Below are 72,089 nucleotides of genomic sequence, written 5' to 3'. Positions count from 1 at the left end.
TTAGACACGTTAACTAACATTTATAGCGATAAAATTAATATACATATTATCAGCCCCGAACAACTACAAAAAGAATTAAACATTATATCTGGTCAACTTACGAGCGACCTTACCCTACCAACTGACAACACACAAACAAACCTCCAAAACATTTACAAAGTATTAAAAGTGAAAGCAAGAATGACTGACCAATACATGATATTTGAGATTCGCATCCCATTAACAACACGTGACCGTTATGATATTTACAACATTATTCCGGTCCCGCATAGTTCAGACGGAAATATGATATCTGTTGTCCCCATAGAAAAATACGTAGCGATGAACCTTCAGAAAGATGCATACATTCCACTACAAGAAAAAGATCTCGAACTTTGTATCATACGAGATCAGTTTGCGTACATGTGCCCCCTTAAGGTACCTATATATAAAATGAACATGGATCAAGATTTATGCATAAAGGACGAAAATAAGAATTTACAATGCAAAACAAGCATAGCCGCGTGCCAGAACAAGTGGACTAGTCTATCAAAAGCAAATCATTATTTATATTTCTGTTGCGACCAGTGTCAGTTTCGAACAATATGTACGGATCGAGTTACAGCACAAACATTGACACGCTCTAACATTATTTACAACAGATAACTTTGCAATTCATACGCACATGAACATGCAAAGCAACGCAAATTTAAAGTATAGTATACCTACACCAGAAATCGACCCAATAAACCATATAATAAACATCACTATCGAAAAATTCGAAAACAGCAGCTTAAACTTCAAGGAAAGAAAAGAAGATAAAAATATAGAAGAAAAAATAAAAGCGCTAAAGGAAAGTAAACTCCCAGACGAGAACGACTATTCCATGCATAATATACACCACTACACTGCCATTTATTGCCTTTGGATCATAATAACAATTATGGCAATTGCGTTAGTTTGCCGGAAAAAACGTTGCCAATGGAGACCTCAAAGAACTCCAGAATTCACAACCGACTCAGAGGAACCAACAGCAGCAAGCAACATCTCCGTGAGACGCCGGGTGAACCTGCCGCCGCCGCCGCCGCCGCCCCGAGCGAGCGCGAGCGCAGCCTCCACGCCGTACAACACACGTCACACCAGCACCGGTGACATCCGTAACGATAACAAGTGTAGTGTTAGTGCGCAATATCGAGCAAAAAGTGTGAGTGAAGGAGAAATAAACAGTGCGCGAGTGAAAGTGATTACAAGTCCTAAACACGAGATGAGTGAATCAACACACATAGACCGGGGAAGCTCTCCAATTTTAAGAAAAACATCGTTTAGTGAATAGTATTAAGATGATTGTTTAATCACCTTGTATCATTCTCTTACTCATCTCATCTCATCGTTTGCCCCCCGCAAGATGTTCGGTGCAATGCACCTTCAACACGTTCCGAGCCTCGTGCGGCACGTGTGCCCAGTCAGCAATTTACTCTATGTTAGCCAATTTTCATTTACCTAAAATTAGTGCACTTTTGAGAACCGTCGTGGCCGGGTGCATTCGATAACATAACATAACATTCATATAACATTTTAATATTTTAAATAAACAGAATAATCTCTACTCTTCTCCGGACTTTTCATCAACCAACGCGAAACCCGCTCTTCTACAGTATGTGTGAGTGGTACTTAAAAATAGTGTAAAATAGTAAATTTATCTACATTAAGGGGATTAACGTTACAATGAGAAGTTGAATGTATGTTGTAATACGTCAATTTTAATATTAAATGTTCGCGAAGCATAATTGAAAGTATATAAATGCCTGTACGGCTCCACAAAAAAAATAAGACCGGTAATTTGCAGATTAACGCCATCTAACGCAGCCTGAGCTTCGGGTAACCTAGGCGAGCCACCTTAATAGCGTCGTTCACCGTTGTATCAACATCGAATTACCTAGCAACAAATTGTTTGTAATAACTGTCTCTGATTGGTGGATAACGCGAATAACGCGATAGACAAAAAAAGAATGTGTTTCAGATGCAGAAAAATTTGACAGGTATCGCAAATTAGTATAGAACTTTTATGAAGTTCTATTTTTGAAAATTTTTCAGTTAACTAAAAGTGAAGTGTAATGAAATATTAAGGGCCACTTGCACCAACGAAAATGGAAGGTTAACCCGAGGGTTAACCTATATAAAAATATGGAATTTGACGGATGACAGGCCACTAACCCTGAGTTAAGTATTTGGTGCAAGTGGGCCTAAGTGTCAAAGACTATCCGACACTGAAAAGTCAGTGATGACGAAGGTTCGGAAATAATGTAGGCGACACCGATTAACTTTTAACAATTTTAATCAAACTTTAGCGATTAAATTACAATGACAATTATACAGATCGGTGCGCGCGCGCCTATGCCGAGTGCCGTTGGAGGAATGGTGGCGCGGTGCGCGGCGTGGAGACAGCCGGCGGGGGCGGCGCGCGGGGAGAGCTGGAGGCGGGGGAACCGGTCCGCGAGTCGTGGTAGGGCGTTAACAGTCAGCACGTATAGTTTAGTCTATGGTGTCCTAATTGACAGATTAAAGTCGACGAGTAGAAAATAGTACATTACGATACAAGTGCTTAAAAAAGGAAGTTCGACAAGAGTGGCGATAAATTAAAACACGACCGGAGTGTTTAAATCGACACGAGTTACGAATTTCCTTTTCGCACGTGTATCGTACGACGTTTTTCAGTCCAGATGAGCATCCGAAGTTTCGACCTGGCATATAATGAACCACTTCTCGCACTAGTGCGTAATAATAACACCATCTGTACTGAAAAGGATATTTTAACCTCTGCCTACGCGTATTTTTACTTTGAACCAAGGATAATTTATATAGGATTTACAATCTTCATACTAAGAATCGTACCTAATTTTTTTTAGCGCCACCTATTAAATACTATCATAACTACATTGATTTTTTTCTCAATGTGTAATTTTCCGCACTAGTGCAAGAAGTGGTTAATTAGGTATATGTCAGGTCGAAACTGCGGAGGGCCATCTGTACTGAAAAAACGTCGTGCGATACACGTGCGAAAAGGAAATTCGTAACTCGCGTCGATTTAAAACACTCCCTTCAGTCGTGTTTTAATATATCGCCACTCGTTTTGGACTTCCTTTTTTCGCACTTGTATCGTAATGTACTGTTTAGTGATTGTTCTCTAGAAAATGCCCATCCCATAACAACTTCGCCATAATTACAATACTCCCAATTTTATATGTCAGCGACATTTTTCCACAGCAAAGGGTTGCGTTTAGGTTTTTAAAACTGTCATTAATCATAGCAGGAAGCAAAAGGACCATTGTCCATTAGGTTCGCAATACATTTATCATAAGCGATTTTGTTGAAAAACAAACAATGGTACCGGAAACGATTTGTTTCTGCACAAGTCATTTGTTCAAGAATGTATGAAGGTAAATATTTTTTGTTAAAAAGTCTAAATCAAAAAAATAACTTTTTCTGTCTAAAAGCCGAAAAACGTCAAATCTCAGGCCAGACATCGAAGTAGCTACCCAAAGTTATGCTACGAGTAAACCTATTAGGGATGACGACTACATAAAAAAATGGCATTCTGCTTAGTCCGTCAGTTAGATCGTCCAAAAATACTAAACACGTCGTTTTCACTTTTTCTAATTAATAAAAAAATACAAAGATATAGAGCATCAAAGTTCCGGAGTGGGGCTTGTGACGTCACTTCTAAATAAAAATTGTACCTAGGCGTGACGTCACGCGAAACTTCAACGCACTGTTCCGTCGTCATTTTTCGTGTATGAGAAAAAAGAAAAATATGTGTCCAAAATTCTTTGATAATCTAACTGACGGAATAATTAGTTTTTTTTTGTCGTCTCGCCTACTTTTACTACCTAGTTCAGTTAATTTTCCAGATAGGTATATCAAATGTAATTCCAGCAACAGATCTCGTTACCACTAATGCAGTGCACCAACCTAATCAAATTCTAATTAACTTGATATATAATGTACCTAAATAGCTTAAATCCCCATAGCATACTATGTTCAGGGTACCTACCCAACACCACAATTGTAAGCGTATCGTAGCTCGCTTTCCCTCGCGCTCTTGTGTACAACGCGACAGAATCAGACTGCGTTTATATCGTGACGTGGCTCGTAGCGGCAACGGTTTGTCTAGGCCGTAGCGGCAACGGCAGTTTAACACATATGATTAAATGCTGTTCCTGTTTTAGGTCTACCGCAAACCACCTTTGTAGTGGTTATTTTAACCACAATAATCAACATTTTGAAAACATCCCCGACATAGTGGACAGATTTTCATGAAACATGGCTAAAAACACTCCCCTACTAATTCAGTTTTCGAACAATAAAAAAACTTAATCAAAATCGGTTCATCCATTCGGGAACAATGATGCCACAGACGGACAGACACGTCAAACTTGTAACAGCCCGTCGTTTTTACGTCGGGGGTTAAAAACAATTTAACTCAAAAAAAAAACATTCAGTCGAATTGAGAACCTCCTCCTTTTTTCAAGTCGGTTAAAAATGAGTATTAAATTAAAACCAAAGAAAAAACAGTAAATAACAAAGAAAGCTAAAGAGTATGAAAATGCTGTATTTCCCGACTTTATCACAGCCATATTTTGTAGGCTTTGCATAATTTTAATGCCGCAATTACAGATTGTTGAAAAACTGCAAAACTTTGTTGGAAATGCTGTTTTACCAAGTACCGTTCATCTAATTGCTTGTCAAATGGACGCCAGTACCTATTTACCTTTTTAAAACTTTTTCCCCTCACTAGCTCGGAAACACGTGTTTTGTCCTTTAATACCAGCGGGTAAAAACGCATTTTATGGATAAAATGCGTTTTTACCTAGTGCACTAGTGGACTAGTGGGTAAAGTTATTTGACCTTGAATAAAGTCAAATTAACTGCTTTAAAATTGATAAAAGTAGGTGAATCTAGTAATAAAGATGAGTTACCACCTGTGAAACTACTGGAAGCAGTGATAAACGCATTTCTTGCGCTGTAGTTTCCTCGCTATGGTGAGGGAAAAAGTTTTGTGTTACACTCGGGTGCAAATGTATTTTACTTCTCGTGTGTTAAACAACTCGCAAGTTCAGGATTCTATTCTCGAACCACTCACTTGCTCGTTGCGTTTCACTTGCTCGTTTTTCAATTCCACACTCGGCGTTAAAATACAATTTTGCCCCCGTGTATAACAAATAACTATTTTTTTTATAATGATCATTATTGACTTAACAGGCGTTTAAGGTGCCTAGCCAACTTCATAATCACTTTCGCTCATAACGTCATCTCTATAGTTCTTCCGCAAGCACAGCAGAACCAACCAGCTACGACAACGGTAATATGAGCAATTCAAAGTCATCATCACAGTAAAAGGGAGTGTACAAGTTTCTAATGGGTTGGCAACGCGTATGTCACACTCCTTGAGTTGCAGGCGTCCATAGGTTACGGTGACCGCCTGCCATCAGGCGGACCGTATGCTTGTTTGCCACCGACGTAGTATTAAAAAAAATCATTTAAATGTCAAAACATAACTATGCACTCTTGTCGATAAAATGCAAGTTACTAATCCATTTCGAACAATCAAAAGAGCCTTTACCAGTTAGTGTGGTGAAAAATAAAATGCAACCCAACCCGCATACACACACACACACACACACACATACAAACGTGGAAACGATTTCCTAATCTAGCTTTCATAAGCAGCTGCTTGTTTCTGAGTGCAACAAAGGATAATCAGAGTCCGAACCGAGACCGACAAACGTACTGGCGAATGCTCCTGCAAACACAATCAAGCCTGTTTTGGCCCTGTGAGGACACAGTTGCAGAAAAAAGGCAATATACTCGTACAGTATGTGAATTAACGAAAACCTTAATGTTAACTGAAACCCTTAATGTTAAGATGATACAGGAGGGGTCAATTCTCCATACGCTCGCGACTATTTCCTCCCTGGTTTTTGAAGATATAGGTTTACTTTTATCTGTGTCGGACCGTTTTGATTTTTTTGATATTCTTATTTTTAAAGACGCTAGAGCCAATCAAACATTTCCAAAAACGGCCTTATTGATTATGGCGCAAAAAGAGGTGTGGTATTCAAAATTGGTAACAATTAACGAAAAAAACTAAACGGTCCAACACAGATCTGCCGTCCTATCACTAAAACCGCTCGAAGCTGCATATTACCAGTTTTCATTTGGGCAAAATATTCTAAATTAAGAAAGAATTCTCCATCGACTGGTCTTGGAATCATATTTTTATCATTTTTAGTTACCGAGATACAGAGCCGACATACCTCGCTAAGTGCACTATTTTATAACCCTTTTCAATAGTATAAAACCGCAAACCCACATTTGTCTTCTATAACTTATATTAAAGCACTTAGCTGTTGTTTATCTTTATATTCTTATTCCACGATACATAACTAAAACAACGTTACTTGACACAAGCTTCATAAATTCCTATTAAAGCCGTTAAATTCCGTTATTACATTTTATAACATTCACTTTTTTAAATAAAATACTACGCTTAAACATGGCTAAAGTTCTTTAACCGTGTATTTAAAGACTTTCATAGTAATTTCTGTTACAAATACATCATTAAAACTTAGTTACTGCGCTTAACGGTGAATTTGTTAATAAAAAATATTCATTATGCGACACTGAAACAGGACAAACCAGCAAAGTTACGCTAAAACCCCGCTAGTTGTAAAAGTATACCCTCCAAAGTTATTGCGCCAGTCCGACAGTCTGCCGAGCGGCGCGCGCGCAGAAGGTTGTGTGAAGGCTGTAGTGACCGATGAATGAACATTTTCTCCTTAAAATGTTAAGAAACTGAAAGTAAGTGTTGAATATCTTTCATTTAAAGTCAAGCTGATTTAATATGCACACTTTATAATCAAAAATAAAACTAATAAATATTATTTCTTTTAGGCTTGCTACGAACTCCAGAATACAAACGATAATAGAGATCTGCGAATAAAATGAATACCGAAAAACCGACCACGAGTCATCACACCAGCAGTAAGTTTAATAAATGTAGAACAGAAAGGAATTGCTAAACTCGATCATACCAAGGAACATTCTATCGCTGTGTATTGTTTCAATAAATTTTCAGTTGATACTTCATAATTATTCGCCTAACTTAGCCACGTCGAACTTTTCTGCTTTAATTTGCAATCCTGACGAAAATACATCAATTTTAAAATTTCCTTTTACTGCTGACTGTAACAAGAAACTGACGTTGAATTAAGCGTCATTCTGAAATACATATTAGGACTCTGCGCTCAAATTCCAAAACCTTTGCTGACGATCATCGAATTCGGGTTTATACTTCGTTGTAACAGACTCGATCAAAGTTTATTTCTTTAATCATTCGTAAAATGCTTCTCGTTCCGACATAAGTCAAGAAGATTTTTGACCATTCCGTCGTAGACACATTGAAACTACAAGTGATGACTCAGAAGAAGAAGAACTGTATACCTAGCATGTAAAATTGCAATATAATTATGTATTATCAAAAATAAAGCTTTAATTTAGTTATCCGCTCAAAGTCATACAAACAGAGAAACAGACCTAAATTCAACCTAGTTTATACCATTTTAAGCAATGATGCACCAGATTTACCAGAAATTGTTAAAAAAGAATCCCTATACATATTGATTCCAGTTTAGTGAAAAAAAAAAAGATGTATGATATTATATTCTGCTGTACCAATTAATTCAGACCCTTAAAATCCAGAAGTTTTACATACAGAAAAGGAGGACAGACCTACACATATGTACATATAACCATTATCGATGTAGAACCATCGTCGATATAGAGCACTACGTGACGCTAGTCATATCAATATTAATAATATTCTTCCATCAAATAACTCCAACTGGCGAAAACCAAACGCTCCAAGAAAGAAAGCATACATTTAAAAAAAACGAAATCAAGTGGAAAGAGTGTAGATTATTATGTCAAACAATCTTAAAATGCATACCTATTGGATTTTTGAAGTACAAAATAAATATAGATTGCTATTTTCACTTGCGTGGCAAATAATAAATAAAATCCGTGTTTATTTTCGTAAAATCGGCCAATGTTAACCGTTTTTAACCATAATTATATAGTTTGGTAATAAAGACATTATTTAAATAGTGTGTTATAATATTTAAATTGTGTAATAAAAATAACTTTGTATATCCAAGAGCGACACCTTTCGCCGTGTCAGTATAGCGAATTGATATATTTTTTGAAATGTAAAGAACGAATTTTATGGTTACATATTAATGTTATGTTAGTTTTCACTACTCTTAGAATATTATGTAAGGTTTAAGTATGTTAATTTGTAACATAACTTATAACGAGGTTTGATTATGCACGCAAATAAATGATTATAATATCATACAGTTGTCTTTTATTCATTTCACATTGAATTGCTCTTGAAACTTAGTGCAGGTACTGCAGGTAAACGAGGTTCTGCTAAAATGATAAACTCCTTTTAAAAGAATAACAATGCTAAAACCTAGTAATCGTCACTGGTTTGTCATATAGCGGGCTTATAGATTAGGAATGCATACAAATTACTTCGATATTAGTAGTCATTGCATAGCTTAAAACGTCTAGAGCATTATTTTTAGGGTATATACGATAGTATAAAATTGTTTAGTGTCTTTGCGGTTATTAAGCTATGTTTTTATATAATTATACAATGCTCAGTTACGATTACTATAAACACGTAAATTTACTTTGCCGTTATTAATCTATGTTTTATGCATCATTCAATTCTAAACAACGGCTAAAGTATAATTAACCGTGTTTTAAGAGTAAAATCATACATATTTTAGGAATGATTTGCATAACTTAAACACAAAATGGCGAATTTCTAATAAATTTAATAATATTTTATTAAATTGATTTCAAATACTGTTATCGTGAATTTAGTTTTAATTTTAGAATAAAAGAAATCGTCACATTTCCTAGAGATATGGATTTTTATGTTTTTTGCCCATATCTCAAAACTATCATTTGTGGGTTTTAGTGATAGGACGGCAGAGATAATTTCATTGTTATTCAGATTCTCAAATTTCATTACGATTGATTAAGTTTTGAAGGAGGACACAGTCGAGAGCGGAACCTCGATTTTAAAAAATTTTTCGCAATATCTTTTTAACTGAGTTGTTCTGAATGGATATATTTTTTTTTCGATAAATCTAGTTAATAACACTAGTATATTTAACTAAAATTCCCAAATTGAAAGGGAGGGCTCCTGTCCATTTTAGCATTTTCGCTCCTGTAGCGTCTTAATGTACAGGTCATACTGATCAACGTTTACTATTATTACTAGAACTCTCAAACGCAATTCTTTCTTACATACAGTCGAGTCATAAATTTGTGTAATTTTTTTTCACCTTATTGCAACGAGTTCAAATGCTAAAGATAGGTATACGAATTTATAAACGCTGCCTACATTCAAGCTATCCAACGAACGGCCCCCGGGTACAGCGTGGGCCGTGGCCACTGTCTCAAATGCTTTGCAAAATTAGGCTTTTCTGGATGGTAAGGTTGTGTCTGTACTGTATTGACAATTTGACACCATATGCTCCTTGTACTATCAGCTGCAAAAGTGCATGGAAAATTTATCAATGAATTCATTCATAATTTCTCCACGCACTTTTGCAGTTGATAGTAGCTGGTAGTGTATAGCGCGGGCGGTCCGTTTGTTTCACATACACTTTATTAAGACGATACGGTAGGGGTCAATTCTCCATACAAACGCTCTCGACTATTTCGTCCCTGGTTTTTGAAGATAGAGCAATGATTTTTTCAACACAGATTGTTATTATTTTTATCTGTGTCGGACCGTTTTGATTTTTTGACGTGAAACGTTAGGTGAACGTCTTTAAAAACCCGTAGTAGAGTGACCGGACCGAAAACCAGGTGTAACGAAAAGTGTTATGGCGCGGTGGCTTATATCTCTGTAACTATATAACTATATTTTTTACAAAAATTTGGTGCTAGTTCATATTTGAGGACATCGTATGCAAAAATTAAAGCATAAAACTGTCAAAAATTACTTAAAACACTAAGATTAACTAATAAGGATTAAAATAAATATACATTATCCGTAGCAAAACTTATTCATCTTACGAAATAATGCATTAGAAACTATGGCGGCGGCAACGGCTGGCAATGTACTGAAACTTGTTGGCAATCGTGACTCTTTCGATTCGTTTGAGGCAATCATATGCTAAAATTAAAACATAAAACCGTCAAAAATTACTAAAAATACTAAGATTAACTAATAAAGATTACAATAAATATACATTTTCTATAGTAAAACATATTCATCTCCTCAAATATGCATTAGAATGTATAGCGCCGCCGTCGCATATAACATACCGAAGCTATCTTGTCTCTTCCGATTCGTTTAAGGCCATCGTATGCAAAAATTTAAGCGTATAACTGTAAAAAATTACTTAAAATACTAAGACTAACTAATAAGGATTACAATAAACATACATTTTCTATAGTAAAACATATTCATCTTCTCAAATATACATTAAAAGAATGTATGGCACCGGCGGCCGCATATAACATACCGAAGCAATCTTGTTTCTTTCGATTCGTTTAAGGCCATCGTATGCAAAATTTCAAACATTAAAGTGTAATACTTTTATTATGAAGATCAAGCAATAATGATTAATTGTAGTTCAAATTCAGTAAAGTAACATATTAATATTCTCAAATAATGCATCAGAATCTGTAGCGGTGCGGCAACAGTAAATGGAACCGACGGCGGTTGCTTGAGAATTTGGTCTTTTTAATGTTCATTCATTCATTCAAATAGCTACACACTTACAGTTAGACGACCTGCTAAGCCGCGGTCCTGGGTTCGAATCCCCGTGAGGGTATTTAATTGCATGACGAACCCAGATATTTGTTCCTGAGTCATGGAAATTCTCTCTCTAGTTTCGGGCTAGGTTGATCTATGTAAGGTGTCGTCCAATATTTATTTATTTATTGATATATTATGTACAGTACTTTTTTTGGTGGTGCGCAAGCCCCGCAGTGTTTTCACGCGAGGCCGCAGGCCGAGCTACAAATAGATAGTGCTCCCACGCAGAATACTTTTCGCCGCTTCGCTTTTAATTAGCTACTTCTCTGAATGTGTACCTACTACCTACCTTATTGCTACTTCTCTGAATGTGTACCTACCGTTTACCTCACCTTAATTTCACCACTTTGAAGTACAACTGTAATAATGTATCAACCTACTATTTAGAATAAGTACTTATTATGTAATTAAGTAAACAAACTTTCACTGTTAAACGTAAGCATGTCGTGTTTGCCTGTAATTGGGTGAATACCGAAGCAAGTTATTTTATTTTCCATTTAAATATGTAAGATTATGTATTACACCTGTTGGCGAACCTTAAATAAAATAATAAAAAATAATAAAATAATCTATCGTGTATTTCAAACTGTACCTAGGTCTAGTACTATACATGCACTTAAATAATACCTATCTGAAGCTAGTTTAAATAAACCTCATATTCATAAAAATGGAGTTTTCGTTTATTTTATGTACGAGTAAGTTACCGCCATTCAATGCAGTCATAATTATTGTTGTAATAAAATAGCTAAGTTTCAGTGAACTTTAAGATACAAGATAATTTTGTTACTGCACATTTTAACATTATTTTTTCCGCTTGTGTTGTTGATGGGTTAACCCGTGAGGTGACGACTTGACGAGCCATGAATTTCACAAACCCTTTTCCTCCCGTGTGTGTGGTAGCAGTCGACTATGGGATTTGGGATCAATTGTGATTTGGGCGACGAGCCTTACAGACTTATACAGGGTGGCTCATTCAAATCGGTCAGTATGGGAAAGTCTAAAACTATAAGACATACTAAGATCTGTTCTTAGGAACCGTGTCATCGATTTTAATAAAAAGAAAATCTGCTCACAACTCATACATTTGAAAAAAAAACTGTACCCAGCCGGGGAATCGAACCCAATTGTTTCAAAAAAAAAAAAAAAAAAACGTTAAAATTAAAATCATGTTTCATAGAGACATTTACTGCTTAAGGTAGGTCTTAACAATCGATATTTGGATAGAAAAAAAAAAACATTTTTTTCCAAACAACTAGGTTCAATTCCCCAGCTGGGTATTTCAGTTTTTTTTTCCTTCAAATGTTTTAAAATGCAGTTTTTATTTTATTAAAATCGATGACATGGTTCCCAAGAACAGATCTTCGTATATCTTATAGTTTCAGTCTTTCCCAGCCACCCTGTATACAGATTTATTTACACAATTTTGCGTATCTCAGGAAAATTCCAGGACAGAAATAAACTAGAAATATAAAAATGTCCATTTATTGTTTCCACACATAACAGCAAGTTACATCAAATAGTCGCAAGTCGCACATTTATTAAAGCATTGAACCAAATTGCTAAGTAGACGCTACAGGAGGTGTCAATTTTCCATACAAACGCTCTCGACTATTTTGGTCATATATGCCTCATAGGTTTTTGAAGCTCAAAGCAATGATTTTTTCAACATAGATTATTATTATTTTTATCTGTGTCGACCGTTTAGATTTTATTGATATTTTGATTTTTAGAGCCCATATAAAATATTCAAAAACGGCGTTTTTCATTGTGGCGGAAAAAAATGTGTGATATTGATAAAAGTTTTGGAGGAGGAAACGGGCGAGAGCAGCTCCTCGATTTTAAAGATTTGTTCGCAATATCTTTTAAATTTTTTTCGAAAAATCAAGTTAATAACACGAGTATATTTAACTACAATTCCCAAATTAAAATTAGGGCTCCATTCCATTTTAGAACTGTCGCTCCTGTAGCGTCTTATTTTAAAAACATTTAATAGTAATAGTTACCTAGTTACATTTAACATTGGCAGACAAGTAAAATGGGGTTTTATGTCATATAACATTATTATAAAACTGAAGTAAATCATTGATAAAATGAGTGAAATCAGATCAAGTAAGTACTTTTTTAAGTATAATTATTTTTTTATATTAACAAACATTATTCAAAAATAACAAATAAAAAAATGAATAAACTAAAATGAAATAAAAAACTAATCTTACCTAAAATATATCTTAAAACATTTATTTAATTGTTAATAATTGAAAAAAAAATTAACTACTTATTGTATACCTAAACATTAAACATTACAGAGTAAAACAGATCACTTAATTAGGTACAAAACATTTGACTTAATTATTCAATTAAAAACATTGAATTTACTACTTCTTGAATGAACATTTAATAACGTATTATATATATTCTTTGATGGAAAAGTAAAAGTGGTTCTATGTCATGAAACATTATTATAAAATTTAAGTAAATTATTGACAGAATAATGAATTAATTGGGTACAAAACATTTATTTGTTCTTACTTAATTTTTTTTTTCATTTTTTTAAACATATAAATTGAAAACATCGAATTTACTTCTTCTTGTATAAACATTTAAACATGTCACATAACATTACAAAACTGAAGTAGGTACTTTATTGATATATTAAGCGACAGAGTAATACAGGGTGAAATACACCCATCTTAAAGGCCGGCAACGCACCTCCAACACCTCTGGTGTTTCGGGTGTCCATGGGTGGCGGTGATCGCTTACCATCAGGCGACCTGTCTGCTCGTTTGCCTCCTATCCCATAAAAAAAAGGACCGCTCCAACTTTTCATAGTGACTTTCGAGGTCACAATGAACAGCCTTGTATCATGGGGCCAATGCTGAAATCGCAAAAAAATGCCTGTTTCATACAGAGTGGGGCCTGTAACAAAAGCAAAAAATTAAACTGTAAGCTATTCTCCTTATACTGATCAACATTTGTTCAGCAACTTTTAAAAATAACTTGTATTTTGATTTTTATTACCATTGAAAGTTTTTTCTAAGAGGTAATGTATTGCAAATTCTGTTAAGTCTAAAGTGTGACAGACAACGTCAATGACAACAATAATGGCGTACATTGAAGCTAATATTTTTTTTGTATGAAAAATAAAAAAATTAAAGACTTCATAATTTTTAAAAGTCACTGAACAAATGTTGGTCAGTTTAAGGAGTATAGCCTACAGTTTAATTTTTTGCTTTTGTTACAGGCCCCACCCTGTATATTTCCACTGTCATGATGCCGCTCATTTCTATGGAATAAACAATTTCTTTTTCGCGATTTCAGCATTACCTACTCCCATAGTAAAACTTGTTCATTATGACCTCAAAAGTCACTATACAAAGTTTGAACGGTCGTTTTTATTTTACCCGGTATACTCATAATTCAATATTAAATAGGTAAATTTAAAACATCGAATTTACTACTTTTTGTATAAATTATACCGAACAGATAACACACAGAGCGACAGTTACACACAGAGCGACTGTCCTAAAGACCAATAAATAACAATTAATAAGCATTTAAATTTTATACAAGCCGATATATTATTATTTAAAAGAGAAATTTAATTCGAAAAATTGGCGCCTTGGTATATTTTTTTGTGTAAATCGCATTAAAATTGACTGTAAAGAACATTTTTTTCTTTGATTCAATATAACGTAAGCTCATACGATAATTAATTAGATTTAAGTCACTGTTTCTAAAGTTTCTTTGTTTCTAAAGTAGTCAAGAAAGCGTATTTTTGGCTGATTCAGTCAAAAATAATCTTTATTGTAGGTATGTTTTTTTTTTAAATATAAAATGTATATGGTAATGGATCAATGTCCGCGAGACATCGCCTTTGATTACTAAAGAGACCTATGTGATAGCGACATATTTTGCCACACAGCTGACAAAGGAAGCTTGCAACCAATTTCGACGTTTCGCTATGGTGTCTTCTTTCCCTTTTGTCAACAAGTGCCGCAAACCAGGTCTCATCATGAGTTCTGAAATTTAGTGCTAGGTAAAATTGTGTCGATTAATTTCAAAAGTGGGTAAATCCATTCTGCTATAAGGTTGATTATCTTTCGGATCATATATTATTATATTTTTTACATAATCAACCTTATATCAGAATGGATTTACCCACTTTTGAAGTTAAGCGACACAATTATTCTATTTCATGTAAACACTTGGAACAAATCGTTCGAGCAAACACTTATGTACAGACTATTATTCTATCTACTACTAGATTGCATCAATCAAAGCGAAGCCGCCAAATTGTAAACTGGCATGAGCCGTTAGACTTATATTGACCGGGATATAGACCGTGATTACTCTTTTAATTTTAATTGAGCTCCCGATATTTGGACGTAGACAACATACATGAATCGGACAAATCTCGCGCTCTGATTGGTCAATTTTACATTTGCACACGAACATGCGCGCGCACACACACACACACACACACACACACACACACACACACACACACACACACACACACACACACACACACACACACACACACACACACACACACACACACACACGCCTGCGCCCGTGTGCACTCTTGTTTGTTCGAGAGCGGACAATAATTTACATTCTTCTTTAATAATGGTGCAAAATGTAAGTATCATTATGCATAAATTTTATTGATTTCATATTATTAGTCCATTTCGGTTGTATTGGTACAAATATACAAGGTATTGTAAGCATAATAAATTTAATTTTAGTCATTTAAATAATAGTCTGCATGAAGTTTAACTTCCAAAATAATGCAAGTAGATAGCTCATTATGAAATAGAAAGTATTTATTTCAACCGGGTAAAGAAGAACAAAACTACGCAGGAAACGGATTATATCGTGTATAATGAATTTACAAGTTGACCGTGAACTCTGTAAAGAGTTCGGAACTTCGGGATGAGTTGTAAATTCATTATAAGTACGCGATATAATCCGTTTCCATAGTTTTATTACATGAAATTATCTATTACTATCGCGGTAACCGAAGACAACATTAAAGAAGAACTGAACAGTTTACATATTTGCAACTTATTTTTAAATATTTTAAAATTATTTCTAAAGTTACAGTTATTAAATCATACGTTTTTAAACTAACGTGCTCTATCTTATATGGAATAGATATGTTATATAAATATATATTATCAATAATATATACATATTTGACTAGCTTGGTCTTGTATCTTACTCCTCCTCTCGCTTCTTCCACTCAATATAATATTTATATATATATTTTTTTTTTCGTTTTTTTTTCCATTTAATATTTATTTATAAATAATACTTACAATATATATTGTTTAATAATATACATATGTATACAATTTATATTAATATTAGAAACTATAGCGTGGGTGATAAACTAGATAAGTACAATTTTTAAATATAGAAATACAAAAAAAAAACATAATATTAGCAGTCTTAGATATTACATATATTTCTTTTTATCAAATTTCACATCAACCAGCCGCTTGTTTTGAATATCACATTCATTTACACATTATATCTACCTCCATTTAAAATAATATGCTAACAGAGATTGACATATATAACGTCGTTGCTACGGCAACATAACTCGACGTTGAATAGTGATTGCTCACTTCATTGTCTGTCGGAGGCGAATCAGACGCTTCGTGACTAATTTTATTCGAGCAACGTAGCATTTCTGGTGATAATTCTCGTAACAGATTTTTATATTCAACTGTATCAACTTCATCATCAAATTCATCATTCTCATAATCATTTGTTGTCTGGTTTTTCGGTATATTCTTCTTCTCGCCAATTGCCATGTTGGATTTATCGTCCATGATGCAAGTTACGCTTTCGAGAGCTGCTTTTAAGCGTTTGCTTCGAGTTTCGTTGTTGAGGCCGAAAATCCAGCGGAGGCTGCAGTCGCAAGTCAGTTTGTTACCTGGGGACAAAATGTATACTTATAACTGACGTTTTGGAAACATAAACTACTGGAAATCTGTCACAGTTTCGTTTTCTTTCCGCCCCTTATTTGCCAAGAGTGGCACTGAAACTTGAGAAGTTTCATGTGCTCTGCTTACCCCTTCATGGGATACAGGCGTGATAGTATGTATGTATGTATGTAAACTACTGGAAATTACTCTCAGAACCTCAGGTTGTGTACCTGCTATTATAAAGCTTTTGAAAAATACTTATGATTGAAGGAATAGGCCACCGATAAAGATAACAATGTATAGAAATAGCTCTTTCTATATATTCCATGTCTGCCAATCTATTGTTGTCGCTTGAGAAGAAAAAATGTATAATAGTACATTACGATACAAGTGCGTAAAAAGGAAGTTCGAATCGAGTGGCGATAAATTAAAACACGACCGAAGGGAGTGTTTTAAATCGACACGAGTTACGAATTTCCTTTTCGCGCGTGTATCGTACGACGTTTTTCAGTACAGATGGCCCTCCGAAGTTTCGACCTGGCATATAATGAACCACTTCTCGCACTAGTGCGTAAAAAAAGCACCATCTGTAGGTACTGAAAATGTATTTATGTAAGTTAAGAATAACGTCGTACGATACACGTGCGAAAAGGAAATTCGTAACTCGTGTCGATATAACACTCCCTTCGGTCGTGTTTTAATTTGTCGCCACTCGTTTCGAACTTCCTTTTTTACGCACTTGTATCGTAATGTACTATTTCAGTACAGGTGTGTTTTTCCCGAACTCGTTCGTAAAGTACCACATTTCTTGCCAGATCAAAACTACAAAAGGGCCATATGTACTGAAAAATGTCGTACGATAGGTACAGGTGCGAAGTAGGAATTCCTAACTCCAGTCGATTTCACGATTGAAGGGAGTGTTTTAACTTACCGCCACTCGTTTCAAATTTCCTGTTTTCCGCACTTGTACAGAATATAATAGAATAAACTTTTAATCGTGAATATAGGCAAGACAAAATACACATAATAACAACAATGTAGTAGTAAGTATACACATAATATACGATAACAGTACCTATCATATGATTATTTTACAAATGTACATAGAATCCTAAAAAAAGTATTTATTATTCATATTTTTTCATGAATAACTATCGCGGAAACCGAAGACAATATTATGCATTTATATTTGTATGTCTTTCGTTTATCTCGGGACCATGATGGGGTCCCGGACATTTGGAAGGCGTGCGTGGGGCTGAAGCCAACAGCGCAGAGGCCCTTTAAGACAATTTAATCTAAAAGGTGATGTGACACCAACCGACGTTTATCCCTGTATTATGCATTTATTATTATTGTAGATTCCTAAGTGAGGAAGGGCATCATCAACAACCAATCAGCTCATCAAGAAACTATTACGTTTCAAAATAATAATTATTTTACACCAAAAACGTATTCACAGAAGAAAATAAAAGGTTTTCTAGAACAGAAAAGTAAATCCTAGTAGAGGGAACAAGTGCGGCTTTGAAAAGGTATTTTGTTTTTCGGCCTTTGCCGTAGTAGATATACCGTGAATACCAGAAATCATTTATTTGTTTCCTGCGTCTCTATCTGAATCTAAATAGGTATATAAAGGAAGAAACTGACAGACTGACATATCACTGAACACTTGAACAGCCGAAACCGCTGGTCCTAGAGCCTCAGAGGTCATACAAACATGAAACCTAAACACAATACATTCTTTTTCTTTGGGCAGTCGTGTAAAAAATAGGAAAGCAACCAGATCCCTTGTCTAATCATGAACATTTTGTTAAGAGACCTTCCTTAACTGACGGGACTGAAATCTTCTCGAGGCTGAGGCGTAGGGTTAGAGCCGGCGTAGCTTTATTTGACGTTCATATGCGCATTGTAATATGCCTACTTGAAAAATAAATATTTCATTTTCATTTTCAACTTTTAGATGACTGATGATAATAGCAATTAGAGTTAGCGAGCGCCAGAAGCGTTACTTGTCATTTTTATGAGGATTCCATTACACATATTCAGGATCAAAAGGTTCTTTGAAATGAACCTCAGTTAGGTATTACACAAGAAACAACACAATACACGGTGACATAAAATGTACATTGTACACATTCCTATTATTTGTTTTCGAAAAGTAAGATGTATATACACGATTTTATTTATTCCAGAGGAGCTCGATCGTATATAAAAATAAAACTATATTTTATAAATTTGTAGTTTAAAAACACTAAAATCAAGGGTGGACAGGCATCTTCTGTGCGAGCTCACTCCATCGTAGGCCACGTCTTTGGCTTTGGCTTGTCTGTGGTCAAGAGCAAGCCCATTCAAAATAATAAAATAAATAAAAAATAAAAACTGGAAAAACACGCTTTTATACATGAAAATAAAACCTGAACGTGTTTAAAGTTATGTGGCCTTTCTCTCAAGCGCGAACACGACTATGATACGATATTCCATCATAGAATGCCAGTGTCTATCTTCCGGCTTCATCATCAGACCTTGAAACCTAATCATGGTCAAAATTCACTACAAGACTTTTCTAAGAAACCCAAAAACAGCTATGATACGTTGTTCCATCATTTAGTTCCAGTTCATATCTTCCGGCTCCATCATCAGATCAGTTCAGCAGTACCATATTATTGTATCGCCCACTGTTGAGCATAGGCCTCTCTTCCAGTACGCCACTTGTCCCGGTCCTGAGCTAGTCTCATCCAGTTGTGACCCGCAATTTTCCGGATGTCGTCCACCCAACGAGCTAACGGATACCAAGCGCTTCTTACATCTGTGAGCGGCCACCATTCTGTTAAAATTTTAGTCCTGTGGGCGATAAAGGGCTGATATGATGATGATGATGATGATGATATTATTGTATTGTCATCAGAACTACATACAGCTGCCAATTTTCATTAGGCTACGATCCCTGAAAGATAGTTAAATTCGCTTCCTTAGATTCCATTACATAGTTACATACATACGCGACGACCTAATAAAAGCCTGTTAATTATATTATTTTTTATTAAGAGCCAGAGTATTGTCCCACTGTTGGGCAAAGGCTTCCCTCAAATTCCTCCACGTATCCCTATCCCCTGAAGTCTCCCACCAGTCCTCGTCAAAGGCGTCAAGCTCGTCACGCCATCTCTGGCGAGGTCTACCGCGACGCCTTACAATTTGTGGTACCCAACGTGTGGCTATCTTGGCCCACAGGGCATCCAGCATCCGGCAGACGTGTCCCGCCCAGTCCCATTTAAGCTTGGCAGCAATTGCAGCTACGTCCGTTATTCCCGTTCTGGAGCGCAGTATTGTATTTTTAATGCGATCGGTTAATTTCACGCTCAAAATACTACGCTCCATGGCCCGCTGACAAACCGTGAGTTTGGATTTTTGAGCTTTTGCCAAAGACCAAGTCTGTGCTCCGTAGGAAAGGATGGGGAGAATGCACATGTCCATGAGTTTTCTTTTTAACGATATTGGAAGGTTTCCCTTCATGTGCTCCTTCATAGACTTTGGGCTCCTCCAGGCGTTTTCGGTCCGTCTCGCGACTTCTGTATCTTGCCGTTCCTGGAAGGAAACTATTTGGCCCAGGTATATATACTCATGGACATATCCTATTTCTCGCCCATCCACTTCTACTTTTGTTGTTGCACTATTGGTCATGAGCTTAGTCTTTGACATGTTCATCATTAATCCAACCTCAAGGCTTGCCCTGCTTAGATCCTGCAGAATGTCGCAGAGGTCTGTAGCTGAAGAAGAGAAGAGGACGATGTCGTCGGCAAAACGCAGATTGGTTAACTGTTTTCCGCCGACGTCAATGCCCCTATGTTCCCACCCTGCCGCCAGCTTCCTGAAGACTTGCTCAAGGGTACTGGTGAATAATTTTGGTGACAAGGGATCGCCTTGCCTAACGCCCTTTCTTATATTAAAGGAGGGTCCGGGAGACTGCAGTTTTATACTGGCGGTGCTGGAGGTGTAGAATTGTAGATATTGCGAATAAGGTCAACGTAAGTGGAATCTATGCCCTGGTCTTGTAGTGCGGTAAATATGGATGTATGGGTTAAACTGTCGAAAGCTTTACTGAAATCTACAAAGTCGAAATAAAGGGGGAGTTTGAATTCGTGGTACTTTTCAATGATCTGTTAATTAATATAAAAATAAAGAAAACATTTTAATTAATAAAAATTAATTGAATAACAATAATTGAATCAATGGCTTATTATTCATAACTTACCCTCAAGAGAGATTAAGGCGTTATTCGACTTCATGCTCCCCAGAACACTTTGCATAGTCTCCTGTTTTAGAGTGTCCAAGTTGTTGTTCTGTAAGTCCAAAACGGTCAACTTCTCAAAATTATCCAAAACACCAGCGTCTAACGTTCGCAAGTTATTATCAGTCAAAGAAAGTTTCCTCAGTCGTGCCAATCCAGCGAAGCCCTTTTGCGATATAAATTGTATTTCGTTTTCGTCCAGCGAAAGTTCCTGAAGGGCCCAAAGTTTCGAAAACGCGAAGTCACCTATCATCGACAATTTGTTGTTCCTCATGTTAAGAGTAATCAAGTTGGAGAGACCTCGGAAGTCTTCCCTAGTCACTACAGTCAGCAAATTACTGTCCAGGTCTAATTTCACCAAATTGTTGAGATGCTTGAAGCACCCTTCATGAAGAATAGTTATATTGTTATCTGATAAGGTCAGCCGGCGCAAGTTCGGGAGCATGTAGAAAACGTCACGTTCCAACTCTGAAATCCGATTCTGGACCAAACTAACATTTACCAACAGTATCATGTTCGAGAATGACTTTCTTTCCAATTTTGTTATTTTGTTTTTCGGTAGCGATATCTCTCTTAGTGTCGACGAGTTTGTAAAAACAAAAGGAGGTATGTGTGATATGTTTGCGTACTGGATGCGAAAGTACTGGAGGTTTTCTAGTCGAATTATGATTTTTGCGGGTATGTAAGTGACTTTGCTGTCAGCTCTAACACTGAACCCAAGTATCTCTAATTTAGGTTGAGACAAAAAGTTTGTCCAAAACGGGTCGTCTTCGGTGATGTCGCCATTAAAAATCCAGCAATCCGCCTTCATAGCCATTTTATATTCTATGCTATCGCAATAGCAATGTATCCTGGCGCTCCGGTCCTCGATGTTACAAACATTGACGAATGGTGTCTTAACAGCTTTTTCGTATTTCCATCTGCGCCGTTCACTGTGCCGGTTCCCTACAACGCTGATTTCAATTGTTGCGAAAACAATAATTAGGATTAGATATTTAGAGTCCATCTTCTTTCACATCGGGCGATGTCTATCTGAAACAAAGAAAAGGCGTTTAAGCGGCTACGGGAGCGAAAATGCTAAAATGGAAAGGGAATTGGGGACTCTTTCAATTTGGGAATTTTAGTTACATATAAATACTAGTAATTATTAACTAGATTTATCAAAAAAAATTGTCCCTACAGAACAACTTAGTTAAAATATATTGCGAAAAAATCTTTAAAATCGAGGTTCCGCTCTCGACTGTTTCCTCGTTCAAAACTTAATCAATCGTAACGAAATTTGAGAATCTGAATAACAATGAAATAATCTGTGTCGGACCGTTTAGTTTTTTTGGCTAATTTTTACCAATTTTGAATACCACACCTTTTTTGCGCCAATATCAATAAAGCCGTTTTTGGAAATTTTTGATGGGCTAAAGCGTCTTTAAAGATGAGAATATCAAAAAAATCAAAACGGTCCGACACAGATAAAAATTATAATAATCTGTGTTGAAAAAATCATTGCTCTATCGTCAAAAACCAGGGAGGAAATAGTCGAGAGCGTTTGTATGGAGAATTGACCCCTACCGTATCGTCTTCATGAGAGTTGCCTTTGTTATTTTCTTATCTTTCGCTTTATGTCGCGCATTAGCAAAGTTGCTGATAAGGTTGTATTGGAGTCGGACGTTAAGGTGCCATTAGAGCGACAGGATCTGACACTTTTTGCGAAAAAGACGCTAAGTTGAGTTTTGTTCTCGGAACAAAGAAATAGTATAAAGTGAGTCCCATTACGTGGTAGTTAAGTTACGAGTTCGTATTCGAGCGTAGAATTTTAAAATGACGCTTTCAAGTTTATACCCTGGAACGACTTAGCGCCGACGGAAGTGTAAACTCCGACAGTGCTTTTCTGCGAAACTTCTGAATCACCGATTGAGGATAGTGCGAAGTGTTTTAACTCTTGTTCGGCTAACAATGGCAGTTGTTGTTTGGTATAAGTGAAACTAAATAAAATATTTGTATTTATAGGAAACTAGCTTTTACCCGCGGCTTCGCCCGCGTAATAAAAGTATTCTTATTGAAACGTTTACAAAAAATAAGATTTTCATTTGGATCCGTAGGTTTCTTTGTAGGTACATCTGTCCGCGATTATTTCGATTAAGGTAAAGCGGGGCAATTCTCGACTGGGGGGGGGGGGGGGCATTGTAACTGATCTATTTGCTGTACGGTCAGCCAAGAAAGAGGTTTACCACTTTTCGACTCTATTGATTGAAAAGTGGTCAACCACTTTTTTGGCTGACTGTACCTTACACATATTACTATTGTTTTAAATGAAATTCTTGCAATGATTGTAGAATTGTTACACAGCGACCACAGCTTAGGTAGTAGGTACGAATATGTATGTATTTTACCTGTATAAATATTTATACTGGGGAAACTTCATACAACCCACATAGCCAGTATCTCGACGCTATGGTCGGTAGGGTAAAAAGTACTTCCTTGCATTATCGCTTACAATTTTTTCCATTTTGCTTATACTTACTGCAAACGTAAACATATAAAAGGCAGGCAAACAACGATCTTCTTACAGCACATTGAATGTAATAGTTATTAAGGATGCAGGATACTCGCCAATGCCTACTTAATCCCTTTCCACTGAGCCGCCTGCATTTTACACTGCCTAGATATCGATTGCCGACCGATTATTCCGACCCCAATCCCTATTCGTATCCCCGTCCCTATCTCTATCCTTGTCCCCGTCCCCGTCCCCGTCCCGTCCCGTCCCTGTCCCCGTCCCTCCCCTATCCCTATCCCCGTCCCCGTTCCCTATTCCTATCCCTATTTCTATCCCTATCCCTATCTATCCCTATCTCTATCCCCATCCCCATCCCCACCCCACCCCTTCCCTATCCCTATCCCTACCCCTACCCCTACCCCTACCCCTACCCCTATCCCTATCCCGATCCCTATCCCTTCCCTATCCCTTCCCTATCCCTATCCCTATCCCTATCCCTATCCCTATCCCTATCCCTATCCCTATCCCTATCCCTATCCCTATCCCTATCCCTATTTTTTTTTTTTTTTTTTTTTTATTTCAAAACAAATTACACAGTATTACAGTGAGACACTAAGGCACTGTGCAATGCATAAAACATCATACTATATTGTTAATACTTAGTGTAATAACGTTAACATAATAAACTTAATAACTAACTGAAGACACTCGATCATCCATCGCTTCGCATAACCTCAGACATTCATCACATAAGACCTTCCATCTACTGGCAAAAACGTCACAGTCAGGTGCTGATTTGAGAAGCGCATTAAGGTACTTCAAAACGCGAACTAAGGGCGAGTTCCTGTACGCTACAGTGCGCGCTTTGGGAACTGCTAGCAAGTCACGAGTACGCGGCCTAAAATTGAATAGCGTTTTAGACTGAGGGGTACCAGAAGACGTACCAGTTGCGAGACCAGCTGCGGACAGTCTGAATCTCCACGTATTATTCGGCATGCCCCGGTCACAAGAGCATAATTACGCCTCACTTCCAGGGAGTTAAAACCTAGAGTGCCGAGCAGAAATTTTGTCGGGTAAAGGAAAGGATAAAGCCCATAAATTTTCTTATATAAAAATCTCAAAAAAGCCTTTTGGATTTTCTCCAGAAGCAAGATGTACGTGACCTCGTGGGGGTTCCACACTACAGACGCTGCCTCCAGTTTGCTCCTAACCAGAGCAGTGTAAATAAGTTTTATCACGACGGGATTATCAAATTCCCTGGCGTTACGGATGACAAAACCCAATCTCCGATAGCAGTCGGTAGCTAAGGCTTTTATGTGAGCATGAAAATTGAGGTTTTGGTCAAAAGTGACACCCAGGTCCTTTACAGTATCAACACGTTTCAATAGATCCGTTCCAAGCCGGTAAGTGAAAGATAAGGGGCTACGTGCTCGACTAAAGGACATCACAGAGCACTTCTCAGGGTGAAATAGCAGCCTATTAGTGATACTCCATTCATAGATCCGATTAATATCGTCTTGGAGAGACTCGAAGTCAGATAGTTGCTGCAGGCCATAAAAAAGTTTTAGGTCATCAGCGTAAAGGAGACATTGGGCATTTCTAACGACTGAGGACAAGTCATTGATCATGACGCCGAACAGTAGAGGGCCTAGAATTGAACCCTGGCTCACTCCGGAGCGAGTGAGATAGGGGTCAGAAACGAAGCATCCGTGCTGCACATATTGTTGCCTGTCGCGTAGATAACTGGCAAAAAACTTAAGTAGTTTAGGAGAAAAACCAATGATACATAACTTTCTCAGTAGTATGTCGTTATCTACGCGATCAAAGGCTTTCCTAAAATCGAAATACAGCACGTCAACCTGTATACCCCCATCTAAATGCTCAGACACAGAGTCAACCAGGGTTAAAAGGTTTGTCTCAACTGACCGCCTAGGCCTAAAGCCATGTTGTGAGTCACAGAGATATGGCTTTATTTGAGAGTGTACAAGATTGTTTACGATTGATTCGAATAATTTAGCAATCGAGGACAGAATCGCAATTGGACGATAATTTTCAACCTTGGCCGTATCGCCCGATTTAGGGATCGGCCGAACCCGTGTTAATTTCCACTGGTTCGGATACTCCCCAGTGCGCAGAGCAAGATTAAAAATATGAGATAGCGGCTGTACTAGCCAATCTTTGCAACCCTTGAGTATATAATCCCTATCCCTATCCCTATCCCTATCCCTATCCCTATCCCTATCCCTATCCCTATCCCTGACCCTATCCCGTTCCCGTTCCCGTCCCCGTCCCCGTCCCCGTCCCCGTCCCTGTCCCTGTCCCTGTCCCTGTCAAATTATCATGCTAGGAGGTGAGCTTTGAAAAATCCTTTCTTAGTGCTCCTCTAAGGAACTTCCGTGTCAATTTGAAATCTCTTGAACCAGAAGTAAAGATAAAAACTAAACCTATACTTATGGCTATTTTGGATATTTTAACCCCATTGCACAACAACAGGGGAGAAAATTTCTTTTGCACCTCATTAGATTTTAATATCCATAAATATAACCATAAAAACGATACCCATATTGTGTTTTTAACTTTACCCCTTTGCACCCCTTTAGGGGTCAAATTTTCAAAAAAACCTGAAACATGTATTTAGTCATATGTCTTTAGGAATCCTCCTGTGAAGTTTCGAATAAAATAGTCAAACTAATCTTGTTTCCCCATACAAACTTTGAACCCCCCATTTCACCCTTTTAAAAGGAGAATTTTGCAAAATCCTTTCTTAGTGCTCCTCTACGCCATATAAGGAACCTATGTGCCAAATTTGAAATCTCTAGGACCAGCGGTTTCGGCTGTGTGTTGATATGTCAGTTAGTCAGTCAGTCAGTTTCTTCTTTTATATATTTTTTGATATTTAAACCCCATTGCACTACAACAGGGGAGAAGGTATTTCACTTCCGCCTCGTTAGATTTTAAAAGCGTTGTATTTATCGTGATCAGCGACCCGATTAGTCATAAAAACTATACCCATATTGTTTTTTTGACTTTATCACCCCTTTTCACCCTTTTAGGGGTTAAATTTTCAAAAAACCTGAAACACGTCTTTAGTCATATGTTTTTAGGATCTCTCCTGTGAAGTTTCGAATAAAACAGTGAAACTAACATTGTTTCCCCATACAAACTTTGAATCCCCATTTGACCCCCTTAGGAGGCGAATTTTGAAAAATCCTTTCTTAGTGCTCCTCTACACTATATAAGGAACCTACGTGCCAAATTTGACATCTCTAGGACCAGCGGTTTCGGCTGTGCGTTGATATGTCAGTCCGTCAGTCAATATCTTCTTTTATATATTTTTTTGATATTTAAACCCCATTGCACCGCAACAGGGGAGAAGGTATTTCACTTCCGCCTCGTTAGATTTTAAAAACGTTGTATTTATCATGATCAGCGACCCGATAAACCATAAAAACGATACCCATATTGATATTTTGACTTTATCACCCCCTTTTCACCCTTTTAGGGGTTACATTTTCAAAAAACCTGAAACACGTATTCAGTCATATGTCTTAAGGAATCTTCCTGTGAAGTTTCGAATAAAATAGTCAAACTAATCTTGTTTCCCCATACAAACTTTGAACCCCCATTTGACCCCCTTAGGAGGTGAATTTTGGAAAATCCGTTCTTAGTGCTCCTCTACACTATATAAGGAACCTACGTGCCAAATTTGAAAGCTCTAGGACCAGCGGTTTCGGCTGTGCGTTGATATGTCAGTCAGTCAGTCAGTCAGTCAGTCAGTCAGTCAGCTTCTTCTTTTATATATTTAGAAGATGGTAGGGCTGACAAAAACATGTTCAAAGTAAATCGTTGTATTTAATTATGTATATACATACATAATAAGGTGCATTAGGGTAATCCCGAAAGTCGCATAAAAATCGCCATTATTTCCATCATATCGAGATTCCCCTTTCGAAATTACCAGAGAATTTCTGTCATTCGGGATTACCCGAATGCACCTTACTAATTATAAGAAATAGGTTCATGACTACCCCGAACATCTATCACGGTGAAATTGAATCGGTAATCAGGAGTTGAAAAATATTAATAAAAATAAATAAATAAAATAAAATGCGTTTATTTCAGACTAACATGTGTCCATAGTTTGTTAGTAACAATAACAAGACATCTTAAATAACTATATTAGTACCTAATCCTAAATGAAGTGAGGACCAATGTCTGATTATGCCACTGTCCCACCTCTCAGCCACTACGCTCAGGAGGCTGTGGCGGCTGTCGCGGACTCTGCGGAGCACTGCGGCGCAGCGCTTGCGCAGCGTCGCGTGAAAACCATCTACGTGCGCGTCCGCGAACATGCCGGATGCACTGCAGTGCCGCGGCAGCCGCAACAGCACCCTGAACGCATCATTATATTGAACCCGCAATGTATTTAGCGAGTGTTGCGTAAAGTTTGTCCACAAGCTGCAGGTATACAGCGATGTACAGTACGCACGGAATAGGGTAATCTTAACTTGCGCTGTACACCGACTGAACCTGCGAGCTATCATTAAGAGCCCTTCGCTCCCTCTCGATATCAGAATCATCACGCAAATCATCGGTAACCAAGTGCTCAAGGTATTTAAATGAATTTACTCTCCTGAGCTGCTCACCGTTCAAGAGAATCGGCGGGACATGAGACGGGCACTTGGTTCCCGCCTTGAAAACCATATACTTACTTTTCGATACATTATATTTTAAGCTATTAGCAGGGGGAAATTAGCTAAAATTACGGCATAATTAATGGAAGGTTTTTTTAAATTGAAATATGTACGTTATAGACCGAAGTTATTTTTCATCAACCCTCCCCACTCCTCCCTCCTCTGCGTCACCCCTCTACCCTCCCTTAAAGTGCTGAAAATGCGGTTTTTCTCGATTTCTGACAAAACTGTTGAAGATACAGAAAAAATGCGTAGGAACGAAGTAATCCTTAATAAATTTACTACAAATCATTCATTAACACTTTGGTTCTAGCACTTATAGTTTACGCGTGATCCGTCACGAAAGTTGGTCCTTTGCTGCAATCTTCTTTAGTGAATGTTAGGTTTTCGCCCAAAATGCATAAGAAATCGTCGAAATTTGTTTGATATAACTAAAATATTGTAACTCATGACTAAAATAAAATTAAGGGGGAAAAATCACTACCATGGGTGGAATTTCCAATATGTCTTGGAATTCCAGTAACTATTTAAGACGTAATATTTTCACGGTAGTAGTCGCTAGGAGTACCATTGATCTATATAGTGTATCTATGACTGGGGATGAGCTTTTGGTAGCTGTTGGTCTCTACCAACAGCTACCCTGGAGTATCAATCCAGTAGCCGTGAGTTCAAGTCCCACCCATGGTAGTGATTTTTCCCCCGGAAATTCATTTTCAGTTTATAATATTTTAGTAATATCAAACAGCTCTAAAGCTAATGAAAAATAATAAAGCTCCCGGACCAGACGAAATACCCGTCGAGGTCTGGAAAAGTATGGGTAATGATGGGATTTCGTGGTTGCAAGACTTATACAATAGGCTGATTCTAGGACAGTCTATACCAGATTCATGGCGCAAAAGTCATCTTATACCCTTTTACAAAGGGAAAGGTGACGTACGAGAGTGCGAAAACTACAGAGCTATCAAACTGATGTCTCACAGTCTGAAGATCTGGGAGAGGATTCTTAACAACAGATTGAGCAATATAATAGAGCTCACGCCTAATCAGTGTGGTTTCGTAGCTGGCAAAAGTACATCTGATGCTATACAGGCCATTAGGATTCTAATCGAGAAAGCAAAGAGAAATAAGACAAATTTGCACATGGTTTTCATCGATTTGGAAAAAGCCTTTGACCATATCCCCCGAGATCTAATATGGGAAGCGCTTAGATCACAGCTTGTTCCGGAACCCTACATTGACTTAATCAGGGACATGTATAGAGATGTTTCAACTCAAATAGTCTGTCCTGCAGGAGTTACCAAAGGCTTCGCATTGAGAACTGGGGTGCATCAAGGGTCCACTCTTAGCCCACTATTGTTTAACGTAACCATGGATTACCTTACGAGGAAGCATCAGCAGCCGGTACCGTGGAATATTTTGTATGCGGATGATGTTGCCCTGATATCGGAATCAGCCGAAGACCTGCAAAACGTATTCAATCTCTGGGCAGATGCTCTAGAAACAAATGGCCTTAAAATTAACCGAAAAAAGACAGAGCATATGTCCTGCATATTTGATGATTCTACAAATCCAAATGATGTCAAGATAACCATCGATAATACCATTCTGCCCACTGTAGAACAATTTAAATATCTTGGGTCTGTTATAAGCAACGATGGGAGGATTGACGCTGATCTCACACAGAGGACTAACACTGGATGGCTTAAATGGCGTGAACTTACTGGCGTAATGTGTGATAAACGCATGCCCATAAGAGTGAAGGGTAACATCTACAAAGCAGCCATAAGACCGGCAGTACTTTATGGGTCAGAATGCTGGGCCACAAACAAATGTCACCTAAACAAACTTCACACCACGGAGATGCGTATGTTGCGTTGGTCTGCAGGCGTCACTCTGTTAGATAGGATTCGAAACCAGTATATCAGGGGCAGTTTCAAGGTTGCACCGATAACAGACAAGCTTGTCGAGAAGCGCCTACGGTGGTACGGGCATGTTCAAAGACGACCTCCTGATCATATTGTCAATGTAGCCTTAGCGATGCCTACGACGACGCGAGGAAGCGGGAGACCACCTACCACTTGGTTGACGACGGTGGGGAAAAACCTGATAGAGCAAGGGATAGACGACGCAAACCTGCCACTAAACCGTGCACTATGGAAGAAGAGAACAGGGAAGGCCGACCCCAAGTAAATGGGACAAGGTCTGGGAAGAAGAAGAAGTAATATCAAACAGATTTCGTAAGCAATTTGGGAGAAAACTTAACATTCACTAAAGAAAATTGCAGTAAAGGACCAACTTTCGTGATGGATCACGCGAAACCTATAAGTGCTAGAACCAAAGTGTCAATGAACGATTTGTAGTAAATTTATCAAGGATTACTTTTTTTCTACACGCTTTTTCTGTATCTACAACGGTTTTCGGCTGTCCAAAATCAAAGCCTAGCAAGTGCATTTACCGAAATTTTACAGGAGAGGCAAACAAAGATTTTGTTAAAAAAAATTAGTACCTAAGACCTTTTTCTCACAAGACTTGGTTTTATATAAAGAAGTATAACTTGCTTTACAAGCCAAACTGTTGAAACTAAATGTATGTGTCTATTTAGAACTTTTATGTGCCTTACTAACAATTAATTACAAAAAAATAATAGTATTGTTTCGTCAATTACAAAACAAAAAGCTAGCAAGTGGTCTTACTAAGTATTTTAAATGGTTAATTTTCGCATTATCCCGGCATTTGCCACGGCTCATAAGAGCCTGAGGTCCACTTTGACAACTAATCGCAAGATTTGGCGTAGGAACTAGTTTTTACAAATGCGGCTGCCATCTTACCTTCCAACCCGAAGGGTAAGTAGGCCTTATTGGACTTAGTCCGGTTTCCTCACGTTTTTTCCTTCACCGAAAAGGGACTAGCAAATATCAAAATTTCGTTTCGTGTCTGATCACATTATAATATTTGTTTGATGGGATCATAATAACAAAAGGCAACATTATTAGACAATTAATTAAATTTTATGCATAAAACAAAAATCAGTCATCGGGTAAACAATAGGCTACTTGACCCTTTTTATAGTTTATCTTATAGCATTACTTACTATCCAATTAACGGAAAAAAATATCACTTTATTTTATTATGGCTTATAAACCGCAAAAAAATATTTAAAAAAAATACGTTTACGTAATATTTCACGCACATACGCAAGAGCGATAGAGATAGATATCTACGAGCGTTTCGTTTCGTGAGCGTCAGATGAAAATATTTGATCTTTATTTTTTATCACAAACCTTTATTTTTTATGCCAATGGACCTCCAGAAGACCTGATCACCCTTAGCGACGAGGTCATCAAATGGCTGCTTTACCTTCATTTTTAACCCCCGACGCAAAAACGACGGGGTGATATAAGTTTGACGTGTCTGTCTGTGTGTGTGTCTGTCTGTCTGTTTATCTGTCTGTCTGTGTGTGTGTCTGTCTGTGGCATCGTAGCTACCGAACGGATGAACCGATTTAGATTTAGTTTTTTTTGTCTGAAAGCTGAGTTAATCGGGAATGTTCTTAATAGCCATGTTTCATGAAAATCGGTCTACTATGTCGCGGTCGGTGGGTTTTCAAAATTTTAATTTTTAACTTGTAAATGTTTCTGTTCTTTGCCATACGACTAAATAAATAAAGTCGTTGCACGTGCGAACGAATGCTCGCTCAGAACTGTTTAGAACACTAAGTGAAAACGCAGCTTTACTGTACAACAGGACCTTTATACACGTGTTATATAATTATGTTCTCAATATAATATGCGCACCGTCTAAAGGCGAGTTTGGTGGTATTATATATCGCCCTGACTGATAGAAGTTTATAAGCTATTGTAGTAATTAAGTTACCAAATAATCTGACACGTCTGGCTTTGTCTAGTTACATAACGTGTTTTCATTGATTTCCGTTGAGGGAAGGTTGTTTTGGTCAGTTAAGGTTCAAATTACCCTCCTGCCTCTTTTTACTCGATTTGGCGTATAGGAGTACTTATACATGTGTTTTTCAAGCTTTTATTTCGGATTTACCCAGGGGTCGCCTTATGATAATGTACCTACTTAATAAAAATCCACATATTAAAGGCTTAGTCTTTAACCTTTAAAAAAACGCAAATAATGCACATAAACTTAGATGGAAGACCTCCTAGGCCTTTATCAATCCACGTTGATGACACACGTGCTTCGTTGAAATTCACCGAACGGACCTGAACGCAAATGTACATATTTTAGAAACGTTATATCCGAATAACAAAAGAACTTAATTTTGTTTGTTTGAGAACCACTGGCTATTACTTAGAGAAAACAAGGTCGGGTAATTCCGGTACACTTTGTGACACGGAATTCCCCACTTCGGGTAAATCTGAAAATGTAATAAAATTCAAGCTAGAATAGTTTAAGCCGATTTAAAATGGCTAAAAAACGAAAATCTCTCAAACACAAACGCAGTCAATTCATTTACTCACCAAAGTACAGAGTTAGCGATGGTCGTCTAATTCCGAATGACAAAAAAGCGGGAATTTTTCACTCGCTCACTAATCTGATGCGCCACAAGCGTAGTTTCGCCGCTAGCGTCTCGAGCCAACTTACGCTGGGAGGGAGATACTTGAACGTCATAGGGTGCGTTGCCAGAGCAAATTATGTAGCCGCGTTACGTCATGCTCCATGGCAGCGCCACCTTAGCTTTGGTGAACATAAACATATGGGAAAATATCTATATAAAGTCTATAAAATTCTAGACTAGTTAAAAAAATATCTATGTTTCTAGTTTCGTCGTGAGCTCTTATACATTGTGGCGCTGCTGTAGAGCATACTCCACAGCAGCGCCACCATAAAATATCAATTACTGCATATGGTACAGGCACGTATATGGCTTCAAATAATTCTATAACAATTATATATTGACCTAGCTTACAAAATCCCTACTTTTATTTTGCATATAGGAAAATACGATGCCACAAATCTTTTATAACAAATAATTATCGCAGCGCCTTAATAAAAAATCAAGGAAAACACACTAACAATTTTGCCGAGATTTTCAATAAGGCGCTGCGATAATTATTTCTTACAAAAGATTTGTGGCATCGTATTTTCCTACATGCAAAATAAAAGTAGGGATTTCGTAAGCAAGGTCAATATAGAATTGTTATAGAATTATTTGAAGCCATATACGTGCTTGTACCATATGCAGTAATTGATATATTATGGTGGCGCTGCTGTGGAGTATGCTCTACAGCAGCGCCACAATGTATAAGAGCTCACGGCGAAACTAGAAACATAGATATTTTTTAACTAGTCTAGAATTTTATAGACTTTATATAGATATTTTCCCATGTGTTTATGTTCATCAAGGCTAAGGTGGCGCTGCCGTGGAGCATGACGTGCCGCGTTTAGTAGATATTAGTAATTTTCGGAATATCCCTAATTTCGGAATTAGCCGAGTAAACCTTACAATTAATTTCTCTAAGAAATATAGTTTAATTTATTTATTATTTAAGGCAACGAAATGGCCCATACAGGGTAGTACTTATACATTATTAAAGATTTGATAATATAATGTCTTAACCCTAACTGTTATGGAGTTATTGAAAAAATAAATTTAATTCTTCAATGAAACTGTGTACTCGCTGTAGGATTCAATTAAGTAGCAGGCTAGCAATCTGTCATTGCAATATTACAATTTCGTATAAGGTCAAGCGGGGGAACTGCGACTACTAAAACATAAAGTACAACTTTGACTGCTTAAAACTACTATCAACGGTAATTTTAATGACAATTGATTGCCTTCACACTGTAGATCAGGTATCTTGGTTTTATTTCATCTGGCTCTCATCCAAAAATATACATTCCGTATACTTAAAAATACGATTTTTATATGAGATAGCAGAAATAGTTATAATTACCCTGCCGAGGGAGAATTCCAACTATTGATAATAAGTTTCGTTACGGTGAACCTACTCTGGTAAACCGGATATCATGTGGTTTGTCAAAACGTAAGGAACCTAACTTAAACACTCACTTTTATGTATGTCTGTCGGTTTGTGTAAAAAAATACTTACAATATGTCAGCGGGGTAATTAAAACTGGTCTCCATACTAAGTAGTGATGGGAATCGTGCCTATTAGAAATCTGTCGATACTGTGTCTATAGGTGCATACCGTGTACCCACGCACACCTTATTCTCTGTTCATACATACATACATACATACATACATACATACAATCACGCCTTTTTCCTAGAGGGGTAGGCAGAGATCACGGATTTCCATTTACTACGATCCTGACAAACCACTTTCGCTTCACGCACTTTCATAACGTTTCTCATACACGCTCGTCGGTTTCGAGTACTTCTGACCTGGCCTTTTTGCAATATTTCCCCGATTTGAACAAGAAAAGTTCGCCTAGGTCTTCCACTTCCAACTGACCCTTCCACTCTTTTTTCATATACTTTCTTCGTTAATCTCTGTTCATAATCAGACCAATAAGGGACTAAATGCTTAAAATAATCGATAATACACAACGACGTTCAATAAAATATACTCTTAGCCCTTTCCAGGGCCAGTCACTAAATGAGGTATTAATATCGATACAAAACCTCGAATCGAGTACATCACTAGTGTTGTTGATTTTCATATAAAATATGGGGGGGGGGGGGCAATTAAAACTACCAAATAGTCGAAGTCGCCTCCATCGCAATTAAAGGAGTTCCGGTCATATTGGAAATTCACCAGTTACGATGCGCTAACCATGCTAAATTTTTAACTTCTGATTAAGTAGCAGAAACGTCTGCAATCGATGCCGTTAGAAGTTAATTTAAGAAGTTTATATGGAACTACAGTAAATGATGTAAAATATTGAAGATATTTCGATTAGTTACAAGTGTCCCGTAGTTACTATTACCCCAACTGACCTTACCTACTTTCAATCCCCTAAGTAGCACTGGAAGTGGAGCAGTTTCATGTAGGGAGAGCTTCTCTCCCTAACCTTCTGGAAACATTTATGAAATATTAATATACACGTGTTACATCAGCCACTGAAAAACTCAGACACCCCAACAGATTTTTATTATTTAGAGTTAGTCTAGAGAATTTATTCTTAAATCGGTGTATTATTTCCAAAGATAATTATTGCTGTTTCTTTTATTTTCGAAATTCTAGTTGATTAGTAACTCTACGTTCGTTGATTACGTAGTATATGTGACGTATTAGTGTATCATCATGGTCCACACAGATTACTGTTCGTAATCCTTATTGCAAGGATAGGCTTTAGGTATCTTATCAATTGTCAGTCACTGGCAGACAAACTGGGCTGGAACAAAAGTCGGTAAGGCTATAGTTTGTTACAAATTATAAGAAAAACAGCCCTTATTGCCTGAAATACGGTAGTGATATTGGCAACTGACAATCACTTTGTAGTAATAGAAACTGCACTGTCGTATTTTTGCCATGCAAAATTGAAACTTATCACTGAGCTGGCTTTTGAGAAGAGCGAACTTTTGACAATTCAATCTTTAATAAAAAGAACAGCCAGTATTAAAACAGTACCAAGTAGATACCTATGCTATCCTCTATCAATGATACAGTGACTGTTGCGTTTGTAACTTTTAGACCGGGCACGCAAAAAATAAAAACTGAATAGAAAAAACAATCTGCATTAAATTATAGCCTAATCGATTTTACTCTTGATTCTGAACACACTGTTTTCAGGTTTTCAGTGGATGGTGTAACACGTTGTGTGTGTGGTGACTTTGAGTTGGCTTGAACGCTAGATCTGAAGGCTAGAAGCAAGTTTATTTTTTACCGGTTAAAACCGGTTTGTTTCGATTTTATTTCGAACTTTGCAAAGAACGCGAACGTTATGAGAACTTTATTTTAACCGAAATAAACCGGTTTCTTTGACGAGCGGCGAGACGCACCGGCGCCGCGTAAATACGTCGTTCACGCAGCGACTTTTTTGTTTGGTTAGAACAGTATTATTATCTATCATGCTGCGGAATAAACTGGATTATTTTGTTCTAAACCGGTTAATCGAGCGAAACCTTTATGAAAGCGTTCCCCTAAAAACCGGTTTAAAAATAGCGGATTTTCGCGCGAAAACGAAATTTAAAGGTTTTGCCGCAAGTACATGATAACGGTTTCAAAATTTAACCGGTATCCGAGCCCTGGGTGCGTAGGCGAATGGCACAAACGCTCACGAAACGCACACGAAACGAAACGCTAGTAGATATCTATCTCTATCGCGCTTGCGTATTGGCGCGACAGAGCCAGACTATCTTTCGCGGCGTTTCGTTTTCGTTTCGCGTCTGAGAAATGCCACTCGGGTACCGGGGCCTGGCTAGAAGTGGTAGTTATGTGCTTATATTACAATAATAGAAGCTCTCACAACTAAATTAGTCCTATAACAAGAGACCCGCACTAGTGGCATTCCCGCTCGAGCTGGAAATAATTAACCGCGCAGAAGCCTTAAAATCGACACGCTTTGCTCTGACCATAATGCGGTAAGTTTTGTACGTTTTGAGTACGATTCAAATGAAGTAAAAGTTACTTTGTGGAAGACTTAATTATACGGCGTGAGTCATAGTTAGTTGAAGCGAATAATTTCAAGTAAATATTAAATAAATAAAAAAATCCTTTTGCAATGTTTCTTTTCGTATGTGTTTATTAATAATTGATGATAATTCTCATTACCTGTTGCGTTACAGAGCATTGAGGTCTATATGAATACAAATCTCCTTATGGTTTTATTATTTATAACCAATATGAATTTGATTTTGACTACCTATGTCATTCTATCCAGGTTAAGGGTATGTAATGGAGACTATGCCCCATAATGGCGCATCAACGCCGTTAAACAGGCCTTTTCTACTCAGTAACGATAAGAAGAAGTTTATATGACATTTTAGTCTTAAAATAAGATCAAGAATACGATGTTAAAGTTATACGGGTTCCTCGCGAGCACCCAGTATACAATGCCTCGTCTTAAAGCGATCTCAGACCTGGAAAGCACTTTAGGGCGGGTTCAGATTACCATTCACGAGTATACGATCGGATTAGCTCACGCGTCCTCATTTTTGAAGCACAAAATATAGTATTGAGTATTATGGTATTTGCCGAGACCTATGCGTAAAAATAAGCTAGTCTAAATTCACCTTTCTTTGCGACATAGTCTCGTAGTTCATTGTTAGGCACGTATAAAGGCTCTAAGTATCGAAAGAAGGTAAGATTCTGTGTTGAAAAATCAAGGAGGAAACAGTCGAGAGCGTTTGTAAACTTTGTATAAAGATTTACTGTTGCGTCTTAAGTATACAGGCCGTCCCAAGAGTATAGAAGGGAAAGTACCTTAAATATCGTAGATACTAACATCGTAACAATAACAGAACATTCGCCTGTAGCACAGTATAATAAAGAGTACAATCGTACAGTATGGCCACTCCCGCTCCCCGCTGGAAGTGCCGCCCACCCCCTCTCGGTTACCTCACTGTTACCGCCTGTCAAAAATGCGAACAGTCGACCTGTCATATTTCACTCATATAAGCATTTTACGCGTTCATCTACACGAGCTTAGACTGTGTGCTAGGAACGCGCCTCTTTCATATAACTATTTGATCGCCAGTGTCCGAGGTGTGCCTGTAGTATGTTGCGTATTTAATTGTACTTACATGACACATTATTTTAGAAAAGTTATTATACGATATGTTTTGTAATGATTTTGATCAGGTTTTATTATATTACCTATCAATATTCATTTTAATTCGTCTCCGAAAGCCGTTTGTCTCGAATTTTCTAAATTAGAATGCCCGTCACGTTGAACCGTATATGAGTCTCGTGGAATTACAAGTAACAACATTTACAAAACAAGGTTACACAAACGTGCCAGTACCAAACGATATACGTTCAAGAATACATCGAATAAAAGCAGGAAAACTCTCCGGGTACAGTAATTGGAGAAATCTGACTTTTCAATAATAAATATCGTAAAAATTCCATTGCCATATTGAAACAAACATATACTCGTACCTATAATTTGTATTTGCGGAAATTCTGCGGAAATCAAAACAGATGATTTACCGGTGTGGTCACTCTCGCCGTAGCTATTTTAGGAAGAAAGAAACTCGCATGCCTACAAAATAGGGCTACAAGGATATGCACTGCTGTAATTCGAGCCACCAGCAGTCCAGCATGTGCATACGAGGCACACGTCATAAAAAATCTGCAGCGAAACTGTTGGGTTTTGATAACGGAGCAGCCATTCCCAACTTCAACTAATGAATGCGAAGATGTGAATCATTTGTTTTGTTTTTATAATCTGTTTACTCTGTTATCACTAGTTTTTATAAATATAAATAAAGTATTCCATGATTTTATGAATAAATAGGGCCCCCCTCGTGACGGATTAAGAATTTCGCCACTCTATCCCCCTCCCAATGTCACGATTTTGTTTGCGTTCAACTGTGGCACTGGAACCTGAGCAGCTCTGCCTACCTTTTTGGCAATATAAGCGGGAGTTAAAGTGAGTTTTATCAAACAGTGGCTGTTGTCAGGTACTTACCTAAATCATGAAAAACTCCATAGTTTTGCACGTGCCTAAAACCAATAAGGTTTTTTGCAAAAAAAAATTTTTTGGCACAAGCTTTTATCGCCGACTCTACCTTTCTCTCAACAGTCATCTACAGCTCTCCGAGACGTTTCTAAAAACCCCTTACTCGATACGACGTTTCATAACAGAGTTCCTATGACCACTTTTCTGCTCCATCATCAGATCAGCTTGCTCCATGATACCATAATATTGTATTGTCACGTGATTTACATAATATGTGTGCAAAATTTCAGCTCAATTGGAAAGCGGGAAGTGGGTCAAATTTATCTTCTACGTTTTGACGCACACTAACATACTAACACGGCAAGTTGAATAAAAGCTTGTAATAATTTTAGCTTAAATTAAAGCTTAAAAAACAAGGTTTAATATTTTCGTTTATCAAACATACATACTTAATCTACATACCAGTCGAATATTGGAATCGTGAGCGAGTACCTACTTCATTCATGAAGGTACGTCGTCGGTAGGTACCTATTACGAATAAATACTAATCCATTTTGATTAATATTGCCAGAATTCAGAATAGCGCCCCGGTTCCAAGTTTGTCTTCCAATACAACATCAAACATGACATACTCATTTGTTTACCACATTGCAAACCGGGAGACTATTACAATCTACACCTTTCAGAACGTCACAAGTGCCATACAAATGACGTGAGACATACGACATTTTGAATCGCAGTTGAATTTGCATTTTACGCAGACCGCATAGCATAGCGATACGAGTTAGGACGTAAGTATAAATATGACTGTTATTTGTATGCGGGACGAATTTGGTTGGACATATTGACATTTAGCGGAATTGTTCAAATGATATGCAACGCAGATATGCCGCGAGTGTGGCTCCAGTGTTCTGATTGAATTTAAATTAGGTACGCATATTGATAGGATTTTTAGGACCTTTAACCACGGTGGCCGATGAAACATGACGCCCGACTTTCAATCCGGGTATGGAGGGTTCCTATCCCGAGACTTTTGGAATTGATGTAGGAAATATCATTTGCTATTTCCTACTAACTTTTCGGTAAAGAAAAACATCCTGAGAAAATATTCAAACAATTTTGAATTCTTTCGTATACGTAGGTTACCTAATTACCTTTTCCCCTCACTAGCTCGGAAACACGTGTTTTGTCCTTTAATACCAGCGGGTAAAAACGCATTTTATCCACTAGTGGGTAAAGTAATTTGACTTTAGTCATTTGACCTTGAATAAAGTCAAATTAACTGCTTTAAAAGTGATAAAAGTAGGTGAATCTAGTAATAAAGATGATTTACCACCTGTGGAACTAGGTACTGGAAGCAGTGATAAACGCATTTTTTGCGTTGTAGTTTCCTCGCTATAGTGAGGGGAAAAGTTTTGTGTTACACTCGGGTGCAAATGTATTTTACTTCTCGTGTGTTAAAAAACTCGCAAGTTCAGGATTCTATTCTCGAACCACTCGCTTCGCTCGTGGTTCAACTATAGAATCCTTTCACTTGCTCGTTTTTCAATTCCACACTCGGCGTTAAAATACAACTTTGCCCCCTTGTATAACAAATAACTATTGCACGACTGAATTCGAAGATGTATGTAAAAAAGACCCCAACCCGTATTGCTGTACAACTTTCTAACAAAAAAATGCATTGCAATGTGCAACACTGAACCCACCACATATGATCTCATGATCCAAACAAGAAAAATGTAATACCCTACTTAAATACCCAATAATAAGGTACCTAAGACCCACTTGCACCTGTGAAATTCCATATAAAATGGTGGGTTAACCCTCGGGTTGCATGGTGTAATAGTTATTTGTTATACAAGGGGGCAAAGTTGTATTTTAACGCCGAGTGTGGAATTGAAAAACGAGCAAGTGAAAGGAATCTATAGTTGAACCACGAGCGAAGCGAGTGGTTCGAGAATAGAATCCTGAACTTGCGAGTTTTTTAACACACGAGAAGTAAAATACATTTGCACCCGAGTGTAACACAAAACTTTTCCCCTCACTATAGCGAGGAAACTACAACGCAAAGAAATGCGTTTATCACTGCTTCCAGTAGTTCCACAGGTGGTAAATCATCTTTATTACTAGATTCACCTACTTTTATCAATTTTAAAGCAGTTAATTTGACTTTATTCAAGGTCAAATTACTTTACCCACTAGTGGATAAAATGCGTTTTTACCCGCTGGTATTAAAGGACAAATCACGTGTTTCCGAGCTAGTGAGGGGAAAAATATTTTATTTGACGAACGACACACCTACCTATACTTTCTTTCCCCTAAATTCGAGGTATGTACAGTCGAGTTCATAAATATGTGTACATTTCTTCACCTTAACTCTATGCAATAAAGTGAAAAAAATGTACACATATTTCTGAACTCGACTGTAACTCGCAGCTACATGTGCCTCACGCATCTGACCTCATAATTAGTTAAAACCATAGTGAAACACCCTTTGTTGGGGTAAAAATGGTTGATTAATATACTAAGGGGCTTGCATGGTTTGACAATGGGGTAAAAATAACATTTCTTGTGCACGAAACGGGTAAAAATATCCAAGAATGTCGGTCAGCTACGTCATTTCGGATTTAATGAAAAACAATAGAAAAGTCAATGCTTTCTGTATTTAATTAATTTGTAACATGCATGAACACATGACCCCGCATGCATGGCCCCGTGTGGTGACGGGTTACGAATTTCACCACCCCCTTTCTTCCCGTGGGTGTCGTAGAAATCGACTGTGGGATATGGGTTAAATTGTGGCGTAGGCGAGAGGCTGGCAACCTGTCACTGCAATGTCACATTTTGGATTTCTTTCAACCCCTTTTTGCCAAGTCAAGAGTGGCACCGAACCTTAGTAGTTCATGTGCTCTGCCTACTGCCTTTATGGGATACAGGCGTGATTATATGTGTTCATACATTTAATAAATATTAAGCCAATGTTCAAAGGTTCAACAGACTGGTGGAAGCGGTCGAGGTTGTTGTTTGTGACTTACCTACTAGTTAAACGACACTTCAGCTTCGCGCTGGCGCGTATGTATGTATGTTTGTAAACACTTTATTTACATAAGACAAGTTAGGACATAACAATACTGTATAGTTATCGCAGCCCTCAGACACTGGCGATCAAATATATAAATAAAAGAGGCGCGTTCCTAGCACACATTATATATATTGCGTTCATATTTTCGATTTTTCTATCCATCCAACACAATTTATTTATTTCATTGTGTGCCATAAAAACAAACATTTACGATTTGGGACGATTGTTAAATATATACCTACATTTTAATTCAATCGACCATTTATGCCTCGAAGTATTGCAAATAACATAAAATAATTATGACAAATCGCGTAACATGTTAAGGTTGATCGTGCTTGCATTAAGTTGGTAAGACGCCACTACTTTAAATGACAGACGATACGTTTCGTTTCATTTCACGCTCTGTTTACACGACTCATTATGAGCTACTTTTTCAAAGTATAAACCATTTTATAAATTATGTTTAGTATAACTAAAAATAAACAATTACATATGAAATATCAATGTTTTAAACAGTATGTTAATAGTTTTATTGTCTTAGTAAAATATACTAATATTAAAACAGCTCGGTATGTAGTCGTAAAATGGAACGCATACTTTTTACGCACGAGTGCGAAAAACCAACTTCTCGCACGCTAAACAGCCAAAAAACGGGCACTTTTTGAGCAACTGTATTAAAAATTAGTTTTTTATAGTATTGTATTATAACTAGTTTATGGTCTTGTGTTAACTGGTTTTGAAGATTTGTATTATTTATGGTTAATTTAGTTTTCTCGTACGTGTGTAGTTTTGCACATCGTAATTTCTCTCAGCCACCCGTTGACTACGAATGCTGTAAAGAGTTCGAAACGTCGGGATGTAGGTACATATTATAAATTCATTATAATACGCGATAATCTCTTCCGCGCTAACCGAAGACAATATTGGTTCATTATTAGTACACGTAGTATTAGTAACGAAGTGACACTAGTGAATTCCTTCATCGATAACTTACATCATAATATGTCATTAATTATTATATTTTGAGTATTAGTTGCATGTGCTCTGCCTACCCCGTTTAGGGAAAACAGGCTTGAATTTATGTTTTATACAAATGTCACATGTTTAAGCACAAATGAACAATAATAAGAAAAGGAACCATATTTTAATAGTTTACATAATTTCTTACATGATAATTCAAGATTTTAGAGCCGACCCCAAACCATAGGATATGGGAAAACGGCTAAGTTGATGATGATGATCATTTAAGATTTTAGAGATTATTATTGGGGGTAATTAATAACCTTATGTAAGGCTATATATCGATAAAAGAATTGTCGATGTTTTTGTTTTGTCAAGCACTAACAACTTGACGTTCCTGCCAAAAAATATCTATAAGTAGGTATAATTATTAGCAGAGCTCGGCGGGGGTGAGCTGTTTTCAGAGTTTGCACAATATGGACATGCCTTGTCATTCGATATGTGGTGTAATTTGATAGCTAAAAAAATATTTTATTTAGGCTGCCTTTCCGCTACGATATTTACGTCGCTATTAACAAATTAAATTTATCGCAAGCTTTTTTAGCAAACCTCTTTAGATAATATATATGCTACTCTTAAAGTTAATCAAGTAATATGATACGATATCAAACCTCTTTAGTTAGGCAATAAATCTGTTTAAGGATGCCATATTCAACTGAGTGAAATATCATGACAATGTCAATATTCTATTATTCTGTTGTGTTATTTTATCAGCAGCCCCTTAATTTTAAGTAAGCGAATAAATAATTAATAATATAATTAAAAATAGATTATTCCGATTTTGAGTATGCCGAATATAAAAGCAATAACAGTCCTAAAGTGGTTCAAAATGAACCCGACATGACATTTGACGGCAACAAAACCATTTTTTAAAACCATTAAAGATCTTTTTCTATCTATAAGTGGATCTTAAACTCAAGAAGAAATGCGTTGAAAATTGAAAATATAGAAAAACTTATAGTTGTTTATTACAATAATGAAGAAAATTTAGAATAAATAAGAAAACTTAGTATCTACTCGTTTTGTACATAAGGCATTGACATTTTAGTTTAATTATAATTAATAAAGTTTTATTTTCTTTTATTTTAATATTTCTTTCTAAGGTGTATCTATATTAATGTCTACACTTGACATAAGTGACGTCTAAATGGCTCACCCCTGCCGATCTCTGATTATTAGTTAAATTGCTGTAGGTATCTTTTTTTAAAGGCTGCTATTAAAATTAAACGTACTTTAGTCATAATATTAAAATAAACCAATTTTTTTAAAGAACTGTAATTAACTCGATATGAAAATAGAATATCCATATTTAGACAGAATTATTTTCCTAAATGTATCACTGTGTGGTGGCACGTGGCAGTGTGCCTTATTTTCGGGTTATTTTTACTCTATAATTACGTTTTCTAATAATACATTACAGTTTCAACTCTAAAAATTCTAAGTTACTAACACGTGACTGACAAACAAATACGTTACATAAATTTCATAATTGATCAACACATCATAGCATAACAGTAGCTATAAAATGTAATTTGTCAAAGTCCGTGGTGCCGTAAATTAAGGCACTTACTTAACCAACGTAACAATTTAAATATTTAGTACTTCAAAATAAAAACCTATGAGCTAATCTTATACCTAATAATACAGGGTGGCCCAAAATTACGTTGACAAAAATAGGGAAATGTTGAAATAAACTAAAATATCGAAGTTACCGAAAATATTTTATGGGCCTATATCTATTGTATATTTTTACATTCACTATGGATATTTCAACTGCATTCATGTCCATTTCGCAAGGTGTGAAATGAAGACCAATTATGTAAAGACATTTTCAGTACAGATGGTGTTTTTTAAACGCACTAGTGCGAGAAGTGGTTCATTATATGCTAGGTCGAAACTTCGGAGGCTCATCCGTACTGAAAAACGTCGTACGATACACGTGCTAAAAGGAAATTCGTAACTCGTGTCGATTTAAAACACTCCTTTCGGTCGTGTTTTAATTTATCGCCACTCGTTTCGAACTTCATTTTTTACGCACTTGTATCGTAATGTACTATTTTTCCAGATTCATAGGCTCGATACGTTCCAGCATACTTACGTAAATTTACTTGACTTAAAACTATAAATTATAGTTTTTAATAAATCTTAAAACCCTAGCTCGTTTATTGATTACAAAAATTATGATATTTTACAAGCTATAAGTGCAATAAGTTATGAAATGTAGGTGTTATACTTCCTGGAGTAAATGACGTCAATCCTCGGGGATAAACTGCACATTTATTTGAAGACACATCGGGTTTATATACTAGGGTAATATCTAATTATCGACTAATGTGGGTTTTATCATGGTATCCATTTCAGATGGGATATACTCTTATTCCAAAGGTTTATAATTGTGCTTGATACTCTTGATAGCATATCTTAATGTTAATTTAATGATCTTTAAAGGTTATCTATCTATGTGCGAGTGTATGACGCTGCTATGATTGTGACCTCACTACAGTTAGACGAAAGTCATACTAGAGGTGCAGTGCAGCGGCATATCGTTAATTTTTTGTTTTGTTAATTTGCGTTTGTACTTCAAAGCCAAAGGAAGATATTTTGAAGACGGTTCGATTTGGTCAAAAACTATTAAGGTTTCACATTTTAATTTGTAAGACAATCATTAGTGTAAGGACATTATACAAACGTTATACACAGACAGAAAATAATTATACAAACGTTTGTCAACGTATTTTTGGATCACCTGTGATGGTCTGGAAAAAATATAGCTTGAGACTAATTCTGCATTTCGGCGTAAGTACATGTATTCATGCTACGTCAATCTAAATTACATTTAACTCACTCGCTGACACTACGTCCACAGCCGAACTACTGCCGCAGAAAGGATACCCGTATAGGCGTGTATTTTCAGTGACAGTATCTACGTCGACAGGCGGAGCACTGTCAGCGATTTTTTTTTAAGTGAAACTACTAATGCGACTTCCAACTGACAGCGCGTAACATTCTATCAGTGTCGTTACGCTCAACGCGACTCAGTCAGTGACAGAACTAGCGGCCCGTGTGAGCGTGTTTTATATTTAGATCGAGTGCAAAATAATTTGAGCAAATAGCCATGTAATAGTTATTTTATATACAAGGGGGCAAAGTTGTATTTTAACACACGAGAAGTAATATACATTTTCACCTGAGTGTAACACAAAACTTTTCCCCTCACTATAGTGAGGAAACTACAACGCAAAAAATGCGTTTATCACTGCTTCCAGTAGTTCCACAGGTGGTAAATCATTTTTATTACTACCTCTAGATTCACCTACTTTTACCAATTTTAAAGCAGTTAATTTGACTTTATTCAAGGTCAAACTACTTTACCCACTAGTGGATAAAATGCGTTTTTACCCGCTGGTATTAAAGAACAAAACACGTGTTTCCGAGCTAGTGAGGGGAAAATATTTAAAGCCAGTAAAAAGACTAAACGCAAAAACGTGATGGTCACTTGACAAAATGCTTTTAATTGAAGTTATGTTATGAAGTTTCACTTCTACCGCGCGGAGGATCTCCACTCACTGTTTTTATTATAGAATAGTTTAAAGCGACATTCTCGATCGTTCGTTTTGATTTCAATACAGAGAATTTTGGAATGAATTGGTTGGTGGTTGGGTGGTTCAATTGGTTGGTGTTAACTCATTCGCGGGCATTGTTTGTGTTTGCTTTGCAGTGACGCGGACTGAGAGCGAAATGCGTTGTTGCATACAATGTATGTAATGTAACATACAGTGATTTCTGACCTACTTGCTGCAAAAGTAGATATTTGTTAGAGTAAGATGGTAATAGGAACGGAAATCTCTAAATAAATATTATGTATGAAATAAATACCCGTAGTTGTATTTCATTTCATTGCTTTATTAGCATTCACACACTATACAGTCTATACATAATATACAGTACAGCACATGAAACCCCTTGAGGTGTAGCAAAAGATAAAATTAGAGAATTAGAGAATATAAGTCAATATAAGTCAAAATTAGAGAATATACCGATACATAGAGTCAAAAAGAGAAAAAAAAAATTATGCAATGTCAGATTAATAAATAGAACTAGGGTCTTTAAATATGTCATTAATATTATAAAAGCAGCCTTTTAGTAAAAACATTTTGAGGGAATTCTTGAAAACACGATAGTCTTGTATTTCCTTTAGTTCGCAAGGTAACCTATTGTACAAATCCACTGCTTGGTAGCGCACAGAGTGTTTAGCCACTTGTAAATTCGGAAAAAAAGTGTTACAAAAATTTTTCTTACGTGTTGATAAACGAACCTGTCTATCCTCCTCAGTTTCATGCAAATTCTTAACAAATGACGTAAGGAGTACGAGTACATACAAACTAGGTAGTGTAAGTATTCTTAGCTTAATAAAAAGCTCTCTACAAGAAACCTACTGAGGGGTGCGCGTCATTGTTCTTATTGCCCTTTTTGTAAGATAAAAGCTCTATTAAAATTGTTTTTAAACCCATTTCCCCAGAAACGAATGCTATATCTCAATTTGGATTCTACCAATGAATGATACACCATTTTAAGATGTCGCACTTCTATTTCTTCCCTTAAACACCGTATAGCCACGTATAGCATAGCAGGCTGAGCATATACTGCTTCCTATATCCTGAAGCTCATCTTTCCAATTAAGTTGTGAGTCAATGTGTATTCCTAAAAACTTAACACCGTTTACTTGATGAATTTCACTACCATTCATTCTTACATGGAGAATATCACTTAACTTCGAGTTCGTTTTGAAAAGCATGAGGTGCGTTTTCTCCAAATTAAGCTTTAATTTGTTCACACTAAACCATGTATCAAAAGCATCAAGTGCTACATTAATCTTAATATTAAGGTTTGCTATGTTATTATCTGACAATATAGCATTTGTGTCATCGGCATATGATACTATCTTTAAACCACCACATTCCGGGACAGACACATTCCGGGACGTGTAGCTAAAAAGATCGTTAGTGAAAATTATAAATAGTAATGGGCCCAATACGGAACCTTGTGGTACGCCTCTGGTAACTCCTCTCAATTCTGAATTTACAGTTATTTCTTCTTCATTTGTAATGCTTTTTATTTCAACATACTGCTTCCGATTTTTCAAGTAACTATTGAATAAAAGTAGAGCTTTCCCTCGAATTCCATAAGAATTTTAAGCTAACGTCTTTGAATTAGTACGTACCTCAACGAACAAATGAAATTTAATATTGTTTAGTTAAAAAAAACTAGGCATGTAATTGTACGAGAGTAACACTTGGTACGTAGATAATATGAGTTGATATTCATATTCATATTCATATCTATTTATTCATATCTAGTTGATACTTATACTATAAACTATAAACATGCATTAAATAACAGGAATTAACAGACTAGGTACTCTATAGAAATTAAATTTCAATACATTATTAGGTGCATAGGGTGGACGCACGCTCACCCACCGCGCTGCACGCCCCGCCGTACGCTCCGCTCCAAGCGTCCACTCAGGCCATACACTAAATACACTTAAGAGCGCTATGACAAAAAATGGCGATATATTGTAAAATTCGCAATATTCAACGATAAAATTGTACACTTTACCCATACTAAAAGACAGTAAAAGTACTTGTTTCAGTTAAAACATGTTATTAACCGTAGGTTAAACAAAAAACATATGAAAGAAAAAGCTTATTCAATTGGTAATGATTTTTTTTTCTGATGCTCGTTTAGGAAAAACCGCGTGAAGCACTGATTTCGGAGCTCTTATTATGTACAATTTGATAAGCTCACTCTCATAAATGCGGTAACTTTAAGTTCCTAATATCTTGTACTTTAGGCCCATTAAACAATATTTATCATTTAATCCTTTGAAATTGAGAAATTGAGAGTAAAACGAACTCAATTTTGTCTTGAAAATACATCGAAACAAGTGATCATTTCTCCGAAAATCTACATGTTATCGAAGTTATTTTAGTATATAAATAATCTGCACAATCTGCTTAAATTTCTGTTATCCAGTTGTCGTTATAATATTTTATAATGATTTTTTGCCAATTTTTTGAAAACTAGCCTTCCTGTCGCTATTTTACCGGCGACGGACGTCTGCGATTTCAGTGCCGCGTCGGAGCTCGTGGAGGTCAGACGTATGTCGCTTCGCTCTCCGAGTTTTCATCGCGAACGTCGAGAATATTTATCGTTGTGTGGGTCGGACACCTTGTTTATACACGGGCTATCCTCGCATTGTGTGTGTGTAAACAGCGACCAACGAATTTGATCCTAGATCCGTAAATATTTGCTTTTGTAATATTTTGTTATGTTTGAATGTTAAAGTACGAGTATATTACAACGTTATGATGATAAATATGTGAAAATTACAATACGGTCAAGATGATAAGACACATCAAGATGGTACTCGGGATCTGATGATGGAGCCAGAAGGTGGTCACCAGTACCAGTGAACCATGTAAGTAAACCACCTCGTGTTTAGGCTCGTTGGGTTCGTCTCAACAAGACCTTTGACAAGAGGTGGTACTCAGGGTCTGATGATGGAGCCAGATGGTGATCACCAGTACCAATGAACCATATGACTATACCACTTCGTGTTTGGGGTCATTGGGTTCGTCTCAACAATACCTTTGACAGGAGGTGGTACTCAGGGTCTGATGATGGAGACAGATGGTGGTCACCAGTACCAATGAACCATGGAACTGAGCCACTTCGTATGTAGGCTCGTTGGACTCGTCTCAACAAGACCTTTGACAAGAGGTGGTACTCAGGGTCTGATGATGGAGACAGATGGTGGTCACCAGTACCAGTGAACCATGTAAGTAAACCACCTCGTGTTTAGGCTCGTTGGGTTCGTCTCAACAAGAACTTTGACAAGAGGTGGTACTCAGGGTCTGATGATGGAGCCAGATGGTGGTCACCAGTACCAATGAACCATGACTATACCACTTCGTGTTTGGGGTCATTGGGTTCGTCTCAACAATACCTTTGACAGGAGGTGGTACTCAGGGTCTGATGATGGAGCCAGATGGTGGTCACCAGTACCAATGAACCATATGACTAAACCACTTCATGTATAGGCTCAATGGGATCGTCTCAATAAGATCTTTGACAAGAGGTGGTACTCAGGGTCTATGGAGCTATAATGGAGCCAGATGGTGGTCACCAAAAAATCAACTCGCATATGTGAATAACATAAAAAAAACACGAAGTGGTTAGTCATATGGTTCATTGGTATTGGTGACCACCATCTGGCTCCATCATCAGACCCTAAGTACCACCTTTTATCAAAGGTCTTGTTGAGACGAACCCAACGAGCATAAACACGAAGTCGTTTAGTCACATGGTTCATTAGTACCTGGTGACCACCGTGAATATATACTTTTTCAGTACAGATGGTCGTTTTTTTACGCACTAGTTCGAGAAGTGGTTCATTATACATATAACAGGTCGAAACTTCGGAGGCTCATCTGTACTGAAAAACGTCGTACGATACACGTGCAAAAAGGAAATTCGTAACTCGTGTCGATTTAAAACACTCCCTTCGGTCGTGTTTTAATTTATCGCCACTCGTTTCGAACTTCCTTTTTTACGCACTTGTATCGTAATGTACTATTTCAGTACAGATGGTGTTTTTTTTACGCACTAGTGCGAGAAGTGGTTCATTATATGCCAGGTCGAAACTTCGGAGGGTCATCTGTACTGAAAAACGTCGTACGTACTATACTCTAATACTTATCATATAACAAAAGCAAATATTTGGGATGGGATCTACTTAAATATAATCATAGTTTATAATTATTACTTTAAATTTTTAAATAAATTTTAACATAATTAATATTATTTTGCGCTATATTCTAGTATTTTCGTACAAAATAATGTTTATTAGAAATTAAAAGTTTATATCGAGATAGTAGATTGTGGTCGTTATCAAAATTCCATAGGAAGGATCAAGATTGTTTTGCCCATTATTGTTGTGCGAGCGAGTAATAAGACGTGCTAGAAAGGGTCGGCATATTGGGCTCGCGCGGCGGGTAAAATACCTAATTTCGCCCGACTCCGAAATGTTATAACGCTCTTAATAACTTTACTGCGGCCAGGTGCAACGGATTTTTCTGACGCGAACGTCAAGGTGTAAGTGTTTTTACGAAAGAAAAACATCGACAATTTTTATCGATAAATAGCCTTACATACCTAAGGTTATTAATTACCAATAATAATAATCTCTAAAATCTTGAATAATAATGCAATAAATTATGTAAAATATGGTTCGTTTTATTATTATTGTCTATTTATTTTCAAATTGAGACATTTGTATAAAACATTAATGTTATATACACATCAATTCAAGCGTATATTCCCTAAACTGGGCAAGCAGAGCATAATTATGAAACTACTCAAGATTCAGTGCCACGGCAATAAACGACATATTTATAATAATTAATGACAAATGGTAACTTAATTAGTTATCGATAAACTAAATATCGGAAGGAAGTCACTAAATAGTGTCACTTCGTTCGTGCCAGAAAAATATCTAGGTACATATACTCATTACGTATAAGAATTATGGCACATACTAGAGGTACTAATAAGTTGCTAACGTAATTATGGTAACTACCAGTGCTCACTGAATAGCCAGCTTTGTAATTATTATCAGCTTAGGTTTACAATGTATATATATATATATATATATATATATATATATATATATATATGGCCTTAGCGTCTATTTCAGACGATTTATGGTGCAATGTCCGAAAGACATCGCTTTTGATGACTAAAGAGACCTATGCGAGAGGTTTACAATGATAATAATGGTAATATCAACAAACATAGTAGGTAGTAATTACCTGTTCATAGAGACTCAACGAAATCTAAATAATTAATGGCAGATCAATTGGTAGGTACTAAAACTACTATAAGTGAGTGCCACATAAATGTGAACGCCATCGATTACTGAATAAGAATTGGTTCTTGTTTACTGATTAAATTTCACCGTGTATATGTCAAAATCATGTCGAACGATAGATATGACCGTATTGTGACTGCATTTTTCATTAGCTCCTTATTTAACGAGTATTGTATTGATACGTAATTAATTAGTATTGTATTGGTTTGCTGCCTACCTTGCTGCTGGAAGAACGGGGTCTCCTGCTGCAAGTATTGATATACTTAATAGGAGGTCCCAACCTTTTGTTACTTTGTAACAAACACAATATCTGTGACCAATAAACGATTTTTCATTTTTTTTTAATTTCATTATTTTAAAATATACATTGAAGGAAACGCTCAAAAAGTCCTAAGTGAAAACGTCAATATCAGTGTCAAAATGAAAATATGTATTATTAAATGAAAGTATGCATTAAGTCGGGCCCTGGAAGGAGACTATCTAACCATACTAACTCATCTACCCGTTATTTGGTGAACTGCAAACAATAATGGTTTTCTATGAAGAAAAAAAAATCCTATTTCATAACCCAGTTAGCTAAGACGAATTATTTTTCTTCATACAAAACCAGTTATCAAACATGGTCATTCTACAAGGGAATGTTCTTAGCCGTTGTTTCATGAAAATCGGTCCGCTATCGGGGTTTTTTTTTCAACATTTTAATTTTGTTAAAAATAGAACCTTTACGTGTAATTACTGAATTAAACGTATCAGATTTTAATATTGTCTTCGATTACCGCGATAGTTACTCATGAAATAAAACTATGGAAACGGATTAAATCGCGTATAATGTGACTCACCCGTTGACCACGAACGCTGTAAAGAGTTCGAAACGTCGGGATGTATTTTAAATTCATTATACGCGATTTAATCCGTTTCCATAGTTTTATTTCATGTATCAGATTTATATTTATTTCTTGTGTCTATAGAATATCGTCACTGACATTCAAAATATTTACTGTGAATAGGAATCAATTAAACCAACCGGTCCGCCCCGTCTACTGGAGGACATGTGTATAACAGAACTAACAGATAAATAAACATTGATAAGTCATAACGAATGTTTTCTGAGAGCTACCAAAACCAACACATTGGGAAAATATAAATGTATACTATTAGAACACAAATAAATTACCTGTAACAAAAAAGTCGTGTAACTGTTTGTTATACTTAGCCGCAATCAGATTATTCGAAGAGCAATTCTTTTTTTTGCCACTTTTATGAAGTGTGATATTTTTGAAAAAAAAAATGCTATTTTTACTCAGAATTAAGTACCAGCTTTTTCAATCCTAGTAGTTAAAAAAATTGTCCCATACGTTTTTTTCTTATTTTGTTACCATTTTCCGTACATGTTGTATGGGGTAACAAAAGAGGAAAGTAACAAATATGTATGGAAATTCTGGGACACTTTTTGTCTCCCAGTGAGATTGAGAATACTCGTGATTCTGAGTACAATTGACCTAAAATTCCCTAAAACAATCAAAATTTTTTTATTGGCAAAAAAAAAATGCTCCGAAGATACCAATATCACAAAGCACAACAGTAGCCTATAGGGGTTTACTAAAATATTTTTTTGATATTGTTAATTCGGAAATAATCGCTCCAAAAGTAAAAAAATGTGTCTCCCCCTCTAACTTTTGAACCATAAGTTAAAAAAAAACCGGCCAAGAGCGTGTCGGGCCACGCTCAGTTTAGGGTTCCGTAGTTTTCCGTATTTTTCTCTAAAACTACTGAACCTATCAAGTTCAAAACAATTTTCCTATAAAGTCTTTATAAGGTTCTACTTTTGTGATTTTTTTCATATTTTAAAACATATGGTTCAAAAGTTAGAGGGGGGGACACACATTTTTTTTTCCTTTAGGAGCGATTATTTCCGAAAATATTAATATCATCAAAAAATGATTTAGTAAACCCTTATTCATTTTTAAATACCTATTCAATAATATATCACACGTTGGGGTTGGAATGAAAAAAAAAATCAGTCAGGGGGGGGTACCATAACAAAACATTTTTTTTCCAATTTCAGCTTTCTAGTGCTAACGGTCACTGAGATTATCCGCGGACGGACGTACAGACGGAGAGACATGGCGAAACTATAAAAGGTTCCTAGTTGACTACGACTACGCAACCCTAAAAATATGAAAAAAAAAACACCAAAGTAGAAAATATTGTCTTCGGTTACCGCGATAGTTACTCATGAAATAAAACTATGGAAACGGATTAAATCGCGTATAATGAATTTAAAAGAACCAAAGTAGAAACTGAAATAAATGTCATATACAAAGAAAAAATGACCAAGGCCTCCAAGTGACCGGTTGGCAGAGTGGTTTGAGGCATCCGTGGCTATAACGGAGTACGCTGGTTCGAATCCAGCATCGGACACTTGGAGGCCTTGGTCATTTTTTCTTTGTATATGACATTTATTTCAGTTTATAGTTAAATAATAGTAGTGTGTCTACTAAAAAACACAAATTAAAATATTTCCTATGAAATAATTTAATTTGGTCTTAGACCAAAGTAGAACTTTATAAAGACTTTCTAGGGAAATTATTTTGAACTTGATAAGTTGAACAGTTTTTGAGAAAAATACAGAAAACTACGGAACCCTACACTGAGCGTGGCCCGACACGCTCTTGGTCGGTTTTTTTATGTATCACTAGACTTGAACCCACTACCACATGGATTAAAACATTTATTTTTATTTAAATAAGAATCATTCTAGTGCACTTATAATTACCACCACATGAAACATTTACATTTAATAATTAAATTGAGTTATAATTAACCATCCATTTTAACCAAATATGAACGGAAGTGAGTGCTGGGCCACCAAGACGAATGATGAGAGAAGACTGCATGTGAATGAAATGAGAATGTTGCGATGGATGTGTGGTGTGACAAGACTGGATAGGATTCGGAATGAGTATATAAGAGGAAGCCTGAAAGTAGCGCCAGTGACAGAGAAATTGAGAGGAAGTAGATTAGCATGGTATGGGCATGTAATGCGGAGGGATGAAAGCAATGTTATAAAACGAGTGGTAAATATGAAAGTGGATGGATACAATGGTAGTGGAAGGCCTAAGAAAAGATGGATGGAATGTGTGAACAACGATATGAGAGTGAAAGGTATTAGTATGGAAATGACGGCTGATAGAGAGGAATGGAGGAAGATGATCTGCTGCGCCGACCCCAAATAATGGGAAAAGGGCAAGGGAATGATGATGATGATGAACGGAAACAGAATCGTCAGAATTCCTTATTTATCGGTGTCCAAATAAATTAATTTGCATTATCATTATCCTCCTTGCGTTATCCCGGCATTTTGCCGCGGCTCGTGGCAGCCTGAAGTCCGCTGTGACAACTAATCCCAACATTGGGACTAGTTTTACGACAGCGACTGCCATCTGACCTTCCAACCCGAAAAGTAACTAGGCCTTATTGGAATTAGTCCGGTTTCCTCACGATGTTTTCCTTCACCGAAAAGCGACTGGCAAACATCAAATGACATTATGTGCCAAATGTCATTTGATATTTGCCAGTCGCTTTTCCGAAAAACTCATTAATTTTATTTGTGCAATTTAAATTTTATTGTTATTTATTGTTGTTAATTTTATTGTGATTATTTGTGATATTTTATGTGTGTACCGAAATTGTATGATCCCAGTTGGTCGAAATAAAGTCATTTTAATTTTTTTTTTTTAATTACGAGCCGGGATTTGAACCCGCGACCTCCGGATTAAAAGGTGTTGAAAGTCGCACGCTCTTACCGCCACCAGCGCTTCCCAAATAAATTAATTTTCCATTTTATAAGAAGTGTAGAAACCCAAAATATAAAAATCTTTCTTATTCTCAGTATTTAAACAGAGAAAAACAAGTTAACAAAATTCTGGGCAGTAGGTGGGTAATTAGCAAATTTTCTACCAGATTCAAATTTTTACAAGCAAACGTGCTGGCCCGCTTTGGCCCAACCTCCTTTTTAGTACGTTTAGTACGCAAGGCACGTTTTTATCTCCTTCACAACTTTTCGAGACAAACTAAACCTTTTTAAGCATTTCATTTGCATTATGGACTAAGAGCCCAGAGCCATCAGACCTTCCTCATTTTCTCTAGGATAAAACTACTAGACCGTAACTTTTACCAGACGCTTGAAAGTCTCTCTAACTTACCCTAATTTCTCAAACTACTGATCATTATCTAATCTTTACAGTCTTTTCTATCACATTTATAAAAATTTATCTTGAGAAAGCTAGTTTTTAAAAAAACCTTTTAGCAAAATGTCCGACGGGGCAAACTAGGTAATATGCAGACAACGTCGGTACGAACTCTATATTGTCCCAAAGTTCATCCTTGAGAAAATGAGCAAGGTCTGGCGGCGCTGGGCTATTAGTCCATTAGAAATGCTATACAATTCAATTTTCTTTGAAGAATAAACCGAATGCATTATTATGCTATATTGTTACGAAGATTTTTTATAAAAATACACGAAAGATTTATACAATAAATAAATAAATAAATAAATATTGGGGGACATCTTACACAGATCAACTTAGCCCCAAACTAAGCAAAGCTTGTACTATAGGTGCTAAGCGACGATATACATACTTAAATAGATAAATACATACTTATATACATAGAAAACATCCATGACTCAGGAACAAATATCCGTGCTGTGTTACCGGGATTCGAACCTGGGACCGCGGCTCAGCAGGCAGGGTCACTACCGACTGAGCCAGACCGGTCGTCAAATAATATCAAACAATATACAAATAATATCTATGAAAATTAAAATAATATCTTAAACTTATAACCGGTCTGGCCCAGCCGTAGTCACTACGGTAAAGGAATTCATTTGTAGAAGAAGAAAGAATGAAAAAATCATTTATTCAGTACAACACACATACACAGGAAAAAAAAAAGTTACAAAAAATAAGAAAGAGATAAAAACAAATACACAAAAACATCCTAAGAAAATTATATAAAGCTTGAACACGTCAAAATTGAGGCATATAAATTCATTTACTGCTTCGTTAAAATTAAAGGTATAGGAAAGATTTTGATGCCAAAGAAATTGTAAAAAAAGCATAGTTAATTGTAAAAAAATATATATGTAGCGATATCTAACAGGCAACTGAAACAGTGCGAACTTATTTTGCACGAAAACACGCAAAATCGAACGCTCAGCTACAGGAATGTGGGTAAAAAATTAAAAGTTGAAGAGTGTCAGTTTTGTTTCTGTTTTGTTGCACTTATAATAATAACGAGTAGGTATATTAGAGTAACGCCATTGTCTTCACTTGTCCCAAATGTCAACAAAGCTTAGTTCGAAAATGCGCAAATATTAAATTGCCCCTCTTAAAACAGCCAAATATCATATTTTTTTATTCATATCGTCCAAGTTTCAAAGTAGATAGATACTAAGTATTTTATAATTATAATTAAGGTGAAACCTGAAACCAGACCAATTTTTTACCAAAATGTCATTTTCGTGACTTAAATATTTAAAACCTTCTTTTAACTTTCCACATAGCACACATTCAGCGAAGTTTACATCTGATACAACAAAAGATAAACTTACCGTGCGAGTTTCACAATCACGTGGATAACCAAGTACGGGAGCCAGGGACGCGGGCACGACCGAGCGCGGCGGCGTCCGCGGAGCGACTAAAAGGAAAGGTGTAGCTGCACCTTAATAATATATGCCCAGGTTACGCTTTCAGTTGTGAGGTTGCCTCAAAGTGCTACCACGAGTTTGAAACTCGATAGGATGATGATGTCACGGAAAATGTACAAATTGGACGTAGCTAAGCGAAACAGATCCATCCTCCGAAAATTGCCCTTTGAAAGAATTATATTTTTTTGTTAGAAAGTTCAAAAGTAGGTGATCCTGGTACGCCAACGAACTCGCGAGCCAAAGGTCTAAACCGCCAATGGAGAACTTAATTATTTAGTCTGCGGACTTAAACACCGTCGGATTTGCTCGCCGGCTGTTTGTGCATGCTTGAAATTCTGCGAAAAACCGCCAGTGGATCACGCGAGCCGGCGAGCTGACAGCTTACACGAACGGATTTGTCCACCAGGCAAGCTTCGGAACTGATCCGCGATTAGCCATACACGTACTGATTGGTCCGCCGGGCAAGGCTCGAATCTGATAAGCGGCTTGCCCAGCGGACAAATCCGAGGCCGACGTATCCTTGCTATTAACTAAGGTGCGATCCCGCGGGCACATCCGCGCTACACACACACGCGCGGGCACTGCCCGATCCGTTGGTTTTGAGACTAGTGAGCACGGGCAGCCGGACGGGTACCCGGTGGGCAAATCCGTGTCTATTTCTGGCCACACACGGACGGATGTGCCCGCCGGGCACATCTGCTGGGCAAATCCGTACGTGTTTGGCTAGCTACTTTTCGTAACCTTGGTGACGAACGGACGTGCTGCGCAGCGACATCCTCAACGTCTACTAAAACCCAAAAATGGATTTGCGCTCGTTTCGCCACGAGTTTGTAATTTTGTATTAGATTTTATACAATGTTTCAAAGGACATGATTTTCTATGGAAGTACACAGACTATAAAAATAAAGTTTTAAAAGCTTCAGCGTACAATAAACTTTCTGAAATCTACATTTCTATTAGAGGGGACACTAAAGCCAGCAGTTATATAAAATACTTCCTCGGACATCCTGAAATAATTTCGGTAGTCATTTAGTTCACCCATGAGCTCTGTCAGTAAGTTTAAAATGTTTAAATGGGACAGGCGTTGCCTTTCTTGCAGCCAACTTTTTACCCACACTATATAATTTATGGCGTCTTTTTTTATTACCAAGCTTTTATTCTACTTGCCCTGTTAGTAATTATGTTAGTTTGGGTCAAAACGTAGAAAAAAAATACCTACTTCCCGGTTTCCGATGGAGTTGTGCACACATAATATATGTAAATCACGTGACAATGCAATATTATGGTATCATGAAGCTGCTCTGATGATGGAGCAGAAAGGTGTGGTCATAGGAACTCTGTTATGAAACGTCGTATCCCCATCGAGTAAGGGGTTTTTATAAACGTCTCGGAGAGCAGTAGATGACTGTTGAAAGAAAGGTACAGTCGGCGATAAAAGTTTGTGCCAAAAATGAAATTTTTGCAAAAAAACTCATTTTACTTTGTATGACCCTCTAGATTTCATCTATCTATCTATCTATCTATCTATCTATCTATAGCAGCCTCTAAAGCGCCAGTCTTCGGACATAGGGACTCTCCATTCCTCCACGCTTGTCGGTCCATTGCCATCCGCATCCAGTTTTCGCCAGCTAGTTGGCAGATGTCATCTCTCTGGGGGGGCTTTTCTTGGCATAATGAAATAAAATATTGTAGGGGATGAAATTCCGTAGAGGGGTGGGGCATGCGCGCGAGCGTAGTGAAAGGTGGCGTGTAGCAGACTTAGGCGTTTATTTCCAATCGACACTATGTAGTAAACTAGGTATCAAACTAAGTACATAAACTAGGTACTTGAGGACAGCAGTCGAGCGCTAAGGGAGCGTACGATAAATTTAGCCAAATGGTTCACCAAGTCCCGATGCGGTACATAAGGTGTGCTCTGTTTGACTCCTAACTAATTCTCAAATAAAACATTAATCAGTACATGAGGTCCTTATTCCAAGAAAAATCTTAATAGCGACAACTTTTGAGATGCGCCACAGCACAGCGACATCTATTGCGTTTTATGTGTAAACAGTTAAGTTGGTCTTTCTACTTGTTAATACCAAAGAGGATTGAGTACCTATTATAGACAGTTACTGTCAAAGTAAAATGTTTAATCACAGTGCATATACTGCCATCTCTGGACACAGGCTTTAAACTTTTGAACCTCAGTTTTGACAATTTGGCCCATATTCTTAGCTTGATATGTGTTAAAATGTCAAATATTTTTATTAGCGCCATTTAGCCGAGCGTTCCCCAAAGGTGTAACGCCATCTTGGCCACCGTACCATTTTTTCTTAGACTTTATCCGTCTATACGGAGTTACATATGTCTTTGTTAATACTAACGTTGTCGTTTGTTTTTACATGTTTGACTACTTATTTACAATCTTTTGTCACTACCAGTGAGTTCCTGTAATTGGCTTCCCGTATCTACTGTGTCTTATATACTTACTAGCTTTTACCCGCGGCTTCGCCCGCGTAATAAAAGTATTCTTATTGAAACGTTTACAAAAAATAAGATTTTCATTTGGATCCGTAGGTTTCTTTGTAGGTACATCTGTCCGCGATTATTTCCATTGGGGGGTCATTGTAACTGATCTAGTTGCTGTACGGTCAGCCAAGAACCTTACACTGCTTATTGGCTGACTGTACCTTACACATATTACTATTGTTTTAAAAGAAATTCTTGCAATGATTGTAGAATTGTTACACAGCGACCACAGCGTAGGTAGTAGGTACGAATATGTATGTATTTTCCTATATAAATATTTATACTCGGGAAACTTCATACAACCCACATAGCCAGTATCTCGACGCTATGGTCGGTAGGGTAAAAAGTACTTCCTTGCATTATCGCTTACAATTTTTTCCATTTAGCTTATACTTATTGCAAACGTAAACTTATAAAAGGCAAGCAAACAACGATCTTCTTACAGCACATTGAATATAATAGTTATCACGGATGCAGGATACTTGCCGATGCCTACTTACTAATCCCTTCCCACTGAGCCACCTGCATTTTACACTGCCTAGATATCGATTGCCGACCGATTATTCCGACCCCAATCCCTATTCTTATCCCCGTCCCTATCTCTATCCTTGTCCTCGTCCCCGTCCCCGTCCCGTCCCTGTCCCCGTCCCTCCCCTATCCCCGTCCCCGTCCCCTATTCCTATCCCTATCCCTATCCCTGTCCCTGTCCCTGTCCCTGTCCCTGTCCCTGTCCCTGTCCCTGTCCCTGTCCCTGTCCCTGTCCCTGTCCCTGTCCCTGTCCCTGTCCCTGTCCCTGTCCCTGTCCCTGTCCCTGTCCCTGTCCCTGTCCCTGTCCCTGTCCCTGTCCCTGTCCCTGTCCCTGTCCCTGTCCCTGTCCCTGTCCCTGTCCCTGTCCCTGTCCCTGTCCCTGTCCCTGTCCCTGTCCCTGTCCCTGTCCCTGTCCCTGTCCCTGTCCCTGTCCCTGTCCCTGTCCCTGTCCCTGTCCCTGTCCCTGTCCCTGTTCTTGCCCCTGTCAAATTATCATGCTAGGAGGTGAAAATCCTTTCTTAGTGCTCCTCTTATGGCTATTTTGGATATTTTAACCCTATTGCACTACGACAGGGGACAAAATTTCTTTTCCACCTCATTAGATTTTTAAATCGTTGTATTTATCGTAATCAGCGACCCGATAAACCATAAAAACGATACCCATATTGTGTTTTTGACTTTACCCCCTTTGCACCCCTTTAGGGGGCAAATTTTCAAAAAACCTGAAACATGTATTTAGTCATATGTCTTTAGGAATCCTCCTGTGAAGTTTCGTATAAAACAGTCAAACTAATCTTGTTTCCCCATACAAACTTTGAACCCCCATTTGAGTCCCTTAGGAGGCGAATTTTGAAAAATCCTTTCTTAATGCTCCTCTACACTATATAAGGAACCTACGTGCCAAATTTGACATCTCTAGGACCAGCGGTTTCGGCTGTGCGTTGATATGTCAGTCAGTCAGTCAATATCTTCTTTTATATATATTTTTGATATTTAAACGCCATTGCACCACAACAGGGGAGAAGGTATTTCACTTTCGCCTCGTTAGATTTTAAAAACGTTGTATTTATCGTGATCAGCGACCCGATAAACCATAAAAACGATACCCATATTGATTTTTTGACTTTATCACCCCCTTTTCACCCTTTTAGGGGTTAAATTTTCAAAAAACCTGAGACACGTATTCAGTCATATGTCTTAAGGAATCTTCCTGTGAAGTTTCGAATAAAATAGTCAAACTAATCTTGTTTCCCCATACAAACTTTAAACCCCCATTTGAGTCCCTTAGGAGGCGAATTTTGAAAAATCCTTTCTTAGTGCTCCTCTACACTATATAAGGAACCTATGTGCCAAATTTGACATCTCTAGGACCAGCGGTTTCGGCTGTGCGTTGATATGTCAGTCAGTCAGTCAATATCTTCTTTTATATATATTTTTGATATTTAAACCCAATTGCACCACAACAGGGGAGAAAGTATTTCACTTCCGCCTCGTTAGATTTTAAAAACGTTGTATTTATCGTGATCAGCGACCCGATAAACCATAAAAACGATACCCATATTGATTTTTTTGACTTTATCACCCCCTTTTCACCCTTTTAGGGGTTAAATTTTCAAAAAACCTGAAACACGTATTTAGTCATATGTGTTAAGGAATCTTCCTGTGAAGTTTCGAATAAAATAGTCAAACTAATCTTGTTTCTCCATACAAACTTTGAACCCCCATTTGACCCCCTTAGGAGGTGAATTTTGGAAAATCCTTTCTTAGTGCTCCTCTACACTACATATGAAACCTACGTGCCAAATTTGAAATCTCTAGGACCAGCGGTTTCGGCTGTGCGTTGATATGTCAGTCAGTCAGTCAGTCAGTCAGTCAGTCAGTCAGTCAGCTTCTTCTTTTATATATTTAGATGTCATAGCTGTTGGATCTCCAAACAAATAAATATAAAATATAAATATCTTTACATTTACTAGTTACTTAAGTAAAATAGAGGTACACAAGTTACGGAACTTGTTCCATAATTTAAAATATTCAAACATCGAAGTTCAGTACCACAACTTTGTACTCTCTGGCGCCATCTGTTGACGGGCGACTAAACTAACAATTTAACGAATTTTATCTGAGAGTTACATATTGACTTGATTACTATAAAATTCTAGATAGGTACCCGTTAACACATGTTGCACTAGGTTTTAGAATTTTAAGTCTACGGGAACACTTAAATATTTGCTAAGTTCACTCGGTAAACCAGTACCGGTAGCGACATCTAGTAGCGGCCGGTTAAACTAAACGTGTTTGCACTGATTTTATACGCTTTTGGTAAATGTTCGCGTTACAATATTGAAATATAAAATGTTCTAAAATTGTACATTTAGACGAGTGTCAATATTGTCACTCTCCACGAAAGACGAAAGGATTTGATCCTGGATGTCATAAACAAAAGGTAGAATTTGTCATTAAATTGATAATTATGAGTAATGAAATACCAATTCCACCAAAATAAAGTCAGTCAGAAGCTTACTCCGCTAGAATGATTAAAATCTTTACCAAAATAGGCATTATAGGTATTTTAATCACATGGTTTGATTCAGTTAGGAGGTCGAACTAGTTCCTGTTCTACCTCAGAGATGGCCGAGGGCGCCATAAGCCTTCGGTAATTGTGTCACATACTTGAAAATTTCGACCCTTGCCGCCGTGACCAGTTGGCCGAGTGGTTCAGGCATCCGTGGCTATAACGGAGTACGCTGGTTCGAATCCAGCATCGGACACTTGGAGGCCTTGGTATTTTTTTTTTCTTTGTATATGACATTTATTTCAGTTTATAGTTAAATAATAGTAGTATGTCTACTAAAAAAACAAAAATCAAAATCAAAATCAAAATAATTTATTCAGCAAATAGGCCACAGGGGCACTTTTACACGTCACATGTACATAGGTATTTAAAAAAATATTTAAAATTGAGTTGAAATTACAATTGATACTATTATATACTAATTCTAAGTTCTAACTGAAGTTAACTCTATACAATTAATTAGAGATGTAGAAGGTCTCTAAATGTCGAATTACAACCAAGAACTACACTAAATTTTAATATAAAAAGTACAAATACAAAAAAAAAAGTCTAAAATTACTTTAGAGGTGCAAATGACTCTAAATGTCACAACTAAAAATAAAATGTATATCTACTTAATCTAATTCTCCTTAGAGATGTATATGGTCTCCATGAGTCAAAATCATATATTTAAAATATTCACTAAAAGAAAGGAAACAAACGACAACCGAACAAAGTGTCCTAATTTAATAAAAATTAGAATTAAAGTTACTAAGTTATAACAGCCCCAGTAAGCTTAAACAGACCGGTCTTCACAGACGGCACCCGTTCACGAGTATGACGCGTATCTCAAACACAAATTAAAATATTTCCTATGAAATAATTTAATTTGGTCTTAGAGTGAAAATAGGCATGTCATACTTTACAGCTTTAACTTTTACGAAGACCGCAAGAGTTTTAACTTTAACTTTGTAACTGTTTATGTTTGCGTAGACATATTTCACAACAGCTGACTTGGAAAATTGCTAAACATTTCGAAAAATATACCTACTAAATATAGCAGCATTTATTGGTCATCCCAAAGACGAAAATAAGTGAGTAAGGTCAGTCGGGGCAATAGTAACTGCGGCGAATTGTAACTAATGGAAATATCTTCCATATTTTACATCATTTACTGTAGTGCCAATAGTGCCATATATGTTCAAATATCGTATAAGCAGATAGTACTCTTAATTATACTGTGGTATAAGCCCTTTCATCATTTCACCGTAGAGGGTCGATAGACCTAATGATCTCTAATCTACACGACCGTGTAGTTTTCGACAAAATTGGTAGTATGCGCGTGAGATAGCATTTCGAACATTCCATAAAATACATACATACATACATAATCACGCCTGTATCCCATAAAGGGGTAGAACACGTGAACTACTTAAGTTTCAGTGCCACTCTTGGCAAAAAGGGGTCAGAAGAAATCCAAATTGTGACATTGCAGTGACAGGTTGCCAGCCTCTCGCCTACGCCACAATTTAACCCATATCCCACAGTCGACTTCTAAGACACCCACGGGAAGAAAGGGTGTTGTGAAATTCTTAACCCGTCCCCACACGGGCACCATTCCATAAAATATACGGTTTTAATGTGATTTAACATTTTTTTAATTATAAACTATTTTAATCTATGTTTGCATCACTACATAGTATAAAACAAAGTCGCTTTCTCTGTCCCTATGTCCCTATGTATGCTTAAATCTTTAAAACTACGCAACGGATTTTGACGCGGTTTTTTTTTAATAGATAGAGTGATTTTAGAGGAAGGTTTACATGTAGGTATTATATAGTACCCGTGCGCAGCCGGGGCGGGTCGCTAGTATCATATAGTTCATACTACTAGTCAAGTCTTTAGAGTTATTTGAGAAATGTGATATTATTTTAACTATTGAAAGCTTGTACGGAACCCTCGGCGGGCGAGTTCGACTCGCACTTAGCCGGTTTTTATTAACTATAAAACTCATGCGAGACTAAAACATAATAGTTAGCGCATAAGCGAATACGCTTGAAAATTTGAAATATCATTATATAACTAAGTAGCAAAAAAATGGAAAAATTTACGCTTCCGGCGGGACTTGAACCCGCACCATTTTTGCAATCCGTGCAATGCTCTTACCAATTGAGCTACGGAAGCCACGCCGGACTTCGCAAATCTTTCCATGCCTTTCCTTTTTTTTACACGTCTTAGGGTGACGTCTAGCGCCATCTACCGACAGACTATTACCTCTTGTAACGGCACTGGAGTCTCAAGTTATATTGAGAATTCACCAGTAACAATGTGCTAACCCATACTAAAGTAATTTTTATTAAGCAGAAACGTCTGCTAACGATTCTAAACATTTTTATATTAAAGGAAAAAATGGAAAAATTTACGCTTTTAAATTTCTTTCGGTAGATGGCGCTAGACGTCACCCTAAGACGTGTAAAAAAAGGAAAGGCATGGAAAGATTTGCGAAGTCCGGCGTGGCTTCCGTAGCTCAATTGGTAAGAGCATTGCACGGATTGCAAAAATGGTGCGGGTTCAAGTCCCGCTGGAAGCGTAAATTTTTCCATTTTTTCCTTTAATATAAAAATGTTTAGAATCGTTAGCAGACGTTTCTGCTTAATAAAAATTACTTTGGATTGTAATGAAGTTTTGTTACGTGTGATAAATCTTCAGTTTATTTGCTTTGAAATTCCTAAGTTATTGCAAATCTTCAATAAAACACGATCTTCATTTTTAAATGGCTTAGCTTATTGATCATCATCATCCTCCTTGCGTTGGCAATTGGGGTTCGCTTTGACAACTAATCCCAAGATTTGGCGTAGGCACTAGTTTTACGAAAGCAACTGCCATCTGACCTTCCAACCCGACGGGTAACTAGGCCTTATTGGAATTAGTCCGGTTTCCTCACGATGTTTCCCTTCACCGAAAAGCGACTGGCAAATATCAAATAACACTTCGCACATATGTTCCGAAAAACTCATTGGTACGAGCCGGGGTTCGAACCCGCGACCTCCGGATCGAAAGTCGCAAGCTCTTACCACTACCACGCGCTTAGTTTATTGATATGTTGGACACTTACTTCACTTACGAATTGAGCCATCAAATAAACCACGCTATGTATTTCTACATTATTATTGAAGGTAATTAGATAGACAGGGTATTTAGCACATGACCCGACAACATTTTTCGGGGTTTATATCTCCAGAACCATGGCTCCTAGGACCAAGGTTCCGAGGACGAAATGGAAGTAAATGACACCACAAACCCCGCAAAAAAAATTGGCAGGTCATGTGCCAAACAACCTGTATAACATACCATATACATTCAAGTATAAAAGAGAGATTATTATATATGTGACATCGCCAAGATTTTTTATCGCAGCTACGCGCTACGTCGCTGTAAATAATGTTTTTTAATTATTAAAATTTCATTTGTGTATAAAATACGATATTGCTATAATTATTACGAATTTTAGGGACAATCTAATAGCTTAATAGTAATACAATCATCTACAACGTTGGTCAATTATAAATTTTAATTCCTTAAAATCTAATAAGAGTAAGAAATAATTTCGAAAAACAAATACCAAAAAGCTTCTTTCGATATGAATTCCACTATTGGGACTCATCAATTTCACAAACTCATATTCATTTTTTAATCGAAGTAAAAATAAAATCCCATAAACAGAGGCCGTATTCAATCTGATTGAGGTCAGGGTACCTAGCCAACGACGTCACAATCTTTTACGCTTCACAAGCGTTTCGTAGCTGGCTCTCCCGATCGTTCTTCTGTAGTGACGCGCGCGACCAAGCCTGACTGCGTTTCGACGCCACGTGGCGTCAACGATTGATACTTCGGCTAGGCTGGCTGGGCCGCCATTGTAGTAACTTCACTAGCACTGGTAAACTGACCATCCACTCTACCAGTAACTATTCACCCACACATACTTAACGATACAGGAGGGGTCAATTCTCCATACAAACGCTCTCGACTATTTCCTCCCTGGTTTTTGAAGACAGAGCAATGATTTTTCCAACACGCATTATTATTATTTCTATCTGTGTCGGACCGTTTTGATTTTTTTGATATTCTTATTTCCAAAAACGGCCTTATTGATTATGACGCAAAAAAAGGTGTGGTATTCTAAATTGGTAACAATTAGCCAAAAAAAACTAAACGGTCCTACAGAGATTATTTTATCGTTATTCAGGAAACTGTCGAGAGCGGAACCTCGATTTTAAAGATTTTTTTCGCAATATCTTTTAACAGAGTTGATCTGAATGGACAACATTCCCAATTTGAAAGCCAGTTTAATATGTAGTCATACGCGATTAAGCCCCGATTTAAAAATAATTATGTGTAATAATCGTGAAAGTTTAAATCAGCGAATTGCTACTTAGCAATTATAAGGGCTGGTACATTGGTTACTATCGATCTGGCCTAGCGGGTAGTGACTTTACCTTCTAAGCCGCGGTCCTGGTTTCGAATCCCGGTATGGGCATAACATTGATAAGCATTACATAGATATTAGTTCCTGAGTCGTGGATGTTTTCAATGTATAAGTATTTGTATCCATACCTACTAATATTATGAATAGGAAAAGTGTGTGTGTCTGTTGGTTTGTCCGTCTTTCACGGCAAAACGAAGCGACGAATTGACGTGATTTTTTAAGCGGCGATAGTTGAAGGGATTGAAAGTGACATAGGCTACATTTTGTCTGATTTGATTTGATTTGATTTGATTTGATTTATTTGCTAAAATGAAAGCACAGGTATATGCATGCAAATACAGTTTAAAAATCCTTATACTAATATAACAAAATTCTTAAGATAAAAACCAGATTAACATTAAACAGATTTCAAAATGCGTCACAGGTACAATTTAAAAGATTGAGATGAAAAAAAGAAAAAATGTCAAATTAATTGAATAAATTAGCAAAATATTCGTCAATTGAGTAATATGGTCTATTTATAAAATATTCTTTCACTTTTCTGTCAAATAATTTAATGTCATCACAGTCTCTCAAATCTTTGGTCAGCTTATTGTATACCTTGATAGCATTATTACCTAGACTTTTGTTAAAGTGTGCATAACTAGATACAGGTAAAGCTAGTTTGTCATTGTTCCTTAGGTTATAATTTTGACTATCCCCAATCGTAGAATAAGATGCTTTATTACGATGGATATACAAACATATACGGTAAAGATACAGCGATACTACAGTCAAAATATTATTATCTATGAACATATCTCTATGTGTGACAGGTACTCTAGAGCAGCCTTCTATGATCCTAAGAGTCTCTTTCTAACGCGAGCGAAGCCGCGGGCAAAAGCTAGTATTGTATGTATTTATTTATTAAAAACATGTTAACATGACCATCCAGTATAATCAATGCGTCACGAAACTTAGATAACAAAAACAAAGAGAGAAAAAGACAAAAAAAGAGAATGAATCAATTCATTTGGGCGATGACGTCACAGCGTGGCTCCGTTGCGTTGTTTTGCCCCGGTGTTGGATTCGGCAGGTTGCTCCGGAACCGCCGAAAAACCACACCTTTCGGCCAGAAGTCTGCGCTCGCGATGGTGTCCTGCAGCGGCCTTGGCACGCGCACAACAAACGAGCTGAAGTGCACGTAAGGTAACGGCGGCTATCAACGCGGGTATCGAAATCGACGTCCATTACCGCCGCATTTGCAAATACGCATTTTATAGGCAAACCGACCAATTTCTTAAAAAAAGTTACTCACACAAAGGAAGCCTGTTTAGTTGACTAACGCACATATAGGCGATAGAGAGTGTGAATGAAAGAAGACGCTCGCTATTTGACAGTTTTTGCCACGGGGCCGCGAGAAGAGGTTGTGTCATACTGACATGTGACGCTAAACCTAAGTGAACTCTAATCTCATTTAGTAGTTTACGTAATAATTATGGCAAACAGGTGAAAGTTATGCATTTCAAATTATTATTTATAGTTTTCTACATGACTTCTGAGTACTTTTTACGTATTGTTTAGCCTGGAAATGTGTTTAAAGTGGAAATTAAAAGACAGCGGTGAAAGGCGCCATTTCGTGAGTAGATTCTATTACTGTGGTATACCACGGTAATAGTTAAAGTAGTGATATTAGTTATTTTTGCTTTATTTTAAGTATATGTGATCAGTTATATAATGTCTTACAGTTGTTTCAATCTTGATCTATTCACGCTATCAAAGAACTATTTACGCGGTATGAAAATTATTCAACAAAACCTTAATTTTTAGCAAAAACTTCATGACTGATTTCGTAGTTTCTATGAAAACCGTTAATTTGTCAATTTTTTAAACATTGACATAAAGTCTGATGCTTACTTACCAGTTATGTAAGCTTGGTTTTAATATAAGGTTGCAATATTTTATTTTGATTTGTAATGAAAATACATCTGTATGACTTTGTTTTTATGGGTCGGAATTAGATTTTATAATACTCCAATTTATGCCTATTACCGATGGTACGATCAGATAACCCTCGGTAATAGAATATATTAGAATCTATTACCGATCCATGCAATATTTGTTTGGGTCGGTAATGGGTTCCTATAGAAGTATCTATTACCGAGCGACATATTAGTCTTGTATCAAAATATGACATTTAGTGTACCGTAAGTACAGATTTCTTAGGTGAAACTGAGTCTTCTGTGGGTATTCATAAAGGAGGATAGTATAGGTATATGTATTTGTCATAATTTGTATATTCAACCGTCGGTATTAAGCTCCGAATTTTGAGATGGGTTTCTATTTACCGATGGCAGAAAAACACTGTCATTCATACCCTCGGTAATGAAATCTCAATTCGCGTTAATAGAACTGCAACCTGTTCATTACCACGGTAATAGAAAATTTAGGTATGTTGGCTTCAATAATAATTTTATGACATATAATAAACTAAAATGATCCTAAAACTCTTTAAAACTAATAGTTCAATAAATACTCTTCCATAAAAAAATATTTGTGGTCGTTAATGAGCTTTGATACCCTTAATTTTTTGGTATCTTTTGAAATCTGCTTAAATACCACGTTAATAGGCGCCATTACCTTAGTGACGCGACTGTAGCTGCTGCGCCCTCAACGTGTAGCCAGTCTTGTATATCATTGTCTGAGTAGTCACAAGCCTTCTTGAGTCTCTTCTTACCGTGGCACTGAGTCAATCTATTAAGAATGTCCTGTAATATTTATTTATTTCGAATTTCCTTTGATTGACACAACAGGATTCGTCCCTGAAGTGCTGTCAAACTGATTTTGTAGGTCTTCTTTCTGTACATATTTAAATCTGAGGTCAAAAATCTTGAGCTGAAAATACACGTGGATAGTCCAACGTCACGTGAGGCATAAGAATATTCGGCGTAAACCGCTTATCTTAAAAACCTGGGCACGGTCGGCGCTAACGAATCTTTTCCAAAAGTATTGGATATATTCCCAGTTTGATTGGAAAATTTAATGTGTTTCGGATTTCGGAGCATGTAATCAGGTAGGGTTCAAGCCGTGAGAAAATATCAGGAACTAGGTAAACAAGTTCGTTGATGAAGTTTTAAGAGTGGAATGAGTTTTTAGTAGTGTAAACTGCACGACTGAAACCTTTGGCCCACAGGCTAACTATTATGTCCAAACTAGTTGATACCTAGCTTGTCGGCAAGTATGTAAAACAACACTTTAATGTGGATTTCCACTTTTTCAAATAATCGACGGTGCACGCTGTGAAATTGTGGAATGTTACCTCTGTCGCTCAAACGGTCTCAGTCTGTGACGTCGCTCAAGGGGAAGAAGTTTTGGCTTTTCTATCAAGTATGATAATGGTTAGGTATTTTAATATAATCATTTATTTCTTGCGACATTTATATATGTATATATATGTAAAAAGCATACTAGGTACAAAAATTAAATTACAAATACATACATGAAAAAATCTTAAAACTAACTTATATTATAAATATTCTAAACTACTAATAATTAACTAGGATAACCCAATCATAACAAGAATACTCCATCCAGCTGTTCCGCCTGCGGTATAGTGCCGATTACGCCAGCAGCATTTCCCCGCTGTATCGCCAGGGAAATACGCTGCGAGAAGTACGCGCCAGCCCTAATAGTCCCCTGTGTTGTCCACCAGCCAAGTCGACAGAGCCCTCACAAAGGCCTTCATGTCTGCTGACCAAGGACCCAGCTTCTCCACCGCGAGCGCCGAAAACTCGTATTCCTTATGTAAGGACGAGTATTTGCGGCGCTTAAGAACCTGAGCCTGGTCAGCCGGCACCACCGGCCTGCATACGTGTCGCCCCAATGTGGGACCCTGCAAGGGTGTCGACGCATGTCACATCCCACATCAGGGCTCTCTCTAACCTCCATGGCACTAATGTAGCTCCGTCGGGACGCTTGCCGTCGTCTCTCGCCATACCCACTGGTTCCAGAATCGATGGCACAGAGACGGGTGGCAAGCGCGCGAGGAACGAAGTCGTTGATGGTACCGTGGCGGTATATACGGCCGGCGCTTTTTGTGCAAGAGACATAATTATTGTATGTCTTGATATATTCAGATATTAGTAGATATTATTCGATAAAATAGCACAAGATCTATCTAACAGAACAATTTTTTGGTACGTCACAGTAATATTTTTATGAGTAACTAATTGTTACGCAAACACTACAAATACGAGTAATTTTTGGCCCGAATGGAACGCTTTTACCGCAAAAGTGGCGCCATCTATGTGAGCAAACTATGTATTTCCGAGTAATGGCTACTTTCCTCTATACAGTCATAGTAAAATTGTTTATATAGGTAATTATAGTTACAGAGATATAAGCCACCGCGCCATCCGTCACTACTACGAGTTTTTAAAGACGTTCAC

General features: G+C 37.1%; 1 protein-coding gene across 1 annotated transcript; it reads right to left on the bottom strand.

Annotated features, from left to right (window-relative positions):
• Nucleotides 1-16,375: 16,375 nt before the first annotated feature.
• Nucleotides 16,376-57,554, bottom strand: LOC125235556 (connectin-like). Its single transcript, XM_048142154.1, has 3 exons — nucleotides 57,491-57,554; nucleotides 21,065-22,128; nucleotides 16,376-16,826 (listed from the first exon to the last, which is right to left on the bottom strand). The coding sequence occupies exons 2-3, from the start codon at nucleotides 22,104-22,106 to the stop codon at nucleotides 16,432-16,434; spliced, it is 1,437 nt and encodes a 478-aa protein (XP_047998111.1). The 5' UTR covers nucleotides 22,107-22,128; nucleotides 57,491-57,554; the 3' UTR covers nucleotides 16,376-16,431.
• Between the last annotated feature and the right edge of the window lie 14,535 nt (nucleotides 57,555-72,089).

Source organism: Leguminivora glycinivorella, chromosome 17, assembly GCF_023078275.1.
Source record: "Leguminivora glycinivorella isolate SPB_JAAS2020 chromosome 17, LegGlyc_1.1, whole genome shotgun sequence".
NCBI classification, from domain to species: domain Eukaryota; kingdom Metazoa; phylum Arthropoda; class Insecta; order Lepidoptera; family Tortricidae; genus Leguminivora; species Leguminivora glycinivorella.
The sequence above is the reverse complement of the archived record's forward strand: the minus strand, read 5'-3'. Positions and strand labels throughout refer to the sequence as shown.

Bases quoted from the DNA above. Each gene is read 5' to 3' on its own strand.
- LOC125235556 (XM_048142154.1), bottom strand. From the start codon at position 22,106: ATGGACTCTAAATATCTAATCCTAATTATTGTTTTCGCAACAATTGAA. The intron at 16,827-21,064 runs GTAAGTTATGAA...TTTTGTCCCCAG, and splicing joins CGCCTTAATCTCTCTTGAGG to GTAACAAACTGACTTGCGAC.